General features: G+C 37.4%; 2 protein-coding genes, 2 non-coding genes and 1 pseudogene across 5 annotated transcripts; 3 read left to right on the top strand and 2 right to left on the bottom strand.

Moving 5' to 3' along the window:
* Nucleotides 1-25,261: 25,261 nt before the first annotated feature.
* On the top strand, nucleotides 25,262-25,366 carry LOC120579797 (small nucleolar RNA R71). The gene has a single exon (XR_005645542.1). It is a non-coding gene; the product is annotated as a small nucleolar RNA R71 (small nucleolar RNA).
* Nucleotides 25,367-35,169: 9,803 nt separating this feature from the next.
* LOC112421889 (uncharacterized) lies at nucleotides 35,170-43,822 on the bottom strand (annotated as a pseudogene).
* A 6,326-nt stretch (nucleotides 43,823-50,148) lies between these two features.
* Nucleotides 50,149-53,782, bottom strand: LOC112417817 (uncharacterized). Its single transcript, XM_039831916.1, has 6 exons — nucleotides 53,666-53,782; nucleotides 53,125-53,257; nucleotides 51,899-51,969; nucleotides 51,638-51,679; nucleotides 50,488-50,610; nucleotides 50,149-50,361 (listed from the first exon to the last, which is right to left on the bottom strand). The coding sequence occupies exons 1-6, from the start codon at nucleotides 53,780-53,782 to the stop codon at nucleotides 50,149-50,151; spliced, it is 699 nt and encodes a 232-aa protein (XP_039687850.1).
* Nucleotides 53,783-54,056: 274 nt separating this feature from the next.
* LOC120579811 (small nucleolar RNA R71) lies at nucleotides 54,057-54,163 on the top strand. The gene has a single exon (XR_005645556.1). It is a non-coding gene; the product is annotated as a small nucleolar RNA R71 (small nucleolar RNA).
* Nucleotides 54,164-67,201: 13,038 nt separating this feature from the next.
* LOC25480228 (G-type lectin S-receptor-like serine/threonine-protein kinase At4g27290) lies at nucleotides 67,202-70,498 on the top strand. 2 transcript variants are annotated; one of them, XM_013587325.3, is made up of 7 exons: nucleotides 67,210-68,598; nucleotides 68,697-68,813; nucleotides 69,011-69,168; nucleotides 69,257-69,467; nucleotides 69,564-69,801; nucleotides 69,880-70,030; nucleotides 70,102-70,498. In XM_013587325.3, the coding sequence occupies exons 1-7, from the start codon at nucleotides 67,332-67,334 to the stop codon at nucleotides 70,405-70,407; spliced, it is 2,448 nt and encodes an 815-aa protein (XP_013442779.1). In that variant the 5' UTR covers nucleotides 67,210-67,331; the 3' UTR covers nucleotides 70,408-70,498. The 2 variants fall into 2 exon arrangements, with proteins under 2 accessions (XP_024630331.1, XP_013442779.1); XM_024774563.2 differs by lacking the exon at nucleotides 70,102-70,498 and having other exon boundaries at nucleotides 67,202-68,598; nucleotides 69,933-70,072.
* Nucleotides 70,499-70,916: the final 418 nt, after the last annotated feature.

Raw genomic sequence — 70,916 nt, 5'->3', positions numbered from 1 at the left:
CCCACCGCCTACCCACCTACACCTCCTTTCCCAATCACTGCAATTGCGAACACTTCCACACCTCAAAACATGTATCCACAAACACCCTATTATTTCCACCTAGAAACACCATATGGTCAACAAACTCCACAATACTACTCCCCGTTTGTTACACCTAACCACCCATCTTCTCAACCACCCTCCGCCACACCACAACCATCGTTTTGAAGCCCAAAGGTTGAACTCAGCAGTTTTGATGGTACCGACCCTCTTGTGTAACATCCCGTTTTCCCAATATACAAATTTCTTAAATCATTTATCAGAGTAAGCATCATAAACAACGAGGTATCACATATAACATAATCCAAAGCAGTTAAATAATAATTTAACCAAATATCTTAAACATTGCAGCGGAAATTATATCATAATCCATAAAACGTTTTGGCACGCAGGCCCCAACAATATAATCTCAAAAGAGTTAGTTCAATATCACAAATAGCATATTATTCACGTAATAGAACGAAGCATGCATAACATATAGCCCCATCCCATTACGTATCAGAGCGACCTAGACGACACAATGAAGGCAAGGCCACTCACGACGCCAACTGCACACTAAGCACGATCACCTGCAAGTTACCCATACGAAGGGCAACATTTTCAAGCAGAAGGGGTGAGATTTCATAACAAAATAATGTTAATCAAAGTAATTCGAATCATAATTAACATCACATTAATCTTAAACAACTTTGCATATCAGATAAACATTTATCACGTAATCACATATTAAATCGTCATCAACAACATAGCATATTAGACATGACAATGCGACAATGCTCTTAGACTCCTTATATGCATGTGGTACCAATCGTCATCATAAGTATTAATATACTTTAAACGTGCGGAGGACAAAGCTCCTAATAAATCGTGCGGAGGACAAAGCTCCTAATAATCGTGGTGAGGACTAAGCTCAATGAATGCTAATGCATGGACTCTATCAACAAATCACCGTAATCAACATATCAATAAGCATCCAATAATTTGGAGCTAAACGTCATCTTATTCATCATATATATAGACATTATGCACTTAGTTAAATAACAGCAGCAGCATAGTCAAGTCACACAACAACAGGATAATATCATTACATCAATTGCAATTCAATGGCATCATAACATTTCATTCATATCTTACATAATGTATAATACATTAATTCATGCTCCATTAATGTCAACATATCCTAAATGGCTTTACAGATTGCATTAAACGTCATCATTAGGTTTTATTACCAATAAGGGTTCGCTCTTGAATCAAAACGTGCGACACAGATCGCACAAACACTCAATGCACTCCAATCTGGAAGTGCTCGCGAGGCGAGGGTTCCTACTCGCCATGGCGAGTACCAGACAAAATCGAAACTAAAGCTGTTCTGGGTTTAATCTTGTCCTACATTCATCCCTAATCATTACTAGGTATGTTCAGGCACTCGAAGGCACTCAAGGTCCAACTAAAAAGTCGAAATTACAAAATCTAACATGCTCTCTGCCTTAGCTCGCTATGGCGAGTAAGGTTGCTCGCTGTGGCGAGCTGTACCAAAAGAACTCGCGAGGCGAAGGGAAGGGCTCGCGTGGCGAGCGATGAAGTTCATCACTCGCAAGGCGACATTCATAGCTCGCCATGGCGAGCGATGAATTTAGGCTCGGACATGATGCACTTTCTACACGAAAATCATCATCTAACAAGGTTCTAAGCCTAATTCCAATCTCATAATTCATCGTAAACATATTCTAAGGTTGTAGGATGGTTTCTACATCAATCTAACATCATTATACCGTTTGATCATCAATTTTTAGGGTTTTGACCTAGTTTTCGTTTTCCCCAATTCAATCCTAATTCTTGCTAACTAATCATCAGAATTACATTCAATTACCATTACTGAGTTATTAGTCTCACCCTTACCTGGTTATGAAGAAATCGCAGCTCTCTCTTTGATCTTCTCTCTTCTAAGCTTTTTCTCCCTTTTCCAAAAGTTTTCACGTACAATGGTTTTTCTAACAATTAGGTCTTCTCCTATTTATATCTCTTCCTAATAACTTATCTTATCTCACTTTCTCCCCCAAAACTCTCTAAAATCTCAAAACAACCCTTAACTAAATATTTTATATTATTTTCAAATCTTTATTTTATTTAACAATAAAATAAGTCCCTTAATCTTATCAAATCTTCCAAAACTCATAACTTATCACAATATCAACCAAACCATCAAGATAGTCGTAAATCATTCAAATCATACCAAAATCATGCATATATTATATAAATATAATATAATCGCCTAAACTCGATTAAATAAACAATTAACGAAAGTGGGCGTTACATCTTGAGTGGATGTTTCAGGCGGTACAGTTTTTCCTCTTTTACAATATCCATGTGGAAAATCGCTTGGCCATGGTTAACAAACTGGCCATGGTTAACAACCAGGTAACAAACTGGCTTACCTTCTCCCGTACCCTTGAACTACGTTTTGTCCCTTCATCTTATGAAAATCACCAAGCTCAACTATTCAAACTCCGTCAAACCAGTTCTGTCACCGAGTATCAATCCCAGTTCGAAAAACTGGGCAACCGCGTTCTTGGCTTACCACGTGAGGCCTTGTTAAATTGTTTCATTTATGGACTCATTCTAGAAATTCGAAATGAAATTTCTATTCAGCGTCCTTATACCATTACCCAAGCGATCAGTTTGGCAAAACTTATTGAGTCGAAAGTCCGCGGCACAAAGCCCAAGTTTCCTCGTTCATTTGGCCCACTCATATCCACTTACAAAAACCCTGTTCCTAACCCCACCACTAGAACCACACCTACACCCCCAACCAATACAATCACCAACCCACAAACCAATCACTTGCCAATTCGAAAAATAACACCAAGCAAACTACTCCTGCACTCCGTCTACCCATTCATACAAATAGGCAGGCGGTCAAAACTACTGGGGGTAAGCTTCACATCAATCATAATCAACATAAACAAAATAAGCATTCAAGGATCTCATGCATAACACATATACCTACCCATCATTTCTAGAATACTAACATCACATGATTATTATCCCCATCCCATACATCTCAAGCTATCACATTACTAACACAGCATAGCAAGCAATTCAATCTCTAATCAAGTCATCAACATAAGCTCATCATTTATCAACATCAATCAATGAAAGGATTACTCACCTTATTCTTTATTTAGCATACTTAACTCAACAAGTACAATTCATCATCATTTCAAGTTATAAGAAAGTAATTATCATTATCAAGGAGTCACCACATCATGTAAATACACATATACAATTCTCACCTCATCACTATTACCAAAATAATTATCATCAAATAGATTCACCAAGTGTATAAGCACAAGCAAGTAAGACATGCAATTAGAGCATAGTTCAATTATTCACAACCATCAACAAAATCCACCAATGTACATATACACCAATCCACAAAATCACAACATTCACCAAATTTCACCAATGCACAAATTCAACAAGTCACATATTCAATTATGACACGACCCATCGACTATTCAAATGCATGCAATGTTCTAGACTCTTCTATATGCATGCGGTACCATTCACCAACGTCTAGGCCGTCACCCCATGATGCCAACTGAATATCATAATCACCTCAATTGGATATAAAATCTGTCACCATCAGTCATGAATGCATGAACATATGATTCAATAACAAATGCATATGTTCACACAAACAATTCACCACATTTCGGATATATAAAATCCATCACCATCAGTCATGAATGTATAAACAAATGTCTCAACAACATTGCATATGTTCACACAAACAATTCACCACACCACTATCATATATGCATTCACTAACATATATTCATTCACAAACAACATATATGTATTCACCAATCAACCAACCTATATGTATTCACCAACAATATCACAATCAATGAACATTATTCACCAACAATATCACAATCATCAACATATATGTATTCACTAACAATATCTCAATCAATCAACATATATATTTTCACCAATATCAACTGCATCATATAATTCAACATCATCATACGATTTCTCATATTCCAAGTAAAGAGAAAATACACCACACTATGATAAACATCATATTCAACACCCAGCAATCATTCACATATCTTCATATAATCATATCAAACTATCCACAAAAGATTTTCCAAGTATTTGGTTTTAAAGATTATTTTCGACAAAGTTCGTATCATTTTACCATTTTCCAAGTTATCCGACAAAACAAAGTAAACACATTTTGAAACCTCAACTAAGTATATACACAAATCAAATATGAGTGCAGTAGTGTATACATCAACGTCTCATAGGCCAACTCACTTAAATTTCAAAGTTTTGCAAAGTTCGTATCACTTTACTCATAATGTAAAACCAATTCACTTTCAAAACAAAACCAAGTTAGATTCAACAAAACATAGGTTAAATACTGTTAAACCTCTTAATTAAACTCCTAATACTCAAATTTGGAAGTTTGGAAACAATCCATAAGTATTGGAATGACTTGGAAATAGTTCTATTCCAAGTCAGTGACCTGCGCTGTAGCTCTGTGCAGTTCTGGTTGTTTTTCCCAGTTTTACCGTTTCGTCCGTAAAAACTCAACCGTTAACCCGATTCCAACTCCATTTTCGCCTACGCGTTTGATTCAATATATCCTATCATATTTTATTGATAAATCATATTTTCAAATATCCAAAGCAGCTTATCCCAGAATCACTTATTTCCCAAAAACACTTAAAATCACTTTTACTCAAAATCCCAATTTTTCCCAAAACAATCCCTCATTACCAAACAACAACCAAAAACAGAAAATCATTATACCATGAATCATCATAATGAAAAAGTTTCATTAATTAAAAATCATCGACACCACAATTCAACTTAATTCACAATTTTCACCAAAACTCAACAACACACAACAACAAAACACCAAACATGAATAAACTCATGTAATCTCTAACACCCATAGCATAATTTATCATTATTATCAAGTCACAACACCATTCAAGTCATAATTCTACGATTTCATCAACAACAACAACAATCAGATCACATAATCATGAATGGGTTCACAATTCAACAACAACAACAACCAAAAATAGAAAATTATTATACCATAGCTCATGATAATGAACTTGTTTCATTAATTAAAAATCATCGACACCACAATTCAACTTAGTTCACCATTTTCACCAAAAGTCAACAACACACAACAACAAAACACCAAACATGAATAAACTCATGTAATCTCTAACACCCATAGCATAATTTATCATTACTATCATGTCACAACACCATTCAAGTCAAAATTCTACGATTTCATCAATAACAACAACAATCATATCACATAATCATGAATGGGTTCAGAATTCAACAACAACAACATCATATATCACCAATTTGAACAAAACTCACAAAGTACCCATTTCTATATCATTTGAGCATGCAATTTCCACATCAACAGTTCAGTTATCATCAATTTCACATACTCAAACATATCACTACAACTAGAGCACGAATTTCAACAATTAAGTTCACAATAATCACTTATCTCAAATAAGCACTTATGCATAGAATTAGGGAAGAAGCTACAACTAAAGATTATGATTGAAATCTAACCCCCTTACCTCAATAAGCAATAATCCTAGCAAAAGCTCCAATAAAGCTCCTAAAACTTTAGCTTCTCTTGGTTCTTCAAGCTTTTCTCTACAACCCCTCTTCTCTTCCTTTTGCCCCTTTCTCTTGCTCTTTCTCTCTCTACCTCTTCTCAAAATTTTGTACAATGATTGTGAACCCTAATTCTCTCAAAGACTAAGGCTTAAATAGCGTCCACACTATTGTGCTTAACCCTTAAAGTCTAATGAGCTCAAAACTCTTATAAACTTACTCCCAAAGTTTCTATCCACTCACGGTTAAAAGTTATCGAATAGTTACCTGTTCAAAATTAATTACCACTATCGAATAGTAACTTAGTAAAATAACGGTTCTCACTGGAAACACTAATCCTCACCATGAATTTACTAAATTACCCTTTCTCACAAAATGACCAAAATACCCTTTTTACACTAAAACCCGTTAAAATGCACCCACTGATATATAATCACACACAAGCACATAAAATATATATTAAAACAATTAAAATAAATCTAGCAAAAATCGGGCTGTTACATACCCCCTAGCAGACCTCATGACCATCAAATTCCACTTTTCCCCAACACATCCCCCGTTAATGTAAACCATACTGCTGCCCCCATTACCAAAAGGAAGCCATGACCACTATTATCCGCGATATGCTACGTGATGGTATTATCATACCCAGCCACAACCCATATTCCTCCCATGTCTTATTAGTAAGAAAAAAAGACAGATCATGGTGGTTTTGTGTGGATTACTTCGCCGTTAATGCAGTTACTATCCGTGACCGTTTCCCCATCCCTATCATTGATGAGCTAGGTTCTGCTTCAGTTTTTTTTAAGATTGACCTTCGGTCAGGCTATCATAAAATATGAATTGTGCTGGACGACACCCATAAAACGACTTTTCGAACCTTTGATGGTCACTACGAGTTTCTAGTTATGTCTTTCGGCTTATCTAATGCTCCTAGCACATTCCAATCGGCCATGAATGATTTATTGCAGCCGTTCCTACGACAGTTTGTTTTAGTCTTTTTTGATGACATTTTAATTTATAGCCATAATATTTCTGACCATTGGAAACATTTACACATCATTTTAGAATTACTTCGTTCACACCACTTTGTGGCGAAATTTTCTAAATGTGTTTTTGCAGTTCATACTATTGATTACCTGGGTCATGTGATATGTAACACCCCGTTAACCCAACAATGTAAATATTAAATAAAATCAGAATTTAAATCAACTAACGGAATGTCACACTGCTTTAAAAAAAATGCATAAATAGAATTGAGTGATATTTATTAAACTTCAACAACATAACAACTATTACATTGCAGCGGAAAATTATCTTAAACATTAAACAACTTCCAACAAATTCTTGGCACATGGCCTCAACAAATTATCTTTAAAGATTAAATTAACATCAACAGGTTCAAAAATGATACATAAGGAATGATGAAAATACAATGACATATAATCCCTATCCCGTTACGTATCAGAGCCCTACGACACATGTGAGGAAAGTCTACTCACAACAGCAATGAAATCAACTACTCCGGATCAGCTGCAAGTTACCCATACGAAGGGCAACATTTCCAAGCAGAAGGGTGAGATTCACAAACAACAATAATAGATATATAATTCATCAATTGAATTTAACAATTTAAATAACAACAATACTTCATTATATATATATATATATATATATATATATATATATGTTTCATCAATCAACAACATTATCAACATTTTGCAATTTCATCCAACAATAACTACTGCTCAACCAATAACAACGACGTATGAAACGACTCAACAACTATGCAACAATGCACATGCATGTGGTACCATTTTAACGCGTTTGAATGAACGAGCTTTCATAGGGCATAAGCCCTCAACGATTGAATGAACTTGCATTCACATGACATAAGTCTTCAACAATTGGAATGATTAAGCATTCCTAGGGCATGAGCCCTCAATGGTTTGAATGACAAGGCGTTCACATAGCATATCAACATACAACTCTTCTACAACAATGCATATATGAATATGATTTACACCTCCACATAGTCAACTAGTGACACAACAAACCTTTAACAATGGAATTCAACAACTTGTATAATTTATTAACATGCAATTATACATAGATCAACAATCATCAATCAATCAAATTCAAATCAGCAACTCTGGTAAAAATAACACAATTAATCATAATTATTTATTCTACCAAAGAATCCAACCCAACAGTACATAAAGGCAAATGCGGCTCTCAGCCATTGAGCAACTCGCCAGGCGAGTGCATTGCTCGCTATGGCGAACTCAAGAAAATAGGCTACTCGCTATGACGAGTAAGTTGTTCGCCGTGGCGAGCAGAAAAATGGTGCTCTCGGGAGTTTTGACATTTTTCTCACTAAATCTTCATTTTTAAGTTCCCTAATCATATTTTTAATCTAAAAATTGGCCCAGTCCTCTCCAAAAACATCCAGGCACTCAACAAACCATCCAACTTACGTCTTATAACAACATTTTAAAAATCATGATTTCTCACTCAGGCACTCGCTATGGCGAGTGGTTTTGGTCGCGAGGCGAGCGATGAAAAGGCTTACTCGCCAGGCGAGTTAGCTTACTCGCCATGGCGAGTTGTGGAATTCTGCAGTTTTTCACCAAAAATCCCAATTTTTCCCAATTCAATCCCCAAAACTGATTACAGAAGTGTTATAAGTTTCTGCCTACGACCTGAACACAATCTATCGCTAATGCCATCGATTCTACACTCTTTAATTCAAAAATCATAATCAAAACCTAACCCCCAATTCCCAATTTCAACTAGAACCCTTGCTAAACCAAAATCAGAAGTATACAACTATTATCATTGAGAGTTAGTCTCACCCTTACCTTGATTTGATGAACAAAACTCTCCAAAAATCAGATTCTCCCCTCTTGGCTCTTCTCTTGGTTTTTCTTCCAAAACTTGCTTGTACGTAAAAACTGTTTTATGATTTTCTAACTCGTTACTTAACTCCCCTTTAATTTCAATTAACTCCCACTTAATTCCCTTAATTTATTTAACCCCCAAAACTCCAATAAATTATAATTCCCACTTATTCTATTACATAATAAAAATAGTCATTTAATAAAATACACCACAACATTAAAATCAACATAAATCATTTAAAATCATATAAAAGACTCTAAATAAACTAAAAATAATTAAATAACAACTAGGGCGTTACATGATATCTCCTCATTGTAACACCCCGTTTTCCCAATATACAAATTTCTTAAACATTTATCAGAGTAAAAACCATAAACGGGATATCACATAGAAACATAATCCAAAAACTGTTAAATAATAATTTAACCTTCACAAAATATCTTAACATAGTAGCGGAATACTAATTCAGAAATCATAAATCAGTTTGGCACGTAGGTCCCATTAAAATAGTTCGTAATCCATAACATGATAAAAATAACATATTAATCACGTAAAAGAATGAAGCATGTATAACATTAAACCCCATCCCGTTACGTATCAGAGCGACCTAGACGACATAGTGAAGGCAAGGCCACTCACGACGGCAACTGCACACTAAGCACGATCACCTGTAAGTTACCCATACGAAGGGCAACATTTTCAAGCAGAAGGGGTGAGATTTCATAACAAAATAACATTAATCAATGTAATTGTGAATCATAAATTAACATCATAATCATTTCTTTATCAACATTGCATATTTGCTAAGAAGTTATAACGTAATCATATATCCAATTATCATGAACAACATAACATAATTGATAAACACTTATCACGTAATCACGTATTCAATCATCATCAACAAGGCATCTTAATCATGACAATGTGACAATGCTCTTAGACTCCTTATATGCATGTGGTACCAATCGTCATCATAAGTATTAATATACTTTAATCGTGCGGAGGACAAAGCTCCTATAAAACGTGCGGAGGACAAAGCTCCTAATTATCGTGGTGAGGACTAAGCTCAATGAGATGCTATGCATGGACACTTATGAACAAAACATCGTAATCAACATATCATCATGCATCCAATAATTTGGAGCTAAACTTCATCATATACTTATGCACTTAGTTAAATAACAGAAGCAGCATAAACAAGTCACATAACAAGATGATATCATTATATCAATAGCACATAAATTGCATCATTATCAAACCTTCATATCTTGCATGAATATACAATACATTAGCTCATGTTCAATTAATATCAACATAACTTAGATAACTCTACAAACTGCATTAAACGTCATCATAAGGTCTCATTACTAGTTAGGGGTTCACTCTTGATCAACACGTGCGACACAGATCGCACAAACACACAAGCAACTACATTCTGGTTGTGCTCGCGAGGCGAGAGTTCTTACTCGCCATGGCGAGTACCACTCAACTCCCAAACTAATCTGTTCTGGGTTCCCTCTGATCCAAAATTCATTCCTAATCAATACTAGGTATGTTCAGCCACCCAAAGGCACACAAGGTCCAACTAAACAGGTCGAAACACAAAATCTAACATACACTCTGCCTTAGCTCGCTATGGCGAGTAAGGTTGCTCGCAGTGGCGAGCTGCGTCACACAACTCGCGAGGCGAAGGGAAATGGCTCGTATGGCGAGCGATAAAGTTCATCACTCGCGAGGCGAGGATCATCACTTGCCAAGGCGAGCGATGAACAGAAGCTCGGGCAGACTAAGGGTTTTCTCGAAAATCCATCAAACAACATGGTTCAAAGCCTAATTTTGATTCCATAATCCATCCTAAACATGTTCTAAGGTTAAGGGACGGTTTCTACATCAATCTAAACAAGTTTTACCGTTTGATCATCAATTTTTAGGGTTTTGACCTAATTCCAAAACTTTTCTAAATCAATCCTGACTTTGTCAATTAATCATCAGAATTACAGCAATCAACGTTATTGAATTATTAGTCTCACCCTTACCTTGTTTGAAGAAAATCGCAGCACTCTCCCTTGGTTTATCTAGACTTGGGTTTTTCTCCCTTTTCTCCAAAAACGGTCGTACGTACGTTATGTTTTTTCTAAACTAGGTCTAACCTTTTATATCTCCTCTTAATTACTTATCTTATCTCACTTTCTCCCCCAAAACTATCTAAAATATCAAAACAGCCCTCAACTAAATATTTTATATTGTTTTCAAATCTTTATTCTATTTAACAATAAAATAAATCTCATATCCTTATCAAAGCCTTCAATATTCATAACTTATCACGTCATCAATCAAATCACTAAAATCACCACAAATCATCAAAACATATCAAAATCATGCATATACTATATAATTATAATATAATCGCCTAAACTCGATTAAATAAACGATTAAACGAAGGTGGGCGTTACAACTCTCCCCCACTTAAAAGATTTTCGTTCTCGAAAATTTACCTCAAGCAAACAACTCTGGATAAGACTCCAGCATCTTACTCTCAAGCTCCCACGTCAAGCTTTCACTAGTCGCTCCCGACCAAACGAATCTCACGAGAGGTATCTCCTTGCCTCTCAACGTCTTCACTTTACGATCATCAATCCTCACCGGTAAAGTTTCTACCGTAAGGTTGTCTCTAACTTGCACATCGTCACTCTGAATTACATGAGATGGATCCGGAACATACTTCCGAAGTTGCGACACATGGAAAACATTGTGCAAATTCGAAAGATGCGGCGGTAAACCTACTCGGTAAGCCACCGTTCCAACTCTTTCCAATATCTGATATGGACCAATGAACTTCGGGGTCAACTTCTTTGACTTCAAAGCACGTCCTACACCAGTCATAGGAGTGACTCTCAAAAACACGTGGTCTCCTTCCTGAAACTCAAGATCTTTTCTACGCTTATCATGATAACTCTTTTGTCGACTCTGCGACGCCTTCATTTTCTCTCGGATCATCTGAACTTTCTCAGTAGTTTGCTGAACAATCTCTGGTCCTAAGACCACTCTTTCACCTGACTCAAACCAGCACAACGGAGTTCTGCATCTCTGACCATATAAAGCCTTGAAAGGTGCCATTCCAATACTAATGATAGCTATTATTGTATGTGAACTCGATCAACGGAAGATGACTATCCCAAGTTCCTCCTTGCTCAAGAACACAAATCCTCAACAGATCCTCTAGCGACTGAATTGTCCTCTCCGACTGACCATCTGTCTGTGGATGATACGCCGAACTCAATCTCAACTTCGAACCCAAGGCCTCTTGCAAACTTTTCCAAAATCTAGAAGTAAATCTTGGATCTCTATATGATACAATGCTCGAAGGAACACCATGTAGCTTCACAATCTACTTGATGTAAATCTCTGCCAACTGGGCAACAGGGAAACTAATATTAATAGGTAGAAAATGAGCCGACTTCGTCAATCTATCAACAATAACCCAAATTGCGTCGTTCCCTCTAGGAGTATTCGGCAAACTCGTCACAAAATCCATCGATATACTATCCCATTTCCATTCTGGCACATCTAAAGGTACCATCATCCCAGCGGGTTTCTGATGCTCGACTTTCGACTTCTGACAAACTAAACAGGAATACACAAACTGTGCCACATGTCGTTTCAAACCAGACCACTAGAAAATCTTCTTTAAATCATGATACATCTTCGTAGCTCCCGGGTGAATACTCAAGCTACTTCTATGACTCTCTTCAAGAATCATCTTCTTAATCTCTTCATTGTCTGGAATGCAAATTCTTCCTCGGAATCTCAACACACCTTGATCATCGATTCTAAAATCACTGTCTACAGTCTGATCTCCAACAACCAACAAGTCCACAAACTTTACATCAACTTTCTGTGCTTCCTTGATACTTTTCAGAAATTCACTATCAATCTTCAGCATACCCAGTTTCACGCTCTGAGGTGACCATTCACAAACCAAACTCATATCTCTGAACTGTTCAAGTAATTCGAACTCTCTGACCATCATGGCGGACATATGCAATGTCTTCCTACTCAAGGCATCTGCAACAACACTAGCTTTACCTGGATCATAATTCAAACCAAAGTCATAATCTTTCAGCAACTCTAGCCATCTACGCTGCCTCATGTTCAATTCCTTCTGATCGAACAAATACTTCAAACTCTTGTGATCACTAAACACCTCAAATCTCGAACCATACAAGTAATGTCTCCATATCTTCAATACAAAGACTACGACTGCCAACTCGAGATCATGTGTAGGATAATTCTTCTCATGAACTCTCAACTGTCTTGAAGCCTAAGCCACCACTTTACCTTCTTGCATAAGCACACCTCCTAAACCCAACTTGGACGCATCACAATACACCACAAAAGGTTCATCTGACTTCGGCAAAATCAAAACTGGAGCAGTCGTCAAACGTTTCTTCAATTCACCGAAACTTATCTCACAATGGACGTCCCACACGAAAGTTTTACCTTTACAAGTCAACTGCGTAAGCGGGAGAGCTAACTTGGAAAATCCTTCAATAAATCTTCTGTAGTAACCAGCTAAACCCAAAAAGCTTCTAATGTCTGTAACGGACTTAGGAGTATCCCATTGCGATACAGCTTCGACTTTAGACGGATCCACAGCAATACCATCTCCGGAAATAACATGGCCAAGAAAACTCACCTCTTTCAACCAGAATTCACACTTAGACAATTTGGCATAAAGTTTCTTCTCTTTCAACACTTGTAAGACAATCTTCAGATGCTCGGCATGTTCTTCTTCAGTCTTGGAGTAGATCAAAATATCGTCGATGAACACAACTACGAACCGATCCAAAAATGCATGGAAGATGCGATTCATATACTCCATAAACACTCCAGGTGCATTGGTCACACCGAAAGGCATAACTTTATATTCATAGTGACCATAACGCGTTCTAAAAGCTGTCTTCTGCATATCCTCATCCTTTACTTTAATCTGGTGATAACCTGATCTCAAATCAATCTTGCTGAAAACTCGTGCACCCACTAACTGATCCATCAAATCATCAATTCTCGGAAGTGGATACCTATTCTTGATAGTTACCTTGTTCAACTGCCGATAATCAATACATAACCGCATACTACCATCTTTCTTCTTTACTAGCAAAACCGGCGCTCCCCAAGGTGAAACACTTGGTCTAACAAACTTCTTCTCAAGCAAGTCCTCCAACTGTTTCTTCAACTCAGATAACTCGGAAGCAGACATACGATAAGGTGCCATCGAGACCGGCTTCGTTCCAGGAACAAGATCAAAAGAAAACCCGACTTCTCTCTCTGGAGGCACATCAGGAATCTCATCTGGAAAAACTTCAGGAAATTCACACACCACCGGTAGCCTATCAATCACTGCTTGATTCTCAACAGATAAAGAAGCCATCAATGAAAACATCAAGATACCATCGCGTTCCAGTTGCTTCAGTTGCTTAGTAGACAAAAACTCTGCACCACTTTCCTCTTCGACGGAAGAAAAATGTACTGACTTGCTAAAACAATTGATGAGAACGTGGTTGTACTCTAACCAGTTCATACCCAGAATCACATCCATACCACTCAAGGGTAGACAAACTAAATCCATTTCAAAATTACGACCAAACATAGACAAAGGACATTTCAAACATACGAGAAAAGTAGTCACCGAACCCTTAGCTGGAGTTTCGACAACCATCTCTCCATTCATATCAGACAACTCAAGACCCAAAGCAGAAACACAATCGAAAGCAATAAAGCAATGCGTAGCACCAGTATCAATAATAGCAACTAAAGGAGTATTATTAATATAGCAAGTACCTCTGATCAAACGATCCTCATTCTCTGTCTGAGTCCCAGTCAAAGCAAAGACCCTACCAGTAGTCGGCGCCCTCTTAGGCTGAGTACACTGTGAACTAATGTGACCCTCTCCATTGCAATTAAAGCACACAATGTCCGTACGATTGCAATCAGCTACAACATGACCTTTCTTGCCACACCGGACACACTTCTTGATTTCCTCAGGGCAGACGTTGCTTTTGTGGCCTTTCTCACCACAATTGAAACACACAATCTCTGCAGCATCCTTCTTCTTAGGCCGCCTAACATCGACCATCTTCTGTTTCCCTTTATCAGCGGGGGCACTGTACGGCTTAGGACGACTCTGCTGTCCCTTACCCTTCCTCTCATTCACTACCTTGTAGTGAGCCTTCGTATCCTCTTCATAGATCCTGCAGCTATTAACCAAATCCGGAAAAACTCTCAGCTGTTGGTACCCAATCGCCCTCTTGATGTCGGGCCTCAAACCGTTCTCGAACTTGATGCATCTCGAGAACTCAGCATTCTCAGCAGTATAGTGCGGGTAGAACTTTGACAGCTCCACGAACTTGGCAGCATACTCTACCACAGACATATTTCCTTGCTTCAGCTCAAGGAATTCGATCTCCTTCTTCCCGCGAACATCTTCCGGAAAGTATCTTCTCAGGAACTCTCTCCTGAACACGGCCCAAGTTACAACAGCTCCCTCCTGCCCAAGGGTAGGCAGAAGAGCAACCCACCAGTCATCAGCTTCCTCGACTAGCTGATGAGTACCAAACCGCACTTTCTGATCCTCAGTGCACTGCATAACCCGGAAAATTCTCTCAATCTCCTTAAGCCACGTCTGGGCTCCATCAGGGTCATAACGTCCTTTGAAAATCGGAGGGTTCTTCTTCATGAACGTCTCCAACATCCTAGCTTCAGCATTCGCACCAGTATTCGCGTTAGGTTGTTGTCCCACAGCTTGGGCAACACCTTGTAGAGTAGCAGCTAACGCAGCATCGTTTCTTCCAGCCATTTCTGATATTCTACAAAAGTAGCAACAACAACATAAGATAGTAATATAAATATTACTAAGACTCGACACGACTCGCTAATTGACCGGACTGACCAACCAGGCTCTAATACCGATTGTAACACCCCGTTTTCCCAATATACAAATTTCTTAAACATTTATCAGAGTAAAAACCATAAACGGGATATCACATAGAAACATAATCCAAAAAATTGTTAAATAATAATTTAACCTTCACAAAATATCTTAACACAGCAACGGAATACTAATTCATAAATCATAAATCAGTTTGGCACGTAGGGCCCATTAAAATAGTTCGTAATCCATAACATGATAAAAATAACATATTAATCACATAAAAGAATGAAGCATGTATAACATTAAACCCCATCCCGTTACGTATCAGAGCGACCTAGAATACACAGTGAAGGCAAGGCCACTCACAACGGCAACTGCACACTAAGCACGATCACCTGCAAGTTACCCATACGAAGGGCAACATTTTCCAGCAGAAGGGGTGAGATTTCATAACAAAATAACATTAATCAATGTAATTGCGAATCATAAATTAACATCATAATCATTCCTTAAATAACATTGCATAATTGCTAAACAGTTACAACATAATCATAATCGTAATTCATAAAACGTTTTGGCACGCAGGCCCCATCAAATAGTTCCTAATCGTAATCCATAACATAATAAAAATAACATAATAGTCACGTAAGAGAATGAAGCATGAATAAATATAAACCCCATCCCGTTACATATCAGAGCGACCTAGACGACACAGTGAAGGCAAGGCCAACTCACGAAAGCAAACTGCACACTAAGCACGATCACCTGCAAGTTACCCATACGAAGGGCAACATTTTCAAGCAGAAGGGGTGAGATTTCATAATCAAATAACATTAATCAATGTAATTGCGAATTATAAATTAACATCATAATCATTCCTTAAATAACATTGCATAATTGCTAAACAGTTACAACATAATCATATATCCAATTATCATGAACAAAATCACATAATTGGTAAACACTTATCACGTAATCACGTATTCAATCATCATCAACAAGGCATCTTAATCATGACAATGTGACAATGCTCTTAGACTCCTTATATGCATGTGGTACCAATCGTCATCATAAGTATTAATATACTTTAATCGTGCGGAGGACAAAGCTCCTATAAAACGTGCGGAGGACAAAGCTCCTAATAATCATGGTGAGGACTAAGCTCAATGAGATGCTATGCATGGACACTTATGAACAAAACATCGTAATCAACATATCATCATGCATCCAATAATTTGGAGCTAAACTTCATCATATACTTATGCACTTAGTTAAATAACAAAAGCAGCATAAACAAGTCACATAACAAGATGATATCATTATATCAATAGCACATAAATTGCATCATTATCAAACCTTCATATCTTGCATGAATATAAAATACATTAGCTCATGTTCAATTAATATCAACATAACTTAAATAACTCTACAGACTGCATTAAACGTCATCATAAGGTCTCATTACTAGTTAGGGGTTCACTCTTGATCAACACGTGCGACACAGATCGCACAAACACACAAGCAACTACATTCTGGTTGTGCTCGCGAGGCGAGAGTTCTTACTCGCCATGGCGAGTACCACTCAACTCCCAAACTAATCTGTTATGGGTTCCCTCTGATCCTACATTCATTCCTAATCAATACTAGGTATGTTCAGGCACCCAAGGTCCAACTAAATAGGTCGAAACACAAAATCTAACATACACTCTACCTTAGCTCGCTATGGCGAGTAAGGTTGCTCGCAGTGGCGAGCTGCGTCACACAAATCGCGAGGCGAAGGGAAATTGCTCGCGTGGCGAGCGATGAAGTTCATCACTCGCGAGGCGAGTATCGTCCCTCGCCAAGGTGAGCGATGAACAGAAGCTCGGGCAGACTAAGGGTTTTCTCGAAAATCCATCAAACAACATGGTTCAAAGCCTAATTTTGATTCCATAATCCATCGTAAACATGTTCTAAGGTTAAGGGACAGTTTCTACATCAATCTAAACAAGTTTTACCGTTTGATCATCAATTTTTAGGGTTTTGACCTAATTCTAAAACTTTTCTAAATCAATCCTGACTTTGTCAATTAATCATCAGAATTACAGCAATCAACGTTATTGAATTATTAGTCTCACCCTTACCTTGTTTGAAGAAAATCGCAGCACTCTCCCTTGGTTTCTCTAGACTTGGCTTTTTCTCCCTTTTCTCCAAAAACGGTCGTACGTACGTTATGTTTTTTCTAAACTAGGTCTAACCTTTTATATCTCCTCTTAATTACTTATCTTCTCTCACTTTCTCCCCCAAAACTATCTAAAATATCAAAACAGCCCTCAACTAAATATTTTATATTATTTTCAAATCTTTATTCTATTTAACAATAAAATAAATCTCATATCCTTATCAAAGCCTTCAAAATTCATAACTTATCACGTCATCAATCAAATCACTAAAATCACCACAAATCATCAAAACATCAAAATCATGCATATACTATATAATTATAATATAATCGCCTAAACTCGATTAAATAAATGATTAAACGAAGGTGGGCGTTACACTCATGGTGTCCAGCAAGACCAGAAGAAGATTCAGGTGATCCTCAACTGGCCAACGCCCCGCTCTCTTATTACTCTTCGCGACTTTTTGTGACTGACTGGATTCTACCAGTGGTTTGTCCGCGATTACGCAACTCTCGATCACCTCTCATGGACTTACTACAGTCTACACGTTTTACATGGAATTCAATAGCTGAAGCTGCATTTACAAAATTGAAGGCCCAAATGACCACAACACTAGTACTATATCTACCTAACTTTTCTAAATTTTTGTTTTTGAAACAAATGCGTCTGCTGTGGCGATTGGAGCTGTTTTGTCTCAAGAGGGGCACCCATTAGCTTTCTTCAGCAAGAAGATGTGTAATAGAATGCAGGCAGCGTCGATTTATGTCCGGGAGATGTACGCCATCACAACATCTGTAAAAAATGGTGTCAGTACCTCATTGGAAGACATTTTCACATATATTCCGACCAAAAGAGCCTCAAAAACTTGTTGACTCAGATGATCCAAACCCCGGAGTAGCAAAAATGGGCTGCTAAGTTACAAGGGTTCGGTTTCGAAATATTTTACAAACCTGGCCGGACAAACCAAGCTGCTGATGCACTCAGCCACTGCCATTCTGAAGAACCAGCCACCATTCTCTCCATATCTTCACCAGTCCCGGCCATCCTCAACCAGTTCAGAGATTTCTACACCCAAAAGACAGAAGGCCATACATTATTAACCAAACACTAGACCGATACTTCCCTCCAGCCAAGTTATGTTTTTCAGAATGGGTTATTGTTTTACAAAGGAAAAATATTTGTACTTGAAGAGTCAAAGCTACGAACATACATCCTTCATGAGTACCATTCCACCCCTTTATCCGACCACTTCGGCGTTCAACCCACTCTTGCACGCACTGCTACCTCTTTTAGTTGGCCTGGGATGTACAAAGATGTTAAGCAGTTTGTCAGAACCTGACTTGTGTGTCAACAGAAAAAATAACTACCAATGAATAAACAAGGGTTACTTCAACCTTTGGACATACCAGAAAATGTCTGGGAAGATCTATCCACGGATTTTGTGACCCACTTACCAAATTCCTTTGGCCACACTACTATTTGGGTCATTTTTGACCAGTTGACTAACTTCGTCCATTTTATTTCCTTGCCCACAAAATACTCAGCACCGGATCTGGAACGACGTTTCTCTGTGGAAGTTTGCAGGTTACACGACATTCCTAAGTCCATCGTCTCCAATCGGGATCCTATTTTCATCAGCTTCTTTTGGAAGGAACTCTTTCACCTTCAAGGAACTTCCCTGCGTTTTAGAACAGCTTATCATCCAGAGTCTGATGGACAAATAGAAGTCTTAAATAGAGGGATGAAAGCTTACCTTCGCTATTTCACTAGAGAACATCCCAAGCAGTGGTACAAATATCTACATCTAGCTGAGTTCTGGCATAACCCCACCTCCTTGCATTCCGCCATTCGCATGATGCCGTTCGAAGCTCTTTACGGACGACTGCATCCCAGAATGACTAATTACGTTGCTGGTCTTTCTAACATCATGAGCCTAGACGAAATCCTGCAAAACAAACAAGAGATTCTCTCAAAAATTAAACGGAATCTCGAGATCAGCTCAAAACAAATGGTTTTTCAGGCTAACAAATATCACTGTGACATCCTCTTTCAAGAAGGAGATTGGGTTTTGCTCAAACTACAACCTTACCGTCAGAAGACTGTGCAACACTGCTCTTCAAACAAGCTCTCGAAGAGATTTTTCGGCCAATACAAGGTGTGTAACACTCCGTTTTCCCAACTTAAAAATTTCATAGACATTTATCAGAGTAAACAACATATAACGGGATATCACACTTCTTACAAATCTCAAATAGATAAATAATAATTTATCCTTTAACATAAAACTTCAACATAACAGCAGCGGAATTAATTCAACATCATAAATAGTCTTGGCACGCAGGCCTCATCAAAACACATCATAAATTCAGTTCAATAACTTAATCATAATTCAAAAAGTCAATACGTAAAGGAATAGAAACATGCAATCAAAGACCCCATCCCGTTACGTATCAGAGCAACCTAAGACTCAGTGAGGAAAGGCCACTCACGAGAGCACCAACAAGAACCTAGTCTGGATCACCTGCAAGTTACTCATACGAAGAGCAACATTTCCAAGCAGAAGGGGTGAGATTTCAAAAAACAATAATATTAAGCATATAATTCAACAATTTGATGGGATAAAACCGCAAGTGCACGGTTCTATCGAACTAGTAATAAAAGAGTATCGTTCCGACAGGGAGTAAGAAATTCAACTAACCTTAGATAATGATTAGACTGAAGATTTATAAGGTAGAAAGTTGTATTTTTGTATATTTAAAAGAAAATAATAATAAAAGATAAAAGCCTTGGGATTATTGGTTCATCCTAACGACAAGTCCTTCTCAAACCAAACTATTAAACTTCTAACTTTATGTTAGACCTAATTTCTCAACACAGTTTCTCTTTTGTTCCTCTAGCAACCAAGCCTATTTCGCTGACTTGATTACTATTAGATTTTGGCCCTAAGTTGCAACCAAGCCTATTTCGCTGACTTGATCACAATTTAGAATCCTTGAAGGTCGAAACTATATGTCTCAAAGATTGTAAAGACTATTTCGCTGCCTTTACAATCTTTGTCTAAATTCACTTGTTCGAATATCAAAGCTCCACTTTCGTTTTATGAATTGATATTTGAGATGATGGATAAACAATTATCAAACCCTCCACTTTCGTTTCCACAGTTTGGTAATGGTTGATCCATGTTAAAGCGGTGAATTTAGATAAGAAATTAGGGTTACATAAGATTAAGGTTTAAAGCTTGGTTTGATTAGGATTATGTCATTAGACTTATCCAACAATCCCAAGACAAGAGAAGTCTACTCACTAAAGTTCATCGTAGACAAGGAGAAGAAGAGAGAAAGCATAAAAGTAAATAACAAGAAAGTAAATGAACTTTTATTAGAAAGACAATTGTCACATATTGCATTCCAAGAAAAGATGATTATTTTTGATGGCTAGCTACTCTATTTATAGTTTACATTCGACTTTAAATCTAAGCAATCACTAGAATGTTCCATAAGTAAACTAAAACAGAGTAGCTTAAAATCTAAGCAAAAGTAGTTATGGAGTGTGGCACGGCCATGCCAAGCCTAGCATGGGCCGTGCCAAGCTTCTGACTTTGGGGGAGATATATTTCGTATCGAATCAACTCCAAATCCCTTTCTTTTGCTCCAAGATTCAATCCATCAAATATTCGTTCCTGAAATATAACAATATGGAATTAAAGTAAAATAGTTCAAAAAGGAAATAATATAAATATAAAATAAACTTAAATCTAATTAAAACGAAACTAAATAACATATTAAAATAGATAATAAATTACTCATCAAACTCCCCCACACATGAATCTTTGCTTGTCCTCAATCAAAAGGCATAAACATGGTAGCACAAAATAATATTATCATATGACAATTTAATTAAAACACATGTCTCCTCAAGGGCTTCAGTTTCAAGCGTACACTAATCACAAACTCAAGCATTTCTTGTAAACCTTATTCAACCCAACAATCAAGTTTCAAGTGAGTGTGTGTGTGTTGTCCAACCCTTTTCTTGCTCCTATATAAGGTAGATATTATGAGGAAGAGGTTCTAACCTTAACACTAAAGTGACCGAGAAAAATCCTTTCTTCATTTCATATAAGAGAGATGGGAGTTAGCTTAGATAGATTTGACAATTTAGATACTTGGGGGCTCGTAGATGCCTAGGGGCTATCATTTCACATTGGAAGTCCGTGAGGGGGTATCCTTTCCTCCAAGTTTCCATGATCACCCTAAGTAGTGCTACAACTTATTCATCTTCACTTAGGAAGTTCCTCTTTTTTAGAGGGTTTTATTCAAGCACAATTTGTTTGAGAAGTCATCACCACAATTAGGAAGTCAGTGAGGGGGTGTCCTTTCCTCCACGTGTTGGTGATATTCTTCTGCCCCATTTTGGTTTACACATTATAGCACATTAGAATTATTCCCACACAAACTTATACTACTTTTACTCTGAAGATTTTTAAGGGTCCAAGTTACCATTAAAGTTAGAACGTGTTCCTTAAAATACCTATTCATACACTTACTCAAGGATTGCAACTAGGTGCTTTTCTCATTGGAGAATTTATTCACTTTAAAACAAGATGTGGGTATATCAAGAAAACGTAAAGCACAAGAGTTTACTTTCATGTACAAGAATTAACCAATTAAGAGGAGACAATAAAAAATTTATGTCATGATATTTTTCAATAAAAATAAGCTACTTAACCATGCCTTTCACAATAAAACAAAACAAAAGAATAAAGTTCAAGGGAGTTTGGTAACACTACGACTAAAGACACTTTATTAGGCTCCCCCTACACTTAGGAGAAGCATTGTCCTCAATGATTTAAAAGAAGAAGAAGAAAAAGAAGAAGAAGAAGATGATGAAGAAAGAAGAGAAGAGTAGAGGAAGAGGAGAGTTCACAATTTTATTGAAGTCCATAAGGTAGACCTTGGAGGTGAAGGTGTTGCATCATGTATCGGAACATTTGATTATTTTATTCATTTATTTGAGTTCCCCTTAGGACATCGTTTCTTAGCCCGATCATCTCAACACCTTGTCTTTGTTGCTCGGTGCATGTTCTTTGAACTTCGGTTTGCATCCATGCCCACCGTTCATCATTATAGTTTCCACCGGCTACTTGTTAATGGTGCAAGTTTGCACCTACCTCCTCTTCATCACCACCATCATCACCATCATTGTGTATCTGTGGGTTAGTGCCAACATAAAAGTTTTCTACATCACCACCATCATCACCATCATTGTGTACATGTGGGTTAGTGCCAACATAAAAGTTTTCTACCACCTTCGGATTAGTAATATCTGAATTAGGTAGAATAATCAAGAAATTAGCATTATTGACTCTCCACTCATATTGGTAATTGTTAGAAGGGTCATGAATTCTAAAAAAAAACATGGTAGTGAGGGTTTCTAAGTCTAGATAGTAGTTTCCCTCAATCCTATTTATCCCTTCTTTCACATTTACCTCAATTTTTTTTTTTTTAACAATGAAAGTGATGATTCCACCTACCATTATATCACCCTTATCATCTAGTTTCTTTTTAGCAATTGAAACAAGATAATCAAGCAAATAATAGAAAATGTTAATAGGATGGTTATAAAGCATAGCCCACAACATAAACAGCTCAACATTCCTCATCATTCCTACCTCTTTTCTACCCCATATGGTGCAAGCAATAACCGTGTGAAGGTACCTAAGCACAGGGTTGTGAATTTATTCAACAGCCTAATCACATGTTCATCTATTTCTAGTCTATCCATAGCATTAACATCAAGGTACCTGCAAGGAGAGATAGTTCTAGAGATTAGAGATTTATACCTATTTCTTTGCTCAGAATCCTTGAATTGGATCCCATGATTGCGGGTTGTTGATTGCTTCTTGCTTGCACCACTTCTGGAGGCTTCAATCTTCTCACCTTTCCTTTTTTATGCCATTGACCTTCGCTTGGTTTGGGTGTGGGTGGAGGTTAGGCTTGGACAAGGTTTATGTGGGAAGGGTTGGTTTAGTGATGGGGTTTGGTTTTAGTGAGGTTTATGAGTTGAATGGTGGAGATTTGTGAAGAATTTTTTTGGAATGGTGAATGGGGATAGATATGGAGGTTTGAAGATTGATGTTATGGAGGTTTAGAGAGAGAAGTTGAAGCATGAGGGAAGTTTGTGTTTGAGAATGAAGGAAGAAGAAGAAAAGTGAAAAAAATGGTAAAAGAGGGTCTGGGACCATGGCACGGCCGTGCCACCACAGGCACGGGCCGTGCCAACTCTCTGGAAGTTGGTGGATGTTGGCTAGGTCACAGGCACGGCTGTGCCAACATTGGCACTGGCTGTGCCAAGCTTCTGGACGTGCAAGGCTCAATTTTCTTCATTTTTTTGCATCATATTTGGACAAATACCTACAAAACAAATTAAAACAACACAAAACAAACAAAATAAAAGCAATTAAACTCGTGGGTTGCCTCCCACGAAGCGCTCTTTTAGAGTCATTAGCTTGACGATTAGAAGGTTTCTCTACCCAATACCCAATCTTTCCCAAAGGGATAGTGGCATCAACCTAACATTCTCTCCCAAATCACACGTGGCTTTCTCAATGGTTTCACTCTTAATCACACAAGGGGTGGAAAAACTCTCAATCACTATAAGGTTAGGCTTAGCAAGCCTTTGTGGGCCATGGATTTTGAGTTTATAAGGTGGTGAAACGATTGACTTATCACTCTCTCCTATGACTTTCTCACCTTGTTGCTTTTCACTCTCTATCTCACCCTCAATTGTCTTAGTTTTCATAATGGGGTCCTCTAACTGTTTACCGTCCCTAAGTTGAATAGCATTTATAAGGTCTTTGGGGTTGGCTTCAGTTTGACCTAGAAAGACTTCGGGGGTTTGAGAGGAAGTAGCTACTTTTTGGGCTACTTGAGAGATTTGAGTTTCTAGCATTCTAGTGTGAGTAGCAATGGAGTCCACTTTAGATGTAAGCTTGACAAGTGAGTCATTCAAAAATCCAGTTTGATTTTTAAGTTCTTGAAATTGCTTGGATTGCTCCATAGCATATTTTTCTAGTAAAATTTCCAAGCTGGATTTCTGAGGGACTCTTTGGTTGTTTGCATAAACGGGTGGTGTTGTTTGTTGTCCAAAGGTATAAGAATTTTGCTCGGGACTTTTAGCAACACTACCTAGTTGGCATTCAACACCAGTATGGTCAAGTATTCCACAAAATTCACAAGGTGGTGAAACAAGAGCAGGTGTGACGACACTTACAGTTAATTTATCAAATTTTTGATGAAGTGTGTCCACCTTAGTAGATAGATGATCAAGGGTAGAAACCTGGTACATACCTACTTCTTTTTTAGAGGGTGGAGGAGTAACATCAGTGATAACTCTCTCACTTGTCCACTGATAGTGGTTTTGTGCCATGTCCTCGATCAAATCATATGCTCCTGTGAAAGTTTTATTCATCAAAGCTCCACCTGCAGCTGCATCAACATTCATTTTTGTGGAAAACAAAAGACCATTATAAAAAATGTGGATAATAAGCCAATTCTCAAAACCATGATGGGGGGCAAAGCCTAAGCATTTCTTTGAAACGCTCCCACGCATCGTAAAGAGATTCACCATCTTTTTGAGTGAATTGTGTGATTTGACTTCTCAATTGAGCAGTTTTACTATGGGGAAAGAAATGCCTTCCTCATTTGGTTCCATGAAGTGATAGAACCAATTTGCAATGAATGAAACCAAGCACTAGCTCTATCCCTCAAAGAGAAAGGAAAGAGGTGCAGCCTTACGACCTCTTGGTTTGCCTTCAAAGTTCCACTGAGTCTTAAGAAAATTGAAACATGAAGATTCGGATCCTCAGTGGGTGATCCGAAAAATTGATTTTGCTGCACTAGATAAATAAGTGCAGGCTTTATTTCAAATTTAATACCCTCAACCGTTGGGTACACAATAGCATCGTACGGCTCATCTGAAGATGTGATTGCGTACTCTTTGAGAGCACGTTTCTCAGCCATATCGTTATTATTGTGTAGATCTTCTTTGAGTCATGCCTGAAATCAAAACAGTTAAAGATAGAAAATGAAAAATAATAAAAAAATAAAATAAAATAAAATAAAATAAAATAAGGAGAAAGGGAGGGAGAGGGAGAGAGAGATTTTATATATAAATATATATATATATATATATATATATATATTTTAAGATAAGAAAAAGAAATAAAATATTTTTATTTTTTATTTTATATATATATATATATATATTATTTAAAAAATAATTTTTTTTTTTTTGGCCTAACCACTATTGAAAAGTTAATCAAATTACAATAACTCCCCAGCAGAGGCTTGATCACACTATATCATATAAAAGAGTATCGTTCTGACAGGGAGTTAGGAATTCAATTAACTTTAGATAATGATTAGACTGAAGATTTATAAGGTAGAAAGTTGTATTTTTGTATATTTAAAAGAAAATAATAATAAAAGATAAAAGTCTTGGGATTATTGGTTCATCGTAACGATAAGTCCTTCTCAAACCAAACTATTAAACTTATAACTTTATGTTAGACCTAATTTCTCAAGACAGTTTCTCTTTTGTTCCTCTAGCAACCAAACCTATTTCGCTGACTTGATTACTATTAGATTTTGGCCCTAAGTTGCAACCAAGCCTATTTCGCTGACTTGATCACAATTTAGAATCCTTGAAGTTCGAAACTATATGTCTCAAAGATTGTAAAGACTATTTCGCTGCCTTTACAATCTTTGTCTAAATTCACTTGTTCGAATATCAAAGCTTCACTTTCGTTTTATGAATTGATATTTGAGATGATGGATAAACAATTATCAAACCCTCCACTTTCGTTTCCACAGTTTAGTAATGGTTGATCCATGTTATAGCGGTGAATTTAGATAAGAAATTAGGGTTACATAAGATTAAGGTTGAAAGCTTGGTTTGATTAGGATTATGTCATTAGACTTATCCAACAATCCCAAGATAAGAGAAGCCTACTCATTAAAGTTCATCGTAGACAAGGAGAAGAAGAGAGAAAGCATAAAAGTAAATAACAAGAAAGTAAATGAACTTTTATTAGAAAGACAATTGTCACATATTGCATTCCAAGAAAAGATGATTATTTGTGATGGCTAGCTACTCTATTTATAGTTTACATTCGACTTAAAATCTAAGCAATCACTAGAATGTTCCACAAGTAAACTAAAACAGAGTAGCTTAAAATCTAAGCAAAAGCAGCAAAAGTAGTTTTGGAGTGTGGCACGGCCGTGCCAAGCTACTGACTTTGGAGGGAGATATATTTTGTCTCCAAATCTTCGTATTTTCCTATCGAATCAACTCCAAATCCCTTTCTTTTGCTCAAAGATTCAATCCATCAAATATCCGTTCCTGAAATATAACAATGTGGAATTAAAGTAAAATAGTTCAAAGAGGAAATAATATAAATATAAAATAAACTTAAATCTAATTAAAACGAAACTAAATAACATATTAAAATAGATAATAAATGACTCATCAAAGCCCCCATCGCTAATTTGAGCTAAAGCTCTATCGTGGTGAGTACAAAGCTCTAGGGTATCAAGCCCCCAACAATGTAATGCTAATGCATGGACTCGACCTCTTAAACATCTTAATTCGACAACCTCTTATATTAGTCCAATAATTTGGAACATCATCATCTTCATCAACTTAGACCGACTCATGCTTCTTGGTTAAATAACAACAGCAACATAGGCAGTATGCAAAAACAGCATGACATAATAATATCAATTGCAATTCATCAACATCTTAAATATTCAAATATTATTCAAGTAATGCATAAAACATTATATCACATCATGATCAACAACAACACATCTTAAACAGCTTCACAGATTATAATTAACCTCTTCATTAAGTCTTAATGCTACCCAAAGGTTCAACTCTCGACAACTCGTGCAACAAAGGTCGCAAAATCTAACAAGGCACTCTGTTTTTGGGTCCCTCGCGAGGCGAGAGCCTCTGCTCGCCGTGGCGAGTTCAGGTCAGAATCCCACAAGTTTCATTCCATGTTCAATCTCATCTTACATTCTTTCCTAATCATTATTAGACATGTTCAGGTACTCAAATGCATCTAAGTTTTAACTTAAAAGTCAAAATTACGAAATCTTGCATGCTCTCTAGTCAAGCTCGCTAGGCGAGTTCATCTACTCGCTATGGCGAGCTGCGACGTGCACCTCGCGAGGCGGGGAAAGTTACTCGTGTGGCAAGCGATGAAGTTCATCACTCGCCGTAGCGAGGATCATAGCTCGGGAGGCGAGCGATGAATGTCGCTATGGGCAGAATAGCAGTTTCACCTAAAAATCATCAACTCTCATGGTTTTAAGCCTAATCTCGATTCCAGAATTCATCATAATCATTATCTAAGGTCTAGGAACAATTTCTACATCAATCTAACAGCTTTTCACCGTTTAATCATCAATTCAATAAATTTGACCTAATTTCCGATTCCTCTTAAAGTCATCCTAATTCATGTTAAATGTAACCGTTGATTCACATACTTAATATAATTGCAAGGTTAGTCTCACCCTTACCTTAGAATGTGAAAATCGCAGCCCTCTAGGTGGTTCTCCCTTCTCTTGGCTTTTTCTCCCTTTTCTCCAAAAACTGATCGTACGTACAATGTTTTTTCTAAACTAGGTTTCCCTATTTATACCTCCTCCAATTATCTTATCTTATCGTATTTCTTTTTCTCCCTCGAAACTCTCTAAAATCTCAAAACAGCCCCTAAACTCAATATTTATTTTATTTTCAAATCTTATTTTATTAAACAATAAAATAAGTCAGAACTCCTCATAAAATCATATAAAACTACCTCAATCATATAAATCATATAAATCACACATATATTATATAAATATAATATAAACTCATCTAAATAACTTCTAGACTCAATTAAATAATTAAATAATTCGAAATGGGCGTTACAACTCTCCCCAACTTATAAGATTTTCGTCCTCGAAAATTTACCTCAAGCAAACAACTCTGGATAAGACTCCAACATCTTACTCTCTAGTTCCCACGTCAAGCTTTCACCAGTCGCTCCGTCCCAAACGACTCTCACAAGAGGTATCTCCTTGCCTCTCAACGTTTTCACTTTTCGATCATCAATCCTTACCGGTAGAGTCTCAACCGTAAGGTTATCTCTAACTTGCACATCATCACTTTGGATCACATGAGATGGATCCGGTACATACTTCCGAAGTTGCGACACATGAAACACATCGTGAAAATTCGAAAGATGCGGTGGTAATCCCACTCGATACGCCACCGTTCCAACTCTTTCCGATATATGATACGGACCAATGAATCTCGGAGTCAACTTCTTTGACTTCAAAGCACGTCCAACACCAGTCACACGAGTGAATCTCAAAAACACGTGTTCTCCTTCTTGAAACTCAAGATCTTTTCTACGCTTATCATGGTAACTCTTTTGTCGACTCTGCGACGCTTTCATCTTCTCTTGAATCATCTTAAATTTCTCGGTAGTTTGTTGTACAATCTCTGGTCCTAAGACCACTCTTTCACCTGACTCAAACCAACACAACGGAGTTCTGCATCTCCGACCATACAAAGCCTCATAAGGTGCCATTCCAATACTAGAATGATAACTATTATTATACGTGAACTCTATCAATGGAAGATGACTATCCCAAATTCCTCCTTGCTCAAGTACACAAACTCTCAACAAATCTTCTAACGACTGAACCGTCTTCTCCGACTGACCATCTGTCTGCGGATGATATGCCGAACTCAACCTCAACTTGGAACCTAAAGCCTCTTGCAAACTTTTCCAAAATCTAGAAGTAAATCTTGGATCTCTATCTGACACAATACTCGAAGGAACACCATGCAACTTCACAATATCACGAATATAGATCTCTGCCAACTGAGAAAAAGGAAAACTAATATTAATCGGAAGAAAATGAGCCGACTTCGTCAATCTATCAACAATCACCCAAATCGCGTCATTTCCTTTAGGAGTATTCGGCAAACTCATCACAAAATCCATGGATATATTATCCCATTTTCACTCTGGCACATCTAAAGACACCATCATACCAACATGTTTATGATGCTCAACCTTCGACTTCGGACAAATCAAACAAGAATACAGAAACTATGCAACGTCGCGTTTCAATCCGGACCACCAAAACAACTTCTTTAGATCATGATACATCTTCGTAGCTCCCGGATGAATACTCAAGTAACTTCTATGACTTTCTTTAAGAATCATTTTCTTCATCTCATCATCGTCTGGAATACAAATCCGACCTCGAAACCTCAACACACCTTGATAATCTATTTTAAAATCACTGTCTTCAGTCTGATCTCTAGCAACCAACAAGTCCACAAACTTAACATCAACTTTTTGCGCTTCTTTAATACTCTTCAGAAATTCATTATCAATCTTCAGAATTCCTAGCTTCACACTTTCAGATGACATTTCACACACTAAGCTCAAATCTCTGAACTGTTCAAGTAACTCGAACTCCCTTACCATCATAGCAGACATATGATAGGTCTTCCTACTCAAATCATCTGCAACAACATTAGCTTTACCCAGATGATAGCTCAACTCAAAATCATAGTGCTTCAGCAATTCAAGCCATCTACGCTGCCTGTAACACCCCGTTTTCCCAATATTTAAAAACTCTTAAAACATAACATTTATCAGAGTAAACATCAAACAACGGGATATCACATATAACGTAATCCAACAGTTAAATAACAATTTAACCAATATCTTAAACATTGCAGCGGAAAATCATAATCATAATTCATAAAACGTTTTGGCACGCAGGCCCCATCAAATAGTTCATAATCGTAATCCATAACATAATAAAAATAACATAATAGTCACGTAAGAGAATGAAGCATGCATAAACATAAACCCCATCCCGTTACGTATCAGAGCGACCTAGACGACACAGTGAAGGCAAGGCCAACTCACGAAAGCAAACTGCACACTAAGCACGATCACCTGCAAGTTACCCATACGAAGGGCAACATTTTCAAGTAGAAGGGGTGAGATTTCATAATCAAATAACATTAATCAATGTAATTGGGAATTATAAATTAACATCATAATCATTCCTTAAATAACATTGCATAATTGCTAAACAGTTACAACATAATCATATATCCAATTATCATGAACAAAATCACATAATTGGTAAACACTTATCACGTAATCACGTATTCAATCATCATCAACAAGGCATCTTAATCATGACAATGTGACAATGCTCTTAGACTCCCTATATGCATGTGGTACCAATCATCATCATAAGTATTAATATACCTTAATCGTGCGGAGGACAAAGCTCCTATAAAACGTGCGGAGGACAAAGCTCCTATTATCCGTGGTGAGGACTAAGCTCAATGAGATGCTATGCATGGACACTTATGAACAAAAACATCGTAATCAACATATCAACATGCATCCATTAAATTGGAGCTAACTTCATCATAAACTTATGCACTTAGTTAAATAACGGAAGCAGCATAAACAGGTCACATAAACAAAATGATATCATTATATCAATAGCTTATAAATATCAGGAATATCAACCTTCATTTCTTGCATGAATATACATTACATTAGTTCATGTCCATTTAATATCAACATAACTTAAACAACTCTACAGACTGCATTAAACGTCATCATTAGGTCTTAATACCAACTAGGGGTTCGCTCTTGATCAACACGTGCGACACATATCGCACAAACACTCAAGCAAGTACATTCTGGTTGTACTCGCGAGGCGAGAGTTCTTACTCGCCATGGCGAGTACCACTCATCTCCCAAACTAATGTTGTTATGGGTTCCCTCTGATCCTACATTCATTCCTAATCAATACTAGGTATGTTCAGGCACTCTATGGCAGCCAAGGTCCAACTAAAAATGTCGAAACACAAAATATGACATGCACTCTGCCTAAGCTCTCGAGGCGAGGAAGGGTTGCTCGCCATGGCGAGTTGCACCAAACAACTCGCGAGGCGAAGGGAAGGGGCTCGCGTGGCGAGCGATGAAGTTCATCACTCGCGAGGCGAGGATCATCATTCGTCGTGGCGAGCGATGAACAGAAGCACGGGCAGACTAGGGTTTTTCTCAAAAATCCAACACACAACATGGTTCAAAGCCTAATTTTGATTCCATAATCCATCCTAAACATGTTCTAAGGTTAAAGGACGGTTTCTACATCAATCTAAACAAGTTTTACCGTTTGATCATCAATTTTTAGGGTTTTGACCTAATTCCAAAACTTTTCTAAATCAATCCTAACTTTGTCAATTACTCATCAGAATTACAACAATCAATGTTATTGAATCATTAGTCTCACCCTTACCTTGTTTGAAGAAAATCGCAGCACTCTTGGTCTCTTGCTCCTCTCTAAGCTTTTCTCCCTTTTTCCAAAAGTTTTCACGTACAATGTTTTTTTCTAAGACTAGGTCTAACCTTTATATACCTCTTCTTAATTACTTATCTTATCTCACTTTCTCCCCCAAAACTATCTAAAATATCAAAACAACCCTTAACTAAATATTTTATATTATTTTCAAATCTTTATTTTATTTAACAATAAAATAATTCTCATATTCTTATCAAATCTTCCAAAGCTCATAACTTAACACGTCATCGATCAAATCACCATAATTCATCAAAACATACTGTCGCGCCATTTTTCGGATGTCAAGGCCATTTGATTAGCTTTTGACTCACTTTTTATCTCACGACTGAACAAATTTTTTTTAAGGGGAAAAAGTTCCAAACCACCCATTTTGAAGAGATTTAGGGTTCGGGGGTTGGTTATATTTAGGGAAGGTATTAGCACCCTAAATATTCGTAGTACTCTACGAGAACCTCTTGATTTTATTTAACTTTTTGTGCTTAAACTTGCTTGCTTTTAAAGAGATGAAAATGGAATTGAATGATGAGTTGAAAAAGAAAAGAAAATTGATTTTAATTGAAGAGAAAAAAAAAGAAAAATGTTTTTTAGTTGATTTGGAAGGACAAGGTCCTCTGCCTACGTACCCATGAGGGATCAAAACCTCGTAGTTCGGGGTAGAAATTGACGATTGATTTGTTTTGTGTTTTTTATTAGTTTTTTGAAAAAAGGTTAAAATAAAAAGCCAAGTGGCAAATTGGAATTTGTTTGTGTTTTTTATATTGAAAGAAATAGATTTGAAGTAAAATTAGAATTGATTTGAAATTTGATTAAGAAAGAAAATAAAAATAACGATCACTTGATTGAAAGTCAGGGTTTGTTATGAAAATGTTTTTTGTGATTTTTGATATTTGAATGTTTTTGTTGTTTTGGAATAAAGATATGAAAATTATATAAGCAGAATGAGAAAAATGAAGTTAAGTTGAATTGTGAAGTTATTTTAACATGGACCAGAATATTCTGGAGAATGATTAAATTAAACAAAAATAAATAAATATTAACATTTAAGTTTGGACCAGAGCACTCTGGATTAACAAAAATATAATATTAACAGTTAATTTAGGACCAGAGCACTCTGGATTAATTTAATTAACAAGGACCAGATTGTTCTGGAGAATAATTAAATTAAACAAAAATATAATATTAACAGTTAATTAGGACCAGAGCACTCTGGATTAACAGATAGAGCGAGAATTAAAATGCATGAAAAAGAAATTAGAAAAATGAGATGCTGGGGTGTGTGTGAGCAGTAAAGGAGGGTGCAGAAAATAAAACGAAAAAAGATGGGCCAAGAACAAGGCTGGACCTCAGAGATCGAATTTCGGCCGTTGATTTGATCAACGGCCTTGATTTGATCTGCCAAATAAAAGGGGTATAAATACCCATTTCTCTCTTTTTCCTTCATTTCTTTTTTTCTCTTCTCTCTCTTCACTCTCTTTTTCTCTCACGTACTCTCTCTTCTCTCTCTTCTTATCTTCTTTTTTTTTTTTTTTATGAAGTTTCCGGTGAGTGTTGAAGAACACCACCGTGAAACTCAGTTTCCGGCGCGGTGGCCGGCGAGTTGTCGCGGCGGCGCCACCGCGCCGGAAAAAAAAAAACTCCCCTTTTTTTAAGACCTCCTCTTCTTCTCTTTTTGATTCTAGGTTCAAAACTTCTAAAACAAACACTGTTTATCCTAGATCTAGAAAGAAAAAGAAAAATCTTTATACCTCTTTTACTTTGGATCTTGGTTCAATGGTTGTGGTGGTTTGGTGTTGGATTTTGGTTGCTGGTTCTGGGTTAAAACATTGTGCGGAAATGATGATGAAAAATTGTGTTTGTGTTGATTCAGAAAACGATTGTGGTGTTATGTGGTTTGCAGGTTTTGCAATTGAAATTCTGTCTGTTTGTGGTTGTGCCTGTAATGTTATATTTATAGAGCTTGTGATTAAGACAATTTTGTTGCTTGGAGAGGAACATGACAGGCTGTTTTTGTGGCTTGGAGCGGAAGCCGTTTTGTGGCTTGGAGAGGAAGCATGAGGCTTTGTGCCGTTTATTTGGATATTATTGGACAGCATTTTAGTTTTTTCTTTGGATATTAAAAATAAAATAAAAGGACTAAAAATGAATATAAATGAGATAAAATAAAGATTAAAAAAAATGAATTTAAAGTTAATAAAAAAAGGATTCTAAATAAAAAGATGGAAACATAAAATTTGAATAAAAAATTGAAAATTGAGAGAAGAGGGCCCGACTCGGAATCAACTATGAGGTATTTTAAAATACCTCCCTGCCGAATTTTTTGCTCGAAAGGCTGAGACCGGTCGGAGCTAAATGACACGTGTCAGTGCTGTCTTAGGTCAAAAATTGGGGTATGACAGATGCCCCTATTTAAGTTTCTTCGTCCGGAGATTCGAAGATGAAATCTTTGATTTGACGGGTCGAAGAGACTTAAATACAAGGTACACAATTTTTGACCTATGATGTTATGAATGCATGCGATGTAATTACGAATGCATGTGAGGCAATCATGAATGCAGGACGACATAGATGGCTTGACAGGAATGAGAAACAACAATGGGATACCCGAATTCGCTGAAGAAAGGGACCCGACTCCACTAGGGGAATGTAGTTTCACTGGGGAAAATGCTGTCAGTTATTGTATTGGTTTGAAATTGAAATTGAAAATTGACTAGTGACATTAGTGGCACAGCTATGCTGGGAATGACACTTTTGAAACTGAAATTGATTAGTGACATCAGTGGCACAGCTACCGCTGGGGATGATACTTTTTGAAATTGAAATTGAAATTGATTAGTGACATGGCTAGCACGACTTTATGCCGGGTATGACACTTTTGAAATGAGTTCAAACTGTCCTTTTGTTGGAAACTAGCCACTTGAAATTGACAAAAATAGATTCAAGCTGTCCTTTTGTCGGAAACTTGCCGCTTGAAATTGGATGAAAAATAGATTCAAGCTGTCCTTTAGTCGGAAACTTCCCGCTTGAAATTGGATGAAAATAGGTTCAAGCTGTCCTTTTGTAGGAAACTTGCCGCTCGAAATTGGATGAAAATAGGTTCAAGCTGTCCTTTTGTAGGAAACTTGCCGCTTGGAATTGACTGAACATAGATTCAAGCTGTCCTTTTGTCAGGAACTTGCCGCTTGAAATTGACTGAAAATAGATTCAAGCTGTCCTTTTGTCGGAAACTTGCCGCTTGAAATTGGATGAAAAATAGATTCAAGCTATCCTTTTGTCGGAAACTTGCCGCTTGAAATTGGATGAAAATAGGTTCAAGCTGTCCTTTTGTAGGAAACTTGTCGCTTGAAATTGACTGAAAATAGATTCAAGCTGTCCTTTTGTAGGAAACTTGCCGCTTGAAATTGATTGATTCGTGACATCTCTTGACCAGACACACTGGGGATGACACCTTTGATGTAAATGATGATTACAAGCTGTTCATTTGTTAGAACTTGCCACTTGACATAATGATGAAACGAGGACCGAACTGAGGGGATATTATTAAACAAAACTTTGTGCGATTGATGCAACCATGTACGAATGATGCGATGCATATGTTGTATAAGAATGTATGAACGTGTTGATGCATGGATGTATGAATGTATTAACGTCCAAAAAAACATGAATGTATTTATTGTATATGATAGATGGACTCGATAAGACAAGACTTGGTAAGGTGGAAAGTGGACTGACATCACAGTACTATACACTCGGCAAACTTCCTTGGAGATGACCTCATTGGGGACAAAGTATCAAACATATGCCTTATGGGGACGAAACCCATTAAAAGTTTGGAAAAAGTCGCCATTTGTAAGCTGATACATAATGTTCTTCCATTGGCACACTTCCGTCGTTGTGCCCTCTTTTTTTGAATTTTCAATAGCGTCCAATCATGCTTGTCTGGTGAGGTCTAATCATTCTTTGAGGAACGTGCTGACGCATGCTTCTTTCACTCTCAAATCCTAATATGTACTTGTGCATTTATGCCTTTTTTAAAAGACATGGGAAAAAGTTTTTTTTTAAGAATTCTACTTCGAAATATTATCATCAAACAATAGAAAGAAACTTTAAAAATAGAATAAAAGGGGAATTTTAAACAGAAAGGCTATAGGCTCAAATATTATTGATTGAATGACAGCCTGCAGATGGCATGACTTCATGGATTTTTTTACAAAATTTGAAAAAAAAAAAGTGGTAATTTTAAAATGGGAAGGTACATTGAACTTCATAACCTCATTCCCCCTTACAACTCTTGAATTTTGCTGCTTTTGATGCTTCAGATTTGGAGATTCTTTGATAGCAGTCATGCCCCAAGTGGATTGTGCCTGACTAGATGCAGTTACTTTGTCCTTTTCTTTTTATCCTTAACTTTTGCATAGACCGCCCTTTCGGGTTTTCAGCCTACCAGGATAATGATTTCTGTTTAATGTCTCTAATTTTTGCTTGAGCCGCCCTTTCGGGTTTCCAGCCCACCGAGACGCTCATTTTTGCCTAAGCCGCCCTTTTCGGGTTTTCGACTTACCGAGCTGTTCTTATAACTTTTAGACAAAGTATTTCTTGACTGCATCTGTGTTCACAGGACGTGGAAGTTCTTCACCATCCATGGTTTGAAGAGTCATGGCACCGCCTGAGTAAGCTTTCTTGACAACATACGGGCCTTCATAGTTAGGCGTCCACTTGCCTCTAGAGTCGGGTTGGAAAGTCAAGATCTTTTTGAGCACAAGATCACCTTCTTTGAATTCACGGGGATGAACTTTCTTGTCAAAAGCCTGCTTCATCCTCTTTTGATACAGCTGACCATGACAAAGAGCAGACATGCGCTTTTCTTCGATCAGATTCAATTGGTCATACCTACTTTGAACCCACTCAGCCTCTGATAATTCAGCCTCCATTAAAACTCGCATTGAAGGAATCTCAACTTCTATGGGAAGTACTGCCTCCATGCCATATACCAAAGAGAAAGGGGTTGCCCCTGTTGATGTGCGTACAGAAGTACGATATCCATGTAATGCAAAGGGAAGCATCTCATGCCAATCTTTATAAGTCACCACCATCTTCTGGATGATCTTCTTTATATTTTTGTTTGCAGCTTCGACAGCACCATTCATCTGAGGTCTGTAAGGCGAAGAATTATGGTGTTCGATCTTGAAATCATCACACAATTCTTTCATCATCTTGTTGTTCATATTCGTCCCATTATCTGTAATGATCCGGCTAGGGACACCATAGCGGCAAATAATATGATTCTTGATAAACTTGACTACCACCTGCTTGGTCACATTAGCATAAGATGCAGCTTCAACCCACTTGGTGAAATAGTCAATAGCCACTAGAATGAAGCGGTGTCCATTTGAAGCTTTGGGTTTAATTCTTCCAATCATGTCAATGCCCCACATAGAGAATGGCCACGGGGAGGAAAGAACATTGAGTGCAGTCGGCGGCACATGAATCTTATCGGCATAGATTTGACACTTATAACACTTCCTGGCATGCTTGTAACAGTCGGCTTCCATTGTCATCCAGTAATAGCCTGCTCTCAATATCTTCTTGGCCATTGTATGTCCGCTAGAATGAGTTCCGAAGGATCCTTCGTGTATTTCATGCATCAATAAGTCTGCCTCATGTTTGTCAACACATCTGAGCAACACCATGTCAAAGTTTCTTTTATACAAAATGTCCTCGTTTAGGAAGAAATTGCCAGATAATCTTCTTAGAGTCTTTTTGTCTTTATTGGATGCTCCAAGTGGATACTCTTGCCTTTGAAGGAAACATTTGATATCGTGGAACCATGGCTTGTCATCAACAACTTCTTCAGTGGCGAATACATGAGCGGGTCTCTCAAGACGTCTGATATGGATCAGTGGTACTTCATTTCGACAATTTACTTGGTACATTGAAGACAAAGTAGCCAGAGCATCCGCCATCTGGTTCTCATCACGAGGAATATGGTGTAGCTCGACTTTGTTGAAGAAGGTCAGTAATCGTCTTGCATAGTCTTTGTAGGGAACCAAGCCGGGGTGACGAGTCTCCCATTCTCCTGTGATTTGATTGATTACAAGGACTGAGTCACCATAAATGTCGAGGTTCTTGATTCTCAGATCGATGGCTTCTTCGATACCCATGATACACGCTTCGTACTCTGCCATGTTGTTTGTACAGTCGAACGTCAACCTGGCAGTGAAGGGGATGTGTGCACCTTTAGGAGTAACAATGATTGCCCCAATTCCGCTACCATAAGCATTAACAGCTCCGTCGAATATTAGACCCCATTTTGATTCAGGATCTGGACCTTCCCCGAGTAGCGGTTCGTCACAATCTTTCATCTTCAAATACATAATCTCTTCATCAGGAAAGTCGAACTTGATGGGCTGATAGTCTTCAATTGGTTGGTGAGCCAAGTGATCAGCAAGGATACTGCCTTTGATTGCTTTCTGGGTACGATACTCAATATCATATTCGGATAATAACATCTGCCACCGGGCAATTCTTCCTGTCAAAGCAGGTTTCTCAAAGATGTACTTGATCGGATCCATCTTAGATATCAACCAAGTAGTATGACTAATCATATAGTGACGGAGACGTTTGGCAGCCCAGGCTAGTGCGCAACAGGTCTTCTCGAGCATGGAATAGCGAGATTCACAATCAGTAAACTTCTTGCTTAAATAATAAATGGCATGCTCCTTTCTTCAAGTTTCGTCTTGTTGTCCGAGCACACAACCCATGGAATCTTCTAGTACAGTCAGGTACATGATTAGTGGTCTTCCTTCAACTGGAGGGATGAGAATCGGAGCTTCTAGTAAGTACGCTTTGATGCTATCAAAAGCTTTCTGGCAATCATCTGTCCAAACAATCCCTTGATCTTTGCGGAGGAGTTTGAATATCGACCCACATGTTGCAGTCATATGAGAAATGAAACGGGAGATGTAATTCAGTCGTCCGAGAAACCCCCTTACTTGTTTTTCTGTTTGCGGAGCTGGCATTTCTCTGATGGCTTTGACCTTGTCTGGATCTACTTCAATACCTTTCTGACTAACAATGAAGCCCAGAAGCTTTCCGGATCTAACACCAAAAGTACACTTGTTGGGATTCAGACGAAGTCTGTACTTTCTTAGCCGTTGGAACATCTTTAGCAAATACTCAACATGTTGTTCTTCAGTGATTGACTTGACGATCATGTCATCCACATAAACCTCAATCTCTTTGTGTATCATGTCGTGAAAGATAGTAGTCATACCCCTTTGGTAAGTAGCCCCTGCATTGATCAAACCGAACGGCATTACTCTGTAACAGAAAGTGCCCCAAGGTGTGATGAAAGACGTCTTCTCTTTGTCTTCGGGCGCCATCTTGGCTGATTGTAACCGGAGAAACCATCCATGAGGGAGAACACTTTGGATTTTGCAGTGCTGTCAACCAGTACATCAATATGAGGCAATGGGAAATCATCTTTGGGACTAGCTTTGTTAAGGTCACGGTAATCAACACACATTCTGACTTTGCCATCTTTCTTCGGAACAGGCACTATGTTGGCTAGCCATTGAGGGTATTTTGATGTAACGAGGAAACCTGCATCGATCTGTTTCTGCACTTCCTCTTTAATCTTGAGGGCTATATCAGGACGGGTTCTTCTTAATTTCTGCTTGACCGGCGGACACTCGGGTTTCAAAGGTAAATGGTGTACCACGATATCAGTATCCAGACCCGGCATATCTCGGTACGACCAAGCGAACACATCAACATATTCTTTGAGAAGCTCTATCACTCGCTTCTTGACACTTGCTTCAAGTGATGCCCCAATCTTGACCTCCTTCTTGTCTTCTTCGGTACCCAAGTTGATTGCTTCTAATTCTTCCCCATAAGGCTGAATGGTCTTTCTTTCTTGTTCAAGTAGCCGGGAGATTTCGTCGGGAATCTCTTCATTCTCTTCTTCTTCCGCCTCATACACAGGGAACTCAAAGTTGGGAGAGATCATAGGGCTATGTTGTTCAACGGGTTCATTGGGTTTTAATCTGCATATATGATTGATGATTTTTTAGAAAACAAGTAAGTGCAGATTTTTAGAAGGTGATTATATTTTCGGTTTTTTGTATTACCATTTTTTCTAAAAACATAAAAGAAAGCAAGGCAAAAGGTCGGGAACAAAACGACATTTTTATTTGATTGATGATAAATTCTTGAAGCAAAAAGCCCTAGATAGATTCACTTTCGCTTGGGGCGGGGCGAAAGGATTTTCTTTTAAAAAAGCATAAAAGACGAAACAAAGTGCATTACTTGGATAAATGAGCAATAAAAGGAACATCTACAGCAACCCAATTGTGGCTAGACCCTCCTTGTGTCACAAAGCTCCGTGGCACTCTTTCGGGATTATCTTCAATGATTGCATGAATGAACCCAGAGCTGTGGAAAGTACCTCTGATCGGTTCGACAACGATCTTAGGCTTGGACAAATCAGCTGATGGGCAGAAACCCAGTCCTTCTCGGCGCTTGTTCTCTGGCAGTTCTATCAACTTTCCCCAGCTGGGAGAGCCTCCAGCTTGTATCACTTTTTGAGCATCTTTTAGAGAAGAGATAGATGCTTCACTCCTCTTGGTATTCTCTTCTTCCATGATAAATCCCTGAAAAGGCGTTCCTTCAACACTATCGGCCCCAATGAAAGAGAAAGACGACAAATGGCTCACTAACAAAGCCTCTTCACCATTCACAGTTACTAGCTTCCCATTCCTCACGAACTTCAACTTTTGATGCAGTGTAGACGTTACTGCTCCAGCCTCATGAATCCAGGGTCGGCCTAGTAGGCAACTATATGACGCCTGAATGTCCATCACTTGAAAATTAATCTGGAAAACTTGTGGCCCGATTGTAATAGGTAGCACCACCTCTCCAAGAACATCCTTCCTTGAACCATCAAAAGCTTTTACCATTACCCCACTTCGTCTCAAAGGTGTACCTTGGTAAGAGAGTTGAGCATAGGTTGTTTTGGCCATCACATTCAGAGACGACCCGGTATCCACTAGTACATTCGACAAAGCATCGGTCTTGCAATTCACAAATATATGCAAAGCCAAGTTATGGTTCCTTCCTTCGGCTGGGAGCTCTTCGTCACTGAAACTCAGATTGTTGCCTGCAGTGATATTCCCCACTATTCCATCGAATTCTCCCACAGTCACATCATGGTCTACAAAAGCTTGCTCCAAGACTTTCATCAAAGCTTCCTTATGAGCCTCAGAATTTAGTAACAAAGACATTATGGATATTTTTGACGGAGTCTGCATCAGTTGATCAACCACTTTGTACTCACTTTTCTTTATCAGCTTGAGAATCTCATCAAAATCGAAACATGCCTTGGTCCCGCTAGTCTGACCCACATCTTTGATTGCACCGGAATCTTTAGTTCGAGTTTCTTTAGTTACCGGAGCGTCAACTTTCTTTGGAAACACTAGAGGGATAACACGCCCATTCCTCAATACTCTACTATCTTCGGCAATATTTTCCACAGAAGGCAAAGGTGGTATTGGAACTTCACGACCACCTTCTATCATAGTGGCATTGTACTTGTAAGGAATTGCCTTCTCAGAAGTATAAGGTATTGGACCAGGCAAGCAAATCACTAAAGGAGCAGCAACTGACTTCCGACTGTCGTAAAATATCTCCAAAGGCTCTTCAGGAGTTATAACACATACATTGTCACATTTTCTTTCAACAACCAGTTCTCCTTGGTTCAAAAGTCCTTGAATATCATCTTTCACTTTCTGACAACCCCAGGGGTTCAGAAGGCACTCGTTGCAGCCATCATGATCATGTTTAAAGAGGTTTACTTTGCATAACTTGGCATGTAATGGGACCAAAGGTGTTCGGATTTGTTGAACGTCGAGAATATGGTGAGTCTCTTGGCAATCTTCGACCATGTTGACAGTTGCAGCACCATGGTTTGGCAATGGATTGGTTTGAATATTTGGCGCTGAGTCTGTGAAGGTTATCTTCTTTTCTTTGATTAGCCTCTGGACTGCATACTTAAAGGCATAACAACTTTCAATATTATGACCTGGGGCCCCTTGATGGAAATCACAAGTCTGATCAGGTCTGTACCATGCTGGCAGTCTTTTTGGTACTGGAGGAGGAGGCCTGGTTTGAACCAAGTTATTTCTGAGTAATCCTGGAAGTAACTCTGCATAGGTGACGGGGATTGGGTCAAATTGCGTTCTTTGTGGTCGAGGTTGCTGTTGTTGGTAGGGATGTGGGGGATTTTGTTGATATGGTTGTTGTTGGTATGGACGTTGCTGGTATGGTTGTTGGGGATATTGTTGAGGGTGTTGAGGATATTGTGGGAATTGAGGCTGACTATTTCGGGGATGAATAATATTGGCAGCAGGTGTGATGGCAGCAATGTGTTGATAGGTTGGATAAGGCCTTCCTTGGGCCACCATACTAACCTCATGTTCTTTCTTTCTCGGGATGTGGTTGCCATATTTCTTGGTTCCACTGGTAGAAGTTCCATCTTTTACTAAACGTCCTTCTCGGACTCCTTCTTCCAACTGCACACCCATGCCAACCATTTCAGCAAAGTTCTTGGGCGTACTTCCGACCATCTTCTCGTAGTAGAACTGACCGAGAGTTTTTAAGAAGAGTTTGGTCATTTCCTTCTCTTCTATACGTGGGCTGACTTGGGCAACAACATCCCTCCACCGCTGAGCATACTCTTTGAATGTTTCTTTGACCCCCTGAGTCATGGCCTGAAGATCACTTCGGTCTGGAGCCATATCTACGTTGTAATTGTATTGTTCCACAAAAGCTTCACACAGATCATGGAAAGTTTGGATCTTTGTTTTGTCCAGATTCATGTACCACTTTGAGGCGGGACTAGCCAAGCTCTCTTGAAAGTAATAAATAAGGACCTGATCGTCCTTAGCATACGCGGACATGCTTCTTGCATACATTGTTAGATGTTCCTCAGGGCAGGAGTTCCCTTTATACTTCTCAAAATCTGGGACCTTGAACTTATGGGGTATCTGGACGTTTGGCACCAAACAGAGGTCATAAGCAGTTTTTCCAAATCTTTCTTTTCCGCGGAGAGCTTTCATCTCACGGTACATCTCATCATACTTCTCTTGTAAATCCTCCACTTGACCATAGGCCTTCATACTCCTTGAATGGAAGATGGGTTCTTCATTTTGTGGAGCAGTGTGAATCATAGGTGCTGAGTAAGTCATGACAACTGGGGGAGCTCTTACAGGAGGCGGAGGGACATGAGTCACCTGATGAGTAGGCATCTGAGCTTCACAAGCAATGGGACGGAGTATTTCGCCAGCAGTAAAAGGCGGGAACCAAGGCACGGAGAGCTGTGGAGCAGAGTGTGTCGGAGTGTCGGCACATATTGTCCATTCAGGGATGGCAGAGGAAGATGCTTCAGCCTGAGTATTGGTGGGAGGTGGAGGAGCTTGTGTTTGTGCATGAATTTGTGCTTGAGCTTGTGCTAGAGCATGAGCCTGAGCCTGAGCTTGAGCTTGCTCTTGGGTCCGCATATCTGCCATCGTCTTCATCATTTCAACCATTTCGTCCATCTTAGTCTGCATTGCTGCCACTTCTTCACGGAGCGCCCGATTCTCTTGCTCGAGAAAATCCATCTTTCTCTTAACAGTTGCACGAGTGTAATGAGTACGAGTAGACTTGTAGTGGATGCGTGGTGCCACCTTTGAAACGAGCTGACCTTTGATTGGAGAAGAAAATTTGTGTGAGACTTGGATTTGAGACTATGAAATGCAAGATGATGCATGATATGCTTATGCAAAAATAGACACATTTTTTTTTTTTTTTTATCGAAGGACTTATAAAAGCTATTTTGTAAACATTATAAAGAGATAGAGGATAGACTTATAAACAAAAACAAGATAATTCCCTTTTTACAAACTGAGCCAAGGGATAGACTCCAAAGTTCATAAAAGAAAGCGAAAACAGAAAAGATAAGAACATTTTGGGAAATTCTTGAGCCCCTGAAGTAGACTACTCCTCGGAATCTGAATGCGCGTCCTTGAAAAAGTCCCAACGCTCCTTTGCGCTGATAAATTGTGCGAGCCTTGTGCTCTAAGCTTGGATCTGAGCATCTTTTTTAACTATTTGTTGCTTTTGCTTGCGAATCTCATGATCCTGTTGTTCTATTTTACCACTCATAGTTTCCATCTTGAGCATAGCTTCATCATACTTTCTTTTCCAAATGGCACCTACAGAGTTTGACTCAGCCAATTCCTCTTGGCACTCTCCCACCGTCTCAGGAGCCAAGGGTAAGGATGGTGCTGGGGTAGTTGAAGATAGGTATCTTGGGAGGTGATAGGGTAGGACCAGACTTGAAGCTCTATTAATGACCCATTGAGTGTGAGATCCTTGTGAAAAGTCTGATCTCTTCGCCAATTGGCTTCTGCTAAGTCTGCGAATAGCACGCCAAGCCTGAACAAATTTTCCTCTCTTGTTTGTGGGATCTTCATGGTTAAAGTAGAATTCACCCTCTAAGTAGATGCTATCCGGTTTAGTTTCCATTGGGCATCCAAACTGACGTTTGGCAAGGATAGGGTTGTAACTGATTCCTCCTTGCATACCGAGAAGGGGTACGTTTGAGTATTCTCCACAACTGACAATGATGTCTCTGAAGTTATGGGTGGCGTGATACCAGGCTATGTCAGATGGAGTGAGGGACATGATTCTTTTAGACCAAGAGAGATTTCTTTGATTGGCTTGAAAGGAATGGGTTTGGGGTAAATGAGAGGTAAACCATTTGTATAGTAAAGGTGCACAACCGAGGATAGCCCCACGACCTACCTGGTTCCGATCGTGTATGGAATGGTACATATCGGCTAACAATGTGGGGACAGGGTTCTTTGTGAGGAAGATTTGAATGGCATGGATGTCAACATAATTATCAACATTTGGGAACAGTACAAGGCCGTAAATGAGTAAGGCTAGGATGGAGTAAAAGGCGTTGACATTGTTTACTTCGGCGAAATCAGAGGCTTGCTGGTAAAGGAATTTGGCGGGTAGGCTTGGAAGATTTCCTTTGATGGTGAGTTTTGTTTTTATGAGGTTTCAAGATGGAGAGCATCTGCAATAGTGGCGGCTTTTGGAATGGGTTCAAGGCCGGTAAATGGTACTTCGTCAAGCACTGGTAGGCCAACTAAGTAGGAGTATTCCTCGAGGGTGGGAGCAAGTTGGTAGTCGGGGAAAGTAAAACAATGGTAAGCAGGGTCATAGAATTGGACCAAGGTCTCCAAACATCCTTTCTCAACATTTGTCCAAAGGATACCAAGCAGCCTCCCATGACGATCATGAAAGTCTTCCGGACTAGCTACCTTAACTGCAAGATCCCTTAAGTTCATCAAATCCAATTTCTTGAAAGTAAACTTCCTAGTGTTTCTTCTCTCCATCCCTTTGATATTTACAAAAAAACTATATAAGCCCTTCGATATTTTGATGAAAGAAGTTTTATGGATGAATGCATCTATGCATGATTATGCTGCACAAATGGTGAAAACATGGTGAGGTTTTAGGTCCACAATGATGGAGTCAAAGGGTAAACACGCCATTTGGTAAGGACTATGGTCTCATTTGTACCTGTATCACGGGTTCTACCAAGTTCCCAGAGTCTTTAACCGCTTCCGAATGTCATTAGGTTGCGGAAATACTTCCGGTCCAACAACGTTCGTAAGAAAGTCTCGTCTGAGTGTAGTATCGCGTATCAACTAGACCAAGACTACTCTTCTTTAGCCACCGCACTACGTCCTAAAAGGCCAAGATGGGTAATGGTAACTAAAGGTCCTCAACTTCGACGGTCACTTGAAAATACCACGCCAACACGACTACTCATGCCAACATAAATTACTTCCAAGATTCCTCCATTGAGCGGGGTTATACCACATGAACCAAAACACGAGACTTGACTCTCGGAATGGCACTTTGGTTATACCACCATCTTATCTTATGTTTCCCTCAAGCCCGGGTGTAGGACTTATCTCACCACTCACGTTAAGGAAAAAAAAGAAAGAAGAAAAGAGAACATATATGCACATATTTCCATTTTTGATTTGTAAGCAAGTTATAGCACAAAGAATTAAATGAAGCCAAGTTAGGCTTAACCCTCTTAGGGGGTCCCCAGTGAAGTCGCCATTTCTGTCGCGCCATTTTTCGGATGTCAAGGCCATTTGATTAGCTTTTGACTCACTTTTTATCTCACGACTGAACAAATTTTTTTTAAGGGGAAAAAGTTCCAAACCACCCATTTTGAAGAGATTTAGGGTTCGGGGGTTGGTTATATTTAGGGAAGGTATTAGCACCCTAAATATTCGTAGTACTCTACGAGAACCTCTTGATTTTATTTAACTTTTTGTGCTTAAACTTGCTTGCTTTTAAAGAGATGAAAATGGAATTGAATGATGAGTTGAAAAAGAAAAGAAAATTGATTTTAATTGAAGAGAAAAAAAAGAAAAATGTTTTTTAGTTGATTTGGAAGGACAAGGTCCTCTGCCTACGTACCCGTGAGGGATCAAAACCTCGTAGTTCGGGGTAGAAATTGACGTTTGATTTGTTTTGTGTTTTTTATTAGTTTTTTGAAAAAAGGTTAAAATAAAAAGCCAAGTGGAAAATTGGAATTTGTTTGTGTTTTTTATATTGAAAGAAATAGACTTGAAGTAAAATTAGAATTGATTTGAAATTTGATTAAGAAAGAAAATAAAAATAACGATCACTTGATTGAAAGTCAGGGTTTGTTATGAAAATGTTTTTTGTGATTTTTGATATTTGAATGTTTTTGTTGTTTTGGAATAAAGATATGAAAATTATATAAGCAGAATGAGAAAAATGAAGTTAAGCTGAATTGTGAAGTTATTTTAACATGGACCAGAATATTCTGGAGAATGATTAAATTAAACAAAAATAAATAAATATTAACATTTAAGTTTGGACCAGAGCACTCTGGATTAACAAAAATATAATATTAACAGTTAATTTAGGACCAGAGCACTCTGGATTAATTTAATTAACAAGGACCAGATTGTTCTGGAGAATAATTAAATTAAACAAAAATATAATATTAACAGTTAATTAGGACCAGAGCACTCTGGATTAACAGATAGAGCGAGAATTAAAATGCATGAAAAAGAAATTAGAAAAATGAGATGCTGGGGTGTGTGTGAGCAGTAAAGGAGGGTGCAGAAAATAAAACGAAAAAAGATGGGCCAAGAACAAGGCTGGACCTCAGTGATCGAATCTCGGCCGTTGATTTGATCAACGGCCTTGATTTGATCTGCCAAATAAAAGGGGTATAAATACCCATTTCTCTCTTTTTCCTTCATTTCTTTTTTTCTCTTCTCTCTCTTCACTCTCTTTTTCTCTCAGGCACTCTCTCTTCTCTCTCTTCTTATCTTCTTTCTTTTTTTTTTTGATGAAGTTTCCGGTGAGTGTTGAAGAACACCACTGTTTATCCTAGATCTAGAAAGAAAAAGAAAAATCTTTATACCTCTTTTACTTTGGATCTTGGTTCGATGGTTGTGGTGGTTTGGTGTTGGATTTTGGTTGCTGGTTCTGGGTTAAAACATTGTGCGGAAATCATGATGAAAAATTGTGTTTGTGTTGATTCAGAAAACGATTGTGGTGTTATGTGGTTTGCAGGTTTTGCAATTGAAATTCTGTCTGTTTGTGGTTGTGCCTGTAATGTTATATTTATAGAGCTTGTGATTAAGACAATTTTGTTGCTTGGAGAGGAACATGACAGGCTGTTTTTGTGGCTTGGAGAGGAAGCCGTTTTGTGGCTTGGAGAGGAAGCATGAGGCTTTGTGCCGTTTATTTGGATATTATCGGACAGCATTTTAGTTTTTTCTTTGGATATTAAAAATAAAATAAAAGGACTAAAAATGAATATAAATGAGATAAAATAAAGATTAAAAAAAATGAATTTAAAGTTAATAAAAAAAGGATTCTAAATAAAAAGATGGATACATAAAATTTGAATAAAAAATTGAAAATTGAGAGAAGAGGGCCCGACTCGGAATCAACTATGAGGTATTTTAAAATACCTCCCTGCCGAATTTTTTGCTCGAAAGGCTGAGACCGGTCGGAGCTAAATGACACGTGTCAGTGCTGTCTTAGGTCAAAAATTGGGGTATGACACATACCAAAATCATGCATATATTATATAAATATAATATAATCACCTAAACTCGATTAAATAAACGATTAAACGCAGGTGGGCGTTACACTGCCTCATATTCAATTCCTTCTGATCGAACGGATACTTCAAACTCTTATGATTACTAAACCCCTCAAATCTCGAACCGTACAAGTAATGTCTCCATATCTTCAATACAAAGACTACAGCAGCCAACTCTAAATCGTGCGTAGGGTAATTCTTCTCATGAATTCTCAACTGTCTCGAAGCATAAGCTACTACTTTTCCATCTTCCATAAGCACACCACCTAAACGCAGCTTGGACGCATCACAATATACCACAAAAGGTTCATCTGACTTTGGCAAAATCAAAACCAGAGTTGTCGTCAGTCGCTTCTTCAATTCACTGAAACTATTCTCACATTGAACATCCCACATAAAGGCTTTACCTTTACAAGTCAACTGTCTATAACCGACTTAGGAGTCTCCCATTGCGATACCGATTCAACTTTAGACGGATCTACTACAATACCACTACCAGAAATAACATGTACAAGAAAGCTCACTTCTTTCAACCAGAATTCACACTTAGACAATTTCGCATAAAGCTTCTTCTCTTTCAACACTTGCAAAACCAGCTTCAAATGCTCAACATGTTCTTCTTCAGACTTGGAGTAAATCAAAATATCATCAATGAAAACAACCATGAACCAATCCAAAAATGCATGAAAGATGTGATTCATGTACTCCATAAATACTCCAGGTGCATTCGTAACACCGAAAGGCATAACTTTGTACTCATAATGGCCATACTGCGTTCTGAAAGCTGTCTTCTGCATATCTTCATCTTTTACTTTAATATGGTGATAACCCGATCTCAAAGCTATCTTGCTGAAAACTTTTGCACCCACTAACTGATCCATAAAATCATCAATCCTCGGAAGTGGATACCTTTTCTTTATTGTCACCTTGTTTAACTGTCGATAGTCAATACACAATATCATGCTACCATATATCTTTCTTCTTCACTAGCAAAACCAGCGCTCCCCAAGGCGAAACACTTGGTCTAACAAACTTTTTCTCAAGTAGATCTTCTAATTGTTTCTTCAACTCGGCCAACTCATAAGCTAACATACGATAAGGTGTCATAGACACAGGCTTTGTTCCAGGAACAAGATCAATCGAAAACTCAACTTCCCTCTCTAGAGGCACATTAGGACTTTCATCAGGAAAAACTTCTGGAAAATCGCATACCACTTGTAGTTTATCAATCACTGCTTGATTCTCAATAGATAAGGAAGCCATCAAGGAAAACATCAAAATGCCATCACGTTCTAACTGCTTCAGCTGCTTAGTAGACAAAAACTCTACGCCACTTTCCTCTTCAGGAGAAGAGAAATACACCGACTTACTATAACAATTAATGTGAACATGGATGTACTCTAACCAGTTCATACCCATAATCACATCCATACCACCCAAAGGTAAACAAACCATATCAATCTCAAAATCACGATCAAACATAGACAAAGGACATCTTAAACACACAAGTGAAGTAGTCACAGAACCCTTAGCTGGAGTTTCGACAACCATTTCTCCATTCATATCAGACATGACAAGACCCAATTTAGTAGCACAATCATAAGCAATAAAACAATGCGTAGCACCAGTATCAATAATAGCAACTAAAGGTGTATTATCAATATAACAAGTACCTCTGATCAAGCGATCCTCGTTCTATGTCTGTGTACCAGTCAAAGCAAAAACTCTACCAGTAGCCGGTACCTTCTTAGGCTTCTTGCATTATGCACCAATGTGACGCTCTTCATTGCAGTTAAAACATACTATATCATCATGTTTGCACTCAGCTAGTGCATGACCCTTCTTTCCACAGCGGAAACATCTCTTGGCATCCCAAGGACAAGCATTACTCTTGTGGCCTTTCTCACCACAAGTAAAACAGACAATCTCTGCAGGAGCATCCTTCTTCTTAGGCCGTCTATCTTCGACCATCCTCTGTTTGCCCTTATCAGCAGGGGCACTGTAAGGCTTAGGGCGACTCTACTGACCCTTAGTCTTCCGCTCATTCACGATCTTGTAATGAGCCTTAGTATCCTCATCATAAATCCTGCAACTGCTCACCATCTCAAAGAAAACTCGAATCTTCTGGTAACCAATTGCCCTCTTAAACTCAGCACGCAAACCGTTCTCAAATTTGATACACTTTGAAAAATCAGCAGTCTCTGGAGTATAGTGCGGATAAAACTTTGCCAATTCCACAAACTCTACAGCATACTCAGTCACAGACATGTTTCCTTGCTTCAGCTCAAGGAACTCGATCTCTTTCTTCCCGCGAACATCTTCCGGAAAGTATCTGTTTAGGAACTCCCTCCTAAACACAGCCCAAGTAACCACAACACCGTCTTGCTCTAAGGTAGGTAGAAGACTCACCCACCAATCATCAGCTTCCTCAGCTAGCATGTGCGTACCAAAACGCACCTTTCGAACCTCTGAACACTGCATCACGCGGAACACTCTCTCAATCTCTTTGAGCCACGTCTAGGCTCCATCGAGGTCATATCTTCCCTTGAAAGTAGGAGGATGATTCCTCAGGAAGGTCTCTAGCATCCTCGTCTCAGCATTCACACCAGCATTTGCATTAGGCTGTTGTCCCACAGCTTGAGCTACGTCTTGTAGTGCAGCAGCTAACGCAACGTCGTCTCTTCTGGCCATCTCTTAGTTTCTACACATCAAGCAACAACAACATAAGATAGTAATATAACTATTACTAACACTCGACACGACTCTTCTAATTGGCCGAACGGACCGACCTGCTCTGATACCAATTGTAACACCCCGTTTTCCCAACTTAAAAATTTCATAAACATTTATCAGAGTAAACAATATATAACGGGATATCACACTTCTTAAAAATATCAAATAGATAAATAATAATTTATCCTTTAACATAAAACTTCAACATAACAGCAACAGAATTAATTCAACGTCATAAATAGTCTTGGAACGCAGGCCTCATCAAAACACATCATAAATTCAGTTCAATAACTTAATCATAATTCAAAAAGTCAATACGTAAAGGAAACATGTCGTTATAATGATTGTTTTATTCATTTATTTGATTGCCCCTTAGGACATAGTTTCTTAGTCCGATCATTTCAACACCTTGTCTTTGTTGCTCGGTGCATGTTCTTTGAACTTTGGTTTGCATCCATGCCCACCGTTCATCATTATAGTTTCCACCGGCTTTTTGTTCATGGTGTTGTGCACCTACCTCCTCTTCATCACCACCATCATCATTACCATCATCTTGTACCTGTGGGTTAGTACCAACATAAAGCAAATTTTCAACCACCTCCGGATTAGTAATGTCCGAATTAGGTAGAATAATCACACAATTAGCTCTAATGATTCTCCATTCATATTGGTAATTGTGAGTAGGGTCATGGGTTTTAAGGAATGACAAAGTAGTGAGAGTATAAAAGTTTAGATAATAGTTCTCATCTATCCTCTTGATCCCTTGATTCACACTCACCCCAAACTTCTTAGCAATAAAAGTGATGATTCCATCTACCATTATATTACCCTTATCATCCGGTTTTCTTTCTATCAATTGAAACAAGATAATCAAGCAAGTAACAGCAAATGTTAACATGGTGGTTATAAAGCATGTCTCATAAATAGCTCATCATTCCTCATCAGTCCCTACCTCTTTCCTAGTCTATCCATAGCAATATTATCAGTGTATCGACAAGCATAAATAGATTGAGAGATAAGAGCTTTAGACCTACTCCTTTGCTTGTCATCTTTAAAATTGATGCCATGGTTCTTGAATGTTGCTTTCTCTTTCTTTGCACCACTTCTAGAGCTTTCAATCTCCTTGCCTTTTTGATGCCATTGACCTAGTTAACTTGGTTTGGATTTTAGGGAAGGTTAGGGTTTGGTAAGGTATTGGTTTGGAAAGGTTGGTTTAGTGATGGGTTGGGGTTTAAGTGAGGTTGATGAGTTTAATGATGGAGATTGGTGAAGAATTTTATTTTTGATTTTTGGGTTAGGGTTAAATGGTGTAGAATTTAGTGTTTGAATGGATGAATGTTGGTTTTGATTGGTGGTAAATGTTTGCAATGATGAATGGAGATAGATATGGAGGTTTAAATGTTGATGTTATGGAGGTTTAGAGAGGGAAGTTGAAGGATGAGGGAAGTTTGTGTTTAAGAATGAAGGAAGAAGAAGAAAAGTGAAAAAAAATGGTGAAAGAGGGTCTGGGACCATGGCACGGCCGTGCCAGTACAGGCACGGGCCGTGCCAACTCTCTGGAAGTTGGTGAAGTATGGCTAGGTTACAGGCACGGCCGTGCAATCACTGGCACTAGCCGTGCCAAGCTTCTGGACATGCAAGGCTCAATTTTCTTCATTTTTCGCATCATATTTGGACAAATACCTACAAAATAAATTAAAACAACACAAAACAAACAAAATAAAAGCAATTAAACCCGTGGGTTGCCTCCCACGAAGCGCTCGTTTAAAGTCATTAGCTTGACAATCAAGAGGTTTCTCTACCCGATACCCAATCTTTCCCAAAGGGATAACGACGTCAACCTGACATTCTCTCCCAAATCACACATGCCTTTCTCAATGCTTTCGGATCCTATGACACAAGGTATGGGAAAACTTTCTGGATTCTTAAGTTTAGATGGCAATTTGTTTGGAAGTATTTCAATAAAAATTCTAAATTGGTCATCTAACTTGGATTTGACAAAACCTTGTGTTAATGGATTTTTAGGCTCATGAGGTGGTGAAACAAATGGCTTTTCATTCTCTCCTATAGTTTTCTCACTTTGAGGCTCATCACTTCCTATCTCTCCCTCATTGTTCTTAATTTTCACAACGGGGTTCTTTAATTGGTTACCATCCCTAAGAGTAATAGAACTTATATGGCCTTTGGGGTTGGTTTCAGTTTGACCTGGAAAGATCCCGGTGGTTTGAGAGGAAGCAGTCACGTGTTGGGCCACTTGAGAGATTTGGGTTTCAAGTATCTCATTGTGAGTTGCTATGGAGTCTACCTTGGATGTGATTTTGGCAAGAGAGTCATTCAAAAATTCAGTTTGGTTTTTAAGCTCTTGGAGTTGCTTGGATTGATCTATAACATAATTTTCCATTAAAAGTTCCAAGCTGGATTTTTGAGGGACTCTTTGGTTGTTTGCATAACTGGATGGTGTTGTTTGTTGTCCAAAAAGATTTTGAGGGGTTTGCTAAAAAAATTGGTTGTTTCTAAACCCTCGATTATATTGAGCATAGTTTACTTGCTCAGGACCTCTAACAACACTACTTAGTTGGCAATCAATGCCAATATGGCCAAATATACCACAAACTTCACAAGGAGGTGATACAGGAGCAGGTGTGACAACACTAGTATTCATTGTATCAAATTTTTGTGTTAGTGTGTCAACCTTTGCAGTTAGATGATCAAGGGAGGAAATTTTGTACATACCTGCCTCTTTTTTAGAGGGTGAAGAAGCAGTGATGACTCTCTCACTTGTCCACTTATAGTGGTTTTGTGCCATGCCCTCGATCAAATCATATGCTGTTGTGTAAGTTTTATTCATCAAAGCTCCACCTGCAGCTGCATCAACATATATTTTTGTGGTATACGAAAGACCATTATAAAAGGTGTGGATAATAAGCCAATTCTCTAAATCATGATGGGGGCAAAGCCTAAGCATTTCTTTGAAACGCTCCCATGCATCGTAAAGAGATTTACCATCTTTTTGAGTGTATTAAAAAAGCCTCGCCCTTAATTGAGCGGTTTGAGAAAGGGTAAAGAATTGGGCAAGGAAAGCTCGCCTCATTTGGTCCCATGAAGTGATAGAACCAATTGTCAATGAATGAAACCAAGCACTAGCTCTATCCCTTAAGGAGAAAGGAAAGAGGTGCAGCCTTACGGCCTCTTGGTTTGCCTTCAAAGTTCCACTGAGTCTTAGAAAAATTGAAACATGAAGATTCGGATCCTCAGTGGGTGATCCGAAAAATTGATTTTGCTGCACTAGGTAAATAAGTGCAGACTTTATTTCAAATTTACTACCCTCAACCGTTGGGTACACAATAGCATCGTACGGCTCATCTGAAGATGTGATTGCATACTCTTTGAGAGCACGTTTCTCATCCATGTCGTTATTATCGTCTTTGAGCCATGCCTGAAATCAAAATGGTTAAAGATAGAAAATAAAAAATAAGGAGAAAGGGAGGGAGAGATATATATATATATATATATTTTTATTTTTTATTTTTTTTATTTATGGAGATATATATATATAAAATATAAAATAAAAAGATAAGAAAAAGAAATAAAATATTTTATATATATATATATATATTTTATTTACTTGTATAAATATTTTATTTTTTATTTTTTTCTAGACTAACCACTATTGAAAAGTTAATCAAATTACAATAACTCCCTGGCAGCGGCGCCAAAAACTTGATGGGATAAAACCGCAAGTGCACGGTCTTACCGAAGTAGTAAAATATGAGTATCGTTCCGACAGAGAGTTATGAATTCAATTAACTTTAGATAATGATTAGACTGAAGATTTTATAAGGTAGAAAGGTTTGTATTTTAATTAAAAGCAAATAATAAAAGAAAAGATAAAAGTCTAGGAATTATTGGTTCATCCTAATGACAAGTCCTTAACAAACCAAACTATTAAACTTATAACCTTATGTTAGACTCAAGACAGTTTCTCTTTTGTTCCTCTAGCAACCAAGCCTATTTCTCTGACTTGATGACTATTAGATTTTGGTTCCTCTAACAACCAAGCCTATTTCGCTGACTTGATCATTATTAGTTCCCTTGAAGATCGAAAATATATGTCTCAAAGATTGTAAAGACTATTTCGCTGCCTTTACAATCTTTGTCTAAATTCACTTGTTCGAATATCAAAGCTCCACTTTCGTTTTATGAATTGATATTTGAGATGATGGATAAACAATTATCAAACCCTCCACTTTCGTTTCCACAGTTTGATAATGGTTGATCCATGTTAAAGCGGTGAATTTAGATAAGGAATTAGGGTTACATAAGATTAAGGTTTAAAGCTTGGTTTGATTAGGATTATGTCATTAGACTTATCCAACAATCCCAAGACAAGAGAAGTCTACTCACTGACGTTCATTGTAGACAAGGAGAAGAAGAGAGAAAACATAAAAGTAAATAGCAAGAAAGTAAAATGAACTTTTATTAGAAAGACAATTGTCACATATTGCATTCCAAGAAAAGATGAATATTTGTGATGGATGGCTACTCTATTTATAGCATTTGTTCGACTTAAAATCTAAGCTATTACATTCGGGCTAAAAATAGAGTAGCTTAAAATCTAAGCAAAAGCAGCAAAAGTGACTCTGGAGGGTGGCACGGCCGTGCCAAGGCTAGCACGGGCCGTGCCAAGCTTCTGACTTGGGGGAGACATATTTTTGTCTCTCAATCTTCATATTTTTGCATTCAATCGGCTCCAAGTCCCTTTCTTTTGCTCCAAGACTCAATCCATCCAATATTCATTCCTGAAATATAACAATATGGAATTAAAGTAAAATAATTCAAAAAGGAAATAATATAAATATAAAATAAACCTAAATCTAATTAAAACGAAACTAAATAACATATTAAAATAGATAATAAATGACTCATCAATTGCTATTATAGACACTGGAGCTACTCATTGTTTCATTGCTTTAGAGTGTGCATATAAATTGGGTTTGATTATATCTGATATGAAAGGAGAAATGGTCGTTGAAACTCCAGCTAAGGGTTCAGTGACTACTTCTCTTGTTTGTTTGAGGTGTCCTATATCTATGTTCGGTAGGGATTTTGAGGTAGACTTAGTTTGTTTACCGCTGACGGGAATGGATGTTATTTTTGGGATTAATTGGTTAGAGTATAACCGAGTTCATATCAACTGCTTTAACAAGACCGTGCATTTTTCTTCTGCTGAAGAAGAGGGTGGAGTTGAATTTTTTACTACGAAAGAGATGAAGCAGCTAGAACGTGATGGAATTCTGATGTATTCCTTAATGGCATGTTTGTCGTTAGAAAACCAAGCTGTGATTGACAGGTTACCAGTGGTGAATGAGTTTCCTGAAGTTTTTTCGGATGAGATTCCAGACGTACCACCAGAAAGAGAGATTGAATTTTCAATTGACCTTGTACCAGGAACGAAGCCGGTGTCGATGGCACCTTATCGTATGTCAGCATCCGAACTTGCTGAGTTGAAGAAACAGTTGGGGGACTTGCTCGACAAGAAGTTTGTAAGACCAAGTGTTTCACCGTGGGGAGCGCCTGTGTTGTTGGTAAAGAAGAAGGATGGTAGTATGAGGCTATGCATTGACTATCGTCAGTTGAATAAAGTTACGATAAAGAACAGATATCCGCTTCCGAGAATTGATGACTTGATGGACCAGTTGGTTGGTGCAAAGATTTTTAGTAAAATTGACTTGAGGTCAGGTTACCATTAGATTAAGGTGAAAGATGAGGACATGCAGAAGACTGCCTTTAGGACACGATATGGTCACTACGAATATAAGGTGATGCTTTTCGGTGTTACTAATGCGCCTGGTGTGTTCATGGAGTATATGAACAGAATTTTTCATGCCTACCTGGATAAATTTGTGGTGGTATTCATTGATGACATTTTGATCTATTCTAGAAATGAGGAAGAGCATGCAGAACATCTGAGGACTGTATTGCAAGTATTCATAGAGAAGAAGTTGTATGCCAAATTGTCGAAGTGTGAGTTCTGGTTAAGTGAAGTGAGTTTTCTTGGCCATATTATTTCTGGTAGTGGTATTGCAGTGGACCCTTCAAAAGTTGATGCAGTATCACAATGGGAGACTCCGAAGTCGGTGACAGAGATCAGAAGTTTCTTGGGTTTGGCTGGTTATTACCGCAGGTTAATTGAGGGATTTTCAAAGTTAGCTTTGCCGTTGACTCAGTTAACCTGTAAGGGTAAGTCTTTTTTGTGGGATGCTCAATGTGAGAGTAGGTTCAATGAGTTGAAGAGAAGGTTGACAACTGCTCCTATTTTAATTTTTCCTAAGCCAGAAGAACCGTTTGTTGTGTACTGTGACGCGTCTAAGCTGGGTTTAGGAGGTGTTTTGATGCAGGATGGTAAGGTGGTAGCGTATGCTTCTAGGCAGCTGAGGGTACATGAAAAGAATTATCCTACTCACGATTTGAAGTTGGCTGCGGTGGTTTTTGTTTTGAAGATTTGGAGGCACTACTTGTATGGTTCTAGATTCGAAGTGTTCAGTGATCACAAGAGCTTGAAATATTTATTTGATCAGAAGCAGTTAAACATGAGGCAGAGGAGATGGTTAGAGCTGTTGAAGGATTATGATTTTGGGTTGAACTATCATCCGGGTAAAGCCAATGTAGTTACAGATGCTTTGAGCAGGAAGACGTTACACATGTCGGCTATGATGGTAAAGGAATTTGAGTTGCTTGAACAGTTTAGAGACTTGAGTCTGGTTTGCGAATTGTCACCCCAGAGTGTGCAGTTGGGTATGCTGAAAATCAATAGTGAATTCTTGAATAGTATCAGAGAAGCGCAACAGGTTGATGTCAAGTTTGTGGATTTAATGGTTAATGGTAATCAAGCTGAAGATAGTGATTTCAAAGTTGATGAACAAGGTGTGTTGAGGTTCAGAGGCAGAATTTGCATTCCTGACAATGATGAGATGAAAAAGTTAATTTTAGAGGAAAGTCACAAGAGTAGCTTGAGTATTCATTCGGGAGCTACGAAGATGTATCATGATTTGAAAAAGTTGTTTTGGTGGTCCGGTTTGAAGGGGGATGTTGCTTAATTTGTGTATGCATGTTTGACTTGCCAGAAGTCTAAGGTCGAACATCAGAAGCCTGCAGGGTTGTTGACACCTTTAGATGTGCCAGAATGGAAGTGGGACAACATTTCTATGGATTTTGTGACGAGTTTACCCAATACTCCGAGAGGGCATGATGCTATTTGGGTTGTGGTGGATAGGTTGACGAAGTCAGCGCACTTTATTCCGATCAATATAAGTTTTCCGGTAGCTCAGTTGGCGGAGATTTATATCCGGGACATTGTGAGAGTGCATGGTGTTCCGTCGAGTATTGTGTCGGATAGAGATCCGCAGTTCACTTCTAGATTCTAGAAGAGTTTGCAAGATGCTCTGGGTTCGAAATTGAGGCTGAGTTCGGCTTATCATCCTCAGACAGATGATCAGTCGAAGAGGACGATACAATCTCTAGAGGATTTACTGAGAATGTGTGTACTTGAGCAAGGTGGAGCTTGGGATAGTCACCTACCGTTGGAAGAGTTTACTTACAACAATAGTTACCATTCGAGTATTGGTATGGCACCGTTTGAAGCATTGTATGGTCGAAGATGCAGAACTCCTTTGTGTTGGTTCGAGTCGGGAGAAAGTGTGATGTTGGGGCCATACATAGTTCAACAGACTACAGAAAAGATTAAGTTGATAAAAGAACAGATGAAAGCGTCGCAGAGTCAACAGAAGAGCTATCATGACAAGCGTATGAAGGACCTTGAGTTTCAAGAGGGAGACCATGTGTTCTTGAGAGTCACTCCTATGACAGGTGTAGGTCGTGCATTAAAATCTAAGAAGTTGACTCCGAAGTTTATTGGCCCATATCAGATATCTGAGAGAGTTGGGACAGTGGCGTATAGAGTGGGTTTGCCACCTCATCTTTCGAATTTGCATGACGTGTTTCATGTGTCACAATTGTGGAAGTATGTACCGGATCCTTCGCATGTTATTCCTAGAGATGATGTGCAAGTTAGAGACAACCTTACGGTGGAGACCTTACCTTTGAGAATTGATGATCGAAAGGTGAAGTCCTTGTGGGGTAAAGAGATACCGCTTGTGAGGGTTGTTTGGGGTGGAGCGACTGGAGAAAGTTTAACTTGGGAGCTGGAGAGTAAGATGCGAGAGTCGAACCCGGAGTTGTTTGTTTGAGGTAAGATTTCGAGGACGAAATTCTCTAAGTTGGGGAGAGTTGTAATGCCTTAGTTGTTATTATATTTTATTTTAATTTATTTGGAGTCTCATATGCGATTATATATGATTTTTGGTGATTTTGTGGTGTGTGCATTTTATTTTATAGTCTATTATTATAATAATGAAAATAAGTGGAAATTATTATTATTTTAGAAATTAGGGAGTTAATTAGGATTTAATAAAAATTAAGGGAGTTTAATGAAATAGGGAAGTTATAGTTTGGGAGTTAGAAAAAGAAAGAAAAACAGTCAGAACGTTTTTACGTAAGAAAACTAGCTTTTGGGAGAAAAGGGAGAAGAAGAGCAAGGACAAGAGAGGAGGGCTTAGGAACCGATTGTGTTGTGTAATCATTCTGCAAAACTAAGGTAAGGGTGAGACTATCTCTCAATAATCATAATCTATAATTTTTGAAAATTGACCTAATTGCTTAGCTTTAGGAAAATAAATTGAGGGTTAAGGTTTAATGATGATTCTAACGGGAAATGGTAATGGTCATGTTAATTCTGTTTGTAATGTGATGTCCAGAATGAAAACTTAACCTATGTTGTTGCTGTGATCATGAATTGATTGAAATTTGGATTGATTGGATAAATTGATGAATATTTGTATGATGGTGTGATGATCTGTAATTGTTGTTGTTAATGCCTGTTTTTGCGTTCCTTTAGAGGCCTAATTGTGTATAGAACCTGTAAACATCTGTTGGAAAACGTTTTGGGTGATCACGGGATTAAAGTTGGGTTTTTGGAGGGAGGAGAGGTCTGAACCCGTAAGTTTTTGCCTGCCCAGATGAATGGTCGCTTAAGCGAGCTACCCGTCGCTTAAGCAAGCATTCAAGCTGGTTGCCCAAATTTTGAAAAAGCCTGTTCGATGGTAAATTTTTTTCACTGTATGATGGTGAGCGAAACCTTTTAGTTACGACATTGTGTTCGCTCAAGAGACCCGCAAGCGAACTGTGAGCGAGCGAAACCCAAACTTTCTGTAAGCCGGTCGCTTAAGCGAGCCAGCCTTCGCTTAAGCGAAGTGAGCCTTGGTCAGCCACTTTCTGAATTTTGTTTCGTGCACTAGGCGAGCCTTTTGAGCATTCTAAAAGGTTTATTAAATAATTTTATTTTTCTATTTAAGAAAATTTGAAAATGAAGTGTGACATGCCCGTTTGGGATTATTACTCTGATTCGTGTTTATTTTATTAAATAATTGATATTGGGAACGGGGTGTTACACTGAGTCCATGCATACTCATTAAAGTTGAGGGCTTTTGTGCTCTATATGTTGGGGGCTTGATGTCCTGTGAGCCCTTTTGTGCTCTATAAGTTGGGGGCTTGATGCACTGTGAGCCCTTTGGTGCTCTATGCGTTGGGGGCTTGATGCCCTGATTTGTACCACATGCATTATTAAGTCGTTGATGTTGCATTGTCGAGTCGATGTCGTTGTTGTCGCATTGTCGTTGATGTTAAGTTGTCATTTATCAATGAGTTGTTAATGAAAAACTAAGTGAAATATTAATGTCACTAATTGCTGTTGTTTATGTTGTTAAATTTTGTTGATGAATTATATGGTTATTATTGTTAAATGTGAAATCTTACCCCTTCTGTTTGAATGTTGCCTCTACGTGGGTAACGTGCAGATAACCATGAATAACTGTTGAAGTGAGTTGACTCTCTCACGCGTTGTCTTAGAGTCGCTCTGATACGTAACGGGATGAGGATCTTGATTGTTTTCCATGTGTTACGTATTTAGGGCTATCAAGTTGTGTAAGAATACATTCTGTAAATGTCTCTTAAATACATATAAGTGTTTTGTTTGCTCCTTCAATCCACTCAGTAAAGAGGTCACATAAGAAACTTATCAATTATAAAAATTTAATCTTACCTTACCAGTTTTACAACCTTTAATGACAGAATAGAATAATCACAAAAAAAAAAAAAGAGTAATATTTTGGATTTCATGTGAGCCTTAATCTATAGTAGAGATATAGCTATTGTATATGTTATACTTTAAGAGCAATGCTATTTAAGGCGAGCAAATGCATCGATAAAAGCATCCCGATAAAAACATTGACCAATCAAATTCTAGTGTTAGCGTAATACATGGGTGTAGTGGGTTGAAAACATGCCTGTCAACAATAATCATCCAATGAAAACATTCCACCCGTGTCTTGAAGAATTCGCTAGCCATTTGTTCGCTATCAATAGCAATTTCCATATTTTAAACTCATTAATAATTCCACTAAAGATCATGGAAATTTTATGATTCGCAATGATGTATGTACACCCCAAAAAAAATTCCTATGAGTTCTTAAAATTTAGTGAAGGTTCTGTAGGACTTAAGTGTCAGTGTGTAGGATTTCTTGAGAGATTTTGGATTTGTGATTAGTGTCTTATTTAATATTAAATTCATATTAAGCATTATTATTGTAAGACTTCATTGTTTCATTATAGAGTTCTAACAATATTTTTCACAAGAGCAATGCAATGGCTTCTATAAAACGCTTTATGGACATAAGTGTCGTACAATGTTGTGTTGTGTTTACAGTGATATTATGATCATAAGACCATAAATAATGCAAGCATACTGCGGAAAGACTGAAACATTTAGATAGAAAATGAAGGTTTCTAAGATCCATCAAAGATCCCCTCAAAAAAAATAAAAAAATCCATCAAAGATAAACTTTGTGCTCGCTTGGGAAGAATCTCAAATTGTTATGTTATGTATGTGCAAAGTCTTGTGGGATTAGCAGGATTTTCTTAGATTGTGGCACCAATGACATAATTTAGAGTAAATGATCATTGATCAACCATTATCTTAGGTTGAGAAGTGTGAAGAGAGTTTTAAGTTGTTGAATGGGAGGTTCAAAATCTCACTTGTATTAGTTTAACCGCAACCTGATAACCATATGGAATTTACCACAATGCATGTCATCAAAGATTAGAATGTAGGGTTAATAGTGCTTTTCACCCCTGTAATATATGTCATTTTTGGTTTTCGCCCTTATAAAATTTTCGGTTTGATTTGCACCCTCATAAAATTTTTATTTTCCGGAAAACACCCCTAATAGGCCATTTTCAGAATTTTTTTTTAAGATATTTTGGTTTTTGAATGGCCTATTAAGGGTGTTTTTCGGAAAATAAAAATTTTACGAGGGTGCAAATCAAACCGAAAATTTTATAGGGGCGAAAACCGGAAATGACATATGTTACAGGGGTGAAAAACACTATTAACCCTAGAATGTATTATGTTGATGTAGGAGGGTTTCCTTAGTATTTTATTATTTCAGTCTAATTTTATTATTTGTATGTTTTGTTTTTAGTTTGTTATGTTTGGCCCATAAGGGTTTGTTATTTCCCTATTTAAGCTTAACAATTGTAGCCTAAGGAGAACGTTTATTCATTCAATAATATTTTAGAGGATTTTCTCAATTTCTGGTGGATTCTAGAACCCTATTTTTACAAGTTCGTCGCTTAGGAACTTGTCTCTTTCAATCTAGTTTTAGCGCTTACCGACCGCGTCAGTTGATATCAGAGCAGGTTTCTTGTGTTCTTTTACTAACTTGATCAGCCATGGGAGATCAACCGGTTACAAGGGCAGAATTTAACAGTTTAATTGCGGCCGTCAAAAATATGTCAGACTAGATGACGACATTGACAGCTATGATTGACAAGATCAACAAACAACAGAAAAAAAGAGAATGGGATATGTGGACCAATTATGATTCCACGTGGCGGAAACAATTGAGTTATTGAGAATTCGAGTTTTTTAGAGGTGGAGGAGATTACTATCAAACGAGACACCGTTGGGAATGACACAACAATGGTGGAGACACTAATGGGGTGAGTCATTGGACAAGTCCAAGACCAATGCCTTTCTTTCAAATCAAGATACCTTTGACCAAGTCAGGTTGAAGACTTAAAAACAAGCTCTTTTGGATTGCAAATCCACAATAAAAAGGGTGTTTTAAATACCTATTTTATTTTCTATTTTTGTGGATATTACACTTAAGTTGTTTTTAGAGCTTACAAAGAAGGTGTGGCAAGGTTGTGTAGCTCCTATGAGAAATTCTGCGCTAATTTGCAATAGTTTGCTCAATGCAAAGATGTCGTTATTGTTGTTATTATCAATATAGTGGACACCATTTGGTTTTGTAGAAATAACATGTATTTCGATCATAAAAGGGTTTCCAATTTCTCTGCTATTAACAAATTATTGCTAGGGCGTCCACCACATTCTCTATTCCAGGTTTTCAAATTTTAAAGGCTTTCTTGGTGAACACACATCCTCCTAATGCTCCTAGTTCGATTTCTCTTATTTATTAGAGTTAACCCGGACGCCAAACTGTTGCCCTAATTTTAACTTAAACACATACTTACTTTTAATGTATTACCCCTGTTTAATTAAATTTATTTAATTTAGTTAATTTAATCAAAATCTTATTTTCAAACGGAGAGATCTCTTATCTCTTATTTATTAAAGATAACCCGGACGCTGACTGTTGCCTTAATTTTAACCTAAATTATATCCTTACTTTTACTGTATTACCCCTGTTTAATTAAACCTATTTAATTTAGTTAATTTAATCAAAATCTTATTTTCAAACGGAGAGATCTCTTATCTCTTATTTATTAAAGTTAACCCAGACGCTAACTGTTGCCCTAATTTTAAACTAAATTTTATGCTTACTTTTACTGTATTACCCCTGTTAATTAAACCTATTTAATTTAGTTAATTTAATCAAAATCTTATTTTCAAACGGAGAGATCTCTTATCTCTTATTTATTAAAGTTAACCCGGACACTAACTGTTGTCCTAATTTTAACCTAAATTTTATGCTTACTTTTACTGTATTACCTCTGTTTAATTAAACCTATTTAATTTAGTTAATTTAATCAAAATCTTATTTTCAAACGGAGAGATCTCTTATTTATTAAAGTTAACCCGGACGCTAACTGTTGTCTTAATTTTAACCTAAATTTTATGCTTACTTTTACTGTATTACCCCTATTTAATTAAACCTATTTAATTTAGTTAATTTAATCAAAATCTTATTTTCAAACGGAGAGATCCCTTATCTCTTATCTCTTATTTATTAAAGTTAACCCAGACGCTAACTATTGCCCTAATTTTAACCTAAATTCTATGCTTACTTTTACTGTATTACCCCTGTTTAATTAAACCTTTTTAATTTAGTTAATTCAATCAAAATCTTATTTTCAAACAGAGAGATCTCTTAGCTCTTATTTATTAAAGTTAACCCAGACGCTAACTGTTTCATCCTATAATCGTTGCTCCTATTTTCAACTCATCGTTGCTACTTTGTTTTTATTGAACCGAGTCCATCCTATAACAGTTTCCTCCTATTTTGTTTCCTTGCTCCTACTTTGTTTGCAAGATAAACAATAACAAATATATACTACTAAATCTTGAGGTGTGGCGGTACTTGAAGTGTTTAGAAATTGAATCTTTAGAATATAATTGTTCTTGAATGTTTAATTTAGGGTATCTCTATCACCCCTGATTTCCCAAACGTTGCTGGCTTCTACATGGAAATAGGAATAAAACTTAATAGACTGATCAATTCAATATGCTATATTTATTATTATAAAAAAATATGAGTGGAATGTAAGAAAAAAGAGAAAATGAGTGGACCTTTAATTAAAAAAAATAAAATTTAGTATAAGTGAACCAAGTGGATATGAAAGCATGGATGGCGAACGATTAATATGCACATGAGTCCTATAGGGGTCCTATATATTTCATGGATGGCGGCTGCCCCTATTCATTAGTATCTAGCTCCGTCCCTGTACTTAACCTATAATATTACGTTACGGTATCAAGGACGATGTCATGGAAAATTATGTTATGGTATAGTACCAACGTCTATCCTTTTTAATATTATGAAATACTATATGACAATCATGTCATTCATTTAAACTATTTTGTTACCTATTACCGTCAAATATTACATTCCATATGACCCGTGCATTAGCACGGGTCGATGGTCTAGTCCTTATTTATTAATTTTATTAGGTCCGCAACAACTTAGCCTAATAATTGCACTCTAAAATGCGGCATTAGGTTACCAATAATTTAACCTAACAAATTTCATCTAAAATGCAGCGCACCAATTTAACCTAACAAATTCCCTCTAAAATACAACAATCCCTAATATTTCTCCTCACTTATGAGCTTTTCATTCCTATCATGTTGTGTCATCGTTTGTATATATCTATTGTTTTTGTACTTTTTTTTAACAACTTGTTGTACACTTATTTAATACGTTTACAAACATAATACCCTAATTTCCATGCAAACTCGGCTATATATAGCAAACCTTTAAACCGTGTTTCTCTAAAAAAAAAAAAAAAACCTAAACCGTGGTAAATTACACAGACAGCAGAAGAATCATATATTTTGATTTTTGCAAATGGAAGGACGTGACCTTACAACCTTCATCTTTTATAATATTTTCAAATTTTATACATTTTATGAAGTGTTTTATTTTGTCTACTATGGTTTATCACCTGTTCTTTTTTTCACTGTTATCAATTATATATTGCATTTTATTATTCATATGTCAATCCCTTAATAATAAACTCGTGCGACGCACAGGTCAACAATCTAGTTAGGTTAAAATGCAATTAGTTTTAATTTATTTGGTTTCAAGGGTTCTACAGGTATTTTTTTTTTTTTTTTTTTTTGACAAGGGTTCTACAGGTATTGTTGTTTACTCTATACTCCTTTTCTATCCTAGGGGTTTAACTCTTCGAGTTTTCCTTCAAAATTTTTAATGAGGCCGATGCTGAAAAATTTTGGCTATTATTTTTTGGGTTTTGGTCTACTACCTGAAAGTTGTATTTATATTTTATTATTTATTATTAATTAAATTTTCTCTCTAAAAAATCAGAAAGTTTCTTTCTCTATTCTCTTTCTCAAACCTTAGCCATCACAACTTTTACTCTTTTTGATCTAACAAAGAGGTGTGATTTATGATTAATTTTGACTCAAAATCACCCCCTCCGAAATGTTTTTCTAGGTCTTTTAGTTAAATTAGTGATTTTTTTGCATATTTTGCACTTTCTTTGGTTTGTGATTTGGTTGTCTAACAAGACTTTGTTTATTTTGATTTTCTGTCTAAGTGCGGTGTGTTTTTTATTTACCTTCTTAGTAATTATCTGGTTCAGGTTGGAAGAATCGCTTTGATCAATCAACGACTTTTGCATTGTAAATGTTGCATATTCGGAAACATTAGTTTTTCAGTGGCTTCAATATAGTCATAGCATATGTATTATGCCGTTTTTTGCTGTTAACGTGGACGTATTCGTAGATCCATCATTTTTGTTTTTAGCGATTTTAAATTTTTATTGTATCGATATACTCTATCAATTTAAATGAATTAATATCATTTATTTTTGTTAAAAAAAGTATTAATTCAATTCTTAGAGACGATAGGTTACAACCGTGGGATGTCAACGAAAAATGGATGCCTTGCTTGTCATTGATGCTTTTGAATGAGACTCCAAAACAATTCTTAGTCCTAAGAATGCTTAAAAAACAAAATGATGAATTATTCTTGTTACTCATGATGTGTGCTATGACAACTATCCCTAATATATACGATATTTGTTTTTTTTTTAGGGACTAAAATATAAGATATGTCAATGACCTTTAGACCACTTGCTATTTCTTTAAATTTAATAGATGATCTTTTTACCAATATATAAGTAGCATAGTCGCATACATATGTCACATCAACAAAATGGATAGTATTTTCAACTTTAACTAAATAAATAAACAACTATGTAATGACTTTCTGTGTTTTCTCAGATGCAAAGAAATTGAAAATTGCAACCTTTGTAGACCAGAATGCTCTATTTTGTAAATGCTCTATATATAATTTCTTGTATTAATTATATTCCCTAATCAACACAAAATGGCAATTCTTCCTACCATCCTTGTTATTACTAAGTTGCTATTATTCTTCTCCAAATTTTCATTTGCAACCGATACAATTACACAATCACTTCCTGATGGAAGCACCTTGGTTTCTAAGGGTGGAGTATTTGAGTTAGGTTTCTTCAATCCAGGTAGTTCCACGAACCGCTATGTTGGAATTTGGTACAAAAATATCCCGGTTAGAAGAGTTGTTTGGGTTGCCAATCGTGACAATCCAATCAAAGACACTTCTAGCAAGTTGATCATAAGTCAAGATAGAAATCTTGTACTTCTCGATAAAAATCAATCCCTACTATGGTCAACAAACGCGACAATAGAAAAGGTTTCAAGTCCTATTGCGCAACTCTTGGACGATGGAAATTTAGTACTGAAAAATGGTGGTGAAGAACATTTTTTGTGGCAAAGTTTTGATTATCCTTGTGATACAATATTATCAGGAATGAAGGCTGGATGGGACAAAAGAAAGGATCTTAATAGGAGTCTCGTTGCGTGGAAAAATTGGGATGATCCATCTTCGAGTGACTTTACTTCAGCTATGGTACTGACTCCTAATCCTGAAAGCTTTATTTGGAAAGGCTTAACAAAACTCTACAGAACAGGACCATGGACTGGTCCTCGATCTAGCGGAGTAATTGGATTAACCGAAAACCCACTATATGATTATGAGTTTGTCAACAATCAAGATGAGGTATATTATTTGTTTACACTCAAGAATAGTTCTGTGGTTTCTTTTGTTGTTTTGAACCGAACACTTTCTGTTCGTCTACGCCTCATTTGGATTTCAGAATCCAAAACATGGAATGTTTACCAAACTTTACCACAAGATAGTTGTGATGTGTATAATGTTTGTAGGGAAAATGGGCTATGCATGATTAATGCATCGCCCATGTGTCGGTGTTTAGATGGGTTTATACCGAAATCGCCACAACAGTGGAGTGCAATGGACTGGACACAAGGATGTGTGCGTAATAGTAATTGGAGTTGTGGGATCAAAGACAGAGACGGGTTTAAGAAAATTACTGGAATGAAATTACCAGATACTATGCATTCTTGGATTGATGAGAAAATGACACTTGATGATTGCAAGACTAAATGTTTGAAAAATTGTTCTTGCACTGCTTACTCAAGTTTAGACACAAGTGGAGCAGGTAGCGGTTGTTCTATCTGGTTTGGTGATCTTGTCGATCTGAGGGTTTCACAAAGTGGACAAGATCTATATGTCCGAACGGACGTATCAGACATCGGTAAAGGCTTCTATTGTCTTTCTCTTTATTGTTCTTAATGTGAATATATCAGTCATTTCGATGATCATGGATTTTGTTTGGAAATCATATAACTGCAGGTGATAAAAATGCGAATACTAAAACCATTGTATTGGCGGTATCAATCACATCTTCACTAGTCCTTTTGATATTATTGGCAGTAACCTACATTTATATAACAAAGACAAAGTATAAAGGTAAGTTTCTTAAGCATAGTGCCTTTTAGATTTCTCAAGATTCTGAAATTAATTAATGGGATTCATCAATATCTTAGAGCATTTCATGCAATTTAATTAGAATAGAAATTTCTTATTAAAACAGACATTTTGTATGATGCTTCATGTGATAAATTTCCAATCCAAGTTTCAACTTTTTACATGACATTGACTAAAAGAGGGAATAGAGAAAACTACAAGTTCAGAAGAGAAATATGAGGACTCACATGAAGATTTTGAGCTTCCTATCTTCGATCAAGATACAATACTCAACGCAACAAAAAACTTCTCTTTTGATAACAAGCTCGGTGAAGGTGGTTTTGGACCGGTATACAAGGTAAACTTACAACATTTCAAGTCAAGCGGACAAAATATAAATAAAAATATATTATTTATCAAACAATTTCAACTATAATTATATATAGGGTACATTGCTTGATGGACAAGAAATTGCTGTCAAAAGGCTTTCAAGGAGTTCTGGACAAGGACTTAAAGAGTTTAAGAATGAAGTTATATTATGTACTAAACTTCAACACCGAAATCTTGTTAAGGTTGTTGGTTGTTGTATTGAAGGAGATGAGAAAATGTTGATTTATGAATACATGTCCAACAAAAGTCTCGATACATTTCTTTTTGGTGAGTAATTTTTTGCAAAGTGTAATATTTGGTATGATATAAGTTTAAAATTTATGTAAAGAAATTACTAATAAACATATTGAACACACTTTACAGATCCATTTCAAAGTAAATTGTTGGATTGGTCTGCACGCTTTAACATTCTATTTGGAATTGCTCGGGGGCTTCTTTATCTTCATCAAGATTCAAGATTACGAATCATACACAGAGATCTGAAAGTGAGTAATATTTTATTGGACGATGATATGAATCCCAAAATTTCAGATTTTGGCATGGCTAGAATGTGTGGAGGTGATCAAATTGAGGGGAGAACAAACAGAATCGTTGGCACATAGTAAGTATCTTATAAGATAACAAACTTTTTCTATGATCAAATGTAACATTTCAATAATTATTTGTTGATTCCTTTCAGCGGCTATATGGCACCTGAATATGCCACTGATGGATTATTTTCTATCAAATCAGATGTATTTAGCTTTGGCGTATTATTATTAGAAATTATCAGTGGAAAGAAAAATAGAGCACTTAGCTACCATGAAGAAGATCATAATCTTATTGGATATGTAAGTTTTTCTAAACACAATATTTCTCTTATATTATAGTGGTGTATGAAAAATCTATTGAACTTTTGTAGGCATGGAGATTGTGGAAAGAGGGCATTCCACTCAAATTGATCGATGACTATTTAAGGCATTCATGTATTGAATCTGAAGCATTACGTTGCATTCAAATTGGTCTACTATGCCTACAAAATCATGCTGATGATAGACCAAACATGACATCAGTGGTTGTGATGTTGAGTAGCGAAAATGGTTTACCTAAACCAAAGGAACCAGGTTTATTAATTAAAAAGCTCTCAACTGAAGGAGAAGCTTCTTCTGGAAGACAAACATCTTCTTCAACAAATGAAGTAACTATCTCATTATTAGATGCTAGATAGATAAATTTGTTCATTTATAACATTATACTTGAAGTTATATGTAGTTTTTACTTTAATTCATTAAATGTTACTTGTCATATTACTTATCATAGTTATACATTGTTGATCGAATTAGGAAAATGTACTAAATCGTTTATCAAGTAATAAAGTGATAAGTAGAGTATTGTATTTACAAGAATTGTCGTTTGGTCTAAACAATTCGTGTAACGCCCTATTTCTATTAAATCGATAAAACACGCGAATAATACATATATTCAAGAAATAGACGCTACGTGAGCATACAAAATCCAAATAACATGCATGTATAAAAATCTCAATTGTCACAGCGGATATAAACCATATACTTCAAAGTATACATGCCATGATATCAAAAATACATCAACATAAAGTTCTCAAAGTCCTGACAAATGGGTAAATCTCCAACATGAATAAATCCAAAACAGATAATCTAGATAATCATAAATAGACACCTAGATCAGAGCCTATCCTAGACTCTACGAAACCGATAC

Source organism: Medicago truncatula, chromosome 3, assembly GCF_003473485.1.
Source record: "Medicago truncatula cultivar Jemalong A17 chromosome 3, MtrunA17r5.0-ANR, whole genome shotgun sequence".
In the NCBI taxonomy this organism is placed as follows: domain Eukaryota; kingdom Viridiplantae; phylum Streptophyta; class Magnoliopsida; order Fabales; family Fabaceae; genus Medicago; species Medicago truncatula.
This window is presented reverse-complemented; position numbering and strand designations above follow the sequence as displayed.

What these genes read in the sequence shown, in the direction of transcription:
- LOC112417817 (XM_039831916.1), bottom strand. Translation starts at nt 53,782, where the DNA reads ATGAATACTAGTGTTGTCACACCTGCTCCTGTATCACCTCCTTGTGAA. An exon ending in TTGTTAGAGGTCCTGAGCAA is followed by an intron (nt 53,258 to 53,665) that starts GTAAACTATGCT and finishes AACCAATTAAAG; the next exon opens with AACCCCGTTGTGAAAATTAA. An exon ending in TTATTGCTAAGAAGTTTGGG is followed by an intron (nt 51,680 to 51,898) that starts GTGAGTGTGAAT and finishes ACTAACCCACAG; the next exon opens with GTACAAGATGATGGTAATGA.
- LOC25480228 (XM_013587325.3), top strand. Translation starts at nt 67,332, where the DNA reads ATGGCAATTCTTCCTACCATCCTTGTTATTACTAAGTTGCTATTATTC. An exon ending in AACAAAGACAAAGTATAAAG is followed by an intron (nt 68,814 to 69,010) that starts GTAAGTTTCTTA and finishes ATTGACTAAAAG; the next exon opens with AGGGAATAGAGAAAACTACA. An exon ending in ATCATAATCTTATTGGATAT is followed by an intron (nt 70,031 to 70,101) that starts GTAAGTTTTTCT and finishes GAACTTTTGTAG; the next exon opens with GCATGGAGATTGTGGAAAGA.